Source organism: Tenrec ecaudatus, chromosome X, assembly GCF_050624435.1.
Source record: "Tenrec ecaudatus isolate mTenEca1 chromosome X, mTenEca1.hap1, whole genome shotgun sequence".
Lineage (NCBI taxonomy): Eukaryota > Metazoa > Chordata > Mammalia > Afrosoricida > Tenrecidae > Tenrec > Tenrec ecaudatus.
Genome location: NC_134548.1, coordinates 57125039 through 57197127, shown reverse-complemented (window position 1 = coordinate 57197127; position 72089 = coordinate 57125039). Strand labels below are relative to the sequence as shown.

General features: G+C 40.5%; 1 protein-coding gene and 2 pseudogenes across 1 annotated transcript; 1 reads left to right on the top strand and 2 right to left on the bottom strand.

The window, feature by feature from the left end:
* Nucleotides 1-12476: 12476 nt before the first annotated feature.
* LOC142434339 (diphosphoinositol polyphosphate phosphohydrolase 3-alpha) lies at nt 12477-13068 on the top strand. Its single transcript, XM_075539054.1, has one exon. The coding sequence runs from the start codon at nt 12477-12479 to the stop codon at nt 12969-12971; it is 495 nt and encodes a 164-aa protein (XP_075395169.1). The 3' UTR covers nt 12972-13068.
* Nucleotides 13069-27778: 14710 nt separating this feature from the next.
* Nucleotides 27779-30363, bottom strand: LOC142433404 (transmembrane emp24 domain-containing protein 10 pseudogene; annotated as a pseudogene).
* A 1074-nt stretch (nt 30364-31437) lies between these two features.
* LOC142433402 (centriolar and ciliogenesis-associated protein HYLS1-like) lies at nt 31438-56994 on the bottom strand (annotated as a pseudogene).
* Between the last annotated feature and the right edge of the window lie 15095 nt (nt 56995-72089).

The following is a 72089-nucleotide window of genomic DNA, read 5'->3' as shown; positions in this document are numbered from 1 at the left end:
CATATATTAATAAGGTTAGTATTAATGCAGCAGAGGGACACTGACCTCCACTCAAGTACTCCCTCAATGCAAGAATACTTTCTTCTATTAAATTGGCATTCTATGATGCTCACCTTCCCCACACAACCGCTGAAGACAAAGTGGGTGAACAACTAAATGTGGTGAAGAAAGTTGATGGTGCCCGGCTATCAAAAGAGATAGCGTCTGGGGTCTTAAAGACTTGAAGGTAAACAAGCAGCCATCTAGCTCAGAAGCAACAAAGCCCACATGGAAGAAGCACACCAGCCTGTGAGATCACAAGGTATCAAGAGATCAGGTATCAGGCATCATCAGAACAAAAATCTTACCATAGTGAATGAGCGGGGGAGTGCAGAGTGGAGACCCAAAACCCATTTGTAGGTCCCTGGACATCCCCTTACAGAAGGGTCTTGGGGAGGAGACAAGACAGGGTGCAAAGTAGCAAAGATCAAAAATACAACTTTCCTCTGGTTCCTAAATGCTTCCTTCCCCCACCCTCCCACTGTCATGATCTGAATCCTACCTTGCAAGCCTGACTAGACCAGAGAAGGTACACTGGTACAGATGAGAACTGGAAACACAGGGAAGCCAGGGCGGATGATTCCCTCAGGACCAGTGGAGTGAGTGGCGATACTGGGAGGGCATAGGAAGGGTGGGTTGGAAAGGGGGAACCTATTTGAAGGATCTGCATTTGACCTCTCCCCTTGGGGACATACAACAGAAAAGTGGGGGAAGGGAGACGTGGGACAGAGCCAGATATGACAAAATAATAATTTATAAATTATCAGGGGTTCATGAGGGAAGGGGGAGGGGGGCGGGAGGGGGGGAGAAATGAGGACCTGATGCCAGGGGGTTGGGTGGAGAGCAAAAATTTTGAAATTATGAGGGCAACAAATGTACAAATGTGCTTTACACAATTGATGTATGTATGGATCGAGATGGGTGGTGTATGAGTACCTAATAAAATGATTTAAATAAAGAAGTGGGAAGATGCCATTATATTTTAATTCATTTTTTCTACACTTTAAAAAAATCCCCTCATATTATACTTAACCTTAAATAATACATTGTTCAATGGTATATTTTAAATATTATATGCCATCTATTTAAAAAAAGAAAATGTTTTGAAACCGACTGTGGTAGCAATTGTACAATACTTTTTTTGTGATTTAGGGAATGTTATGATATATGTAAGAGCACCCAATAAAATATTTTTTAAAAAAGAAAAAAATAGCACCTGGGTCTTAAAGGTTTGAATTTAAAAAGCTGTCATCTAAGTGAGGCATCAACTAAGTCCACATGGAAGAAGAACACCAGCATGTGTGATACAAGGATTGTAAACAATAAAATCCAAATCTGAAGAATGGATTGCTATCAGAATTTAAAATGTGAATACCCAGCTTGCAGAAGATAATGGGTGACAATGGAAGTGCAAAATCCATTAGTAGAGTCAACACATTGATTGAGCTTCTGGGAAATCCCCCTGACCATAGTTGAGGGCTGTGAATACCCTTGTTATAAGACTGAGAACACGCAAAGTTAATTATGGAAAATGGAATTAATTTAAAATTTAACATTTTAAATTAAAAGATCATTTTATTGGGGGGGGGCTCTTACAGCTCTTATAATAATCCATACATCAAGTGTTTCAAGCATATTTGTACATATGTTGCCATCATTATTTTCTGAACGTTCACTTCCTGTGGAGCCCTTGGTATTAGCTCCCCTTTTTTCCCTTGACTGCCCCCTGTAACACTTTGATAAATTATAATTTATTATTATTTTCATATGTTACACCTACTGATGTCTCCCTTCCCTCACGGTTTCTGTTGTTTGTTCCCCTGGGTGGTGGTGGTGGTTATGTGTCGATCACTGCAATCAATTCCTCCCCTCATTCTCCTGGTATTGCTACTCTCATTCCTATTCCTGGATTCCATGTGTCATGAATTCCTATCTCTTATCTGTACCTGTGCACACACTCTGATCTAGCCTGCAGTGAAAGGCAGAACTGGGGTCATGATAGTGCTTCTACCATGTGGGCTTGTTGCTTCTCTTCTAGATGGTCGGTTATTTAACTTCAAGCCTTTAAGACCCCATAGGCTATAGCTCTTCATAGCCAGGCACCATCTGCTTTTTCACCACATTTGCTTATGCACCCATTTGTCTTCAGCGATCATATTGGGAAGGGGAATACACAATGATATGATTTTTTGTTCTTTGATGTCCGATAACTAATCCCTTCAACACTGCAGCCATTATGAAAATTGATTTGGCGATATCTGAAACAGTTGGAAATTGAGCTACCATATGATCCAGCAATCCCCCTACTGGGCATCTACCCAGAAGAGACAAGAAACAAACTACAGTCAGACATCTGTGCCCCAGTGTTCATCGCGGCATAGTTCACAATTGCAAGGAGTTGTAAACAGCCCAAATTTCCCTCAACAGATGAATGGATTAAAAACTGTGGTACATACATATAATGAAGTGTTACGCATCCCTAAAAATCAGTGATGAACACATGAAGCACATTGCCACATGGGAAGAACTGGAGGAAATTATGCTAAGTGAAGTAAGCCAAGCACAAAAGGACAAGTACAACATGAGCCCACTGAAGTAAGCTCAAAGAAATCCAAAAGGGGCATAGGGAAGAAGATGCTGTATATATATGTCCCTGGGGTGAAGTCCAGGTAACATGATAGGGACTAGACTAAACTCAGGGATACATATGGTAGCCCACTAAAAAGGAGGGGGGAAAAAGACATGGGTAGCCAGAGGAAGAGGGCACTAATCTACACAGGAAGGGTGTTGTTTATATTTTCACAGGGAAAGAGGGACCAAACTTCAACCTGGTACTCCAAGACAAGAACGCAACACACTGACATGAAGCAGGGAACCGATAGAGAGGTCTGAGGGGCGGGTCCCATTACCAACTAAGTGGATAGCACCACCCTCCCCCCCCCCAAGAAGAATTCACTTCAGAGGACAGCACTGAAGCTACAGCTCAGAGAGAGGGACCTGTCTGATCAGAGCACACAGGAGCCAATGAGGGGGGAGGGAAAAAAAGAGTGAAGCACATCCTGGCCCACTAAACCCTGAAGACATTATTTCTGCTCAGAGTAGCCAATGCACAGAGACAACCACAGGGCCAGCCCCACCATGAGGCACAACGTTCCTCATTGACCTATAGCACCACAGGGGACAACATTAGAGACACAGGGCAAGAATTGTGCCTGCCCTGAGCCCACTCCGCCAAAGCTAGACACTGGGGGTATGCAGCAGAGAAGTAGGGGGAACAGAGCAATGAAGTCCCCAGGGAATGCCAGGGATAGATGTGGGGCCTGGGCATGGCACCCCATCAGACTCGACTGGAAAGCACTTGTAAAGGACAAAAAATAGACCTTGAACTATTTATAGGGTTTTTTTTTTCGTTGTTGTTGTATTTTTGTTGTTGTTGTTGTTGTTGCAGGTATTGTTTTACTTTCTATTGTTTCTTAGTTGTGCTCGTTCTAGGGTTGGTGCATATTGTGGTTGTTGCATGTCTATCTGGAAGGGATAGGTGGGAAATCAAGCCAGAAGAGAGAACAACTAGATGACAGTTCCTGGGGTCCTGGGAGAGGGGGAGGCGGGAGAAAAGAAGTGGTGTTAATAAACCCAGGGATAAGGCAACACCAAGTGATCCAAAATCAGTGGCAAGGAGGGTGTAGGGGTTTTGGTAGGGCTGGGTTAAGGAAAATGTAACCGAGAGGAATTCCAGAAACCAAATTGAAGGCTGAACATAATAGTAGGACAAGAGGAAAGTACAAAGAAATAGAGGAAAGAGCTAGGAGGCAAAGGGCATTTATAGAGATCTAAATACAGACATATACAGATGTAAATATATTTATATATGGCGAGGGGGAAATAAATCTATGTACATATATTTATAGGTTTAGTGTTGGGGAAACAGAAGGAGAGTGGGCCCCTACTCAAGTACTCCCTCAACACAAGAACACTTTGTTCTAACAATTCGGCAGTCTGAGCTGCTCACCTTCCTGAAACGATCGCTGAAGACAACGGGTGCATAAGAAAATGTGGTGAAGAAAGCCGATGGTGCCCAGCTATCAAAAGATAGAGCATCTGGGGACTTAAAGGCCTAAAGCGGCCATCTAGCTGAGAAACAACAAAGCCCGCATGGAAGAAACACACCAGCCTGTGAGATCACAAGATGTCAAAGGGATCAGGTATCAGGCATCAAAGACTCAAAAAATCATAGCATTGTGAATGAGGGGGAGTGCAGACCTATCTGTGGGCAATTGGACATCCCCTTGCAGAAGGGTCGTGGGGAGGAGACAAGCTAGTTAGGGTGCAGTGTGGCAATGATGAGACATATAATTTGCCTCTAGTTCTTGAATGCATCCTCCCCTCTCCCCCTCATTATCATGATCCCAATTCTTCCTTACAAATTCGGCTGGACTGGAGGATGTACACTGGTACAGATAGGAACTGGAAACACCTGGAATCCAGGACAGATGAACACCTCAGGGCAAGTAGTGAGAGTGTCAATACTGGGAGGATGGAAGGAAGGTGAGAGAGAAAGGGGGAACAGGTTACAAGGATCTACATATAACCTCCTCCCTGGGGACAGATAGTGGAGAAGTGGGTGAAGGGAGATGTCAGATGGTGTAAGATATGACAAAATAATAATAATTTATAAATTATCAAGGGTTCATAGGGGAGGGGTAGTGGGAAGGAAGGGAAAACATGAGGAGTGAGTACCAGGGGCTCAAGTGGTAGGTGGATGTTTTGAGGATGAGGGAAACAGATGTACAGAATTACTTGACACAGTGGATGTGTATTGTGATAATAGTTGTACAAGCCCCCAATAAAATGATTTAATTAAAAATAATAATACTTTTATTGTATCTATGTCAGGTATTATTCAATATTTTTTCATTAATATTTAAAAATGTTTTCTCATAACAATCTAGCTTTGGGTATGATGTTTATTGTTCTTATTATTAACAGTATGAAATAATGAACGACTTTTTGTTATATCTTTTTTTATGCTTAAAAGTTTCATTAATTTCAGTGAACCAGTTGTTAAACTATTTGAATTCCACCACTGGTGAAAGGTATATATATATATATATATATATATATATATATATATATATATATATATATATATATATATATATATATATATCAGGCTGAGTACTATAAACAGATCATTACAGAGCTACTGTGATTAGAGCTATAACAGAATTAAAGTTAAGGGAGCCTGGGAAAACTAATTTACTGTCATTATTGTTCATTGCCGTTAATTCAAGAGTCTGTGGATGGCACCAACAATTAAATGCTCGACTAATAGGCAAGAGGTTGGCTGCACACATGCATTTTCCATAAAGAAAAACAAACCCACCCCGAATCTCTGCCACTGAGTAGATTCTGACTCAAAGCCACCTTGTAAGTCAGAGAGGCACTGCTCCCTTGGATTTCCAAAGCTGGGAACCTTTAGGGAGGAATTGGCTTCCTATTTCTCCCATGGAGAGGCTGATGAGTTTGACCAGCTGATCCTGCAGCTGGCAGCCCAATGTGCAAGCCCATATAGCATCAGGTGTCCTTCGAAGAAAACAAAAGGAGGGTGATTTAGTACCAGTGCAATGGATTGGATGAGTAATCAAGACAGAAATATTAGGGTCAAAGTAGGTTATATAGGTACTGAGAGAGACACATTTCTATTTTAATTCAGTTGTTTTACAAAACACCATTTACTGTTTTCTCATTGACTACTACCAAAATGACAGAAGATCTGATGAGCTGTGGGAGGACATCAAGAACATCATTCATGAAGAAAGCAAACGGTCATTAAAAGTACAGGAAAGAAAGAAATCGCATGATTGTCTAAAGAGACTCTGAAACTTGCTCTTAATCATAGAGTAGCTAATACAAATGGAATAAATAATGATGTCAAAGAGCAGAACAGAAAATTTCAAAAGACAGCTGGAGAAGATGTGCAAAGACCTAGAGTTAGAAAACCAAAAAGAAGAACATGGTCAGCATGTCTTAAACGGAAAGAACTGAAGCACTAGCCAAAAACAAGGCTCCAGGAATTGACGGAACACTAATCAAAATGTTTCAGCAGGCTGCTGAAGCACTGGAAGCACTTACTCATCTATACCAGGAATTTTGGAAGACAGTTACTTGGCAAACTGACTGGAAAAGATCCATATTTGTACCCATTCTAGAGAGAGGTGACCCAGTAAAATGCTCAAATCATAAAACAGTATTATTGGTATTACATGGAAGTGACATTTTGCTGAAGTTCCGCCAACAACAGGTGCAGCAATACATTGTCAGGGAGCTGCCAGAGGTTCAGTCTGGATTTAGAAGAGAATGTGGAACAAGGGATATGATTGATGGTGTCACATGGATCTTGGCTGAAAGTGGAGAATACCAGAAAGATGTTTAGTTGTGTTTCATTGACTATGCCAAGGTATTTGACTCTGTGGATCATGAAAAACTATAGATAATCTTGAGAAGAAAACACTCATTGTGAGCTATCATGTACATGGAACGAGGTAATTTTGCAAACAGAACAAGAGAATACTGCATGGTTTAAAATCAGCAAAAGTGTGCATCTGGGTTGTATCCTCTCACATACTTTATCTATATGAGGGGCAAATAATCAGAGAAGTTGGATGTATTTTGGAGGTCCCACTGGGATGAGAAGTTGGATTACATGAAAAAGAATGTGACATTAGGATTGGAGGAAGGCTGATCAATAACTTGCAATATGCAGATGAAATGACTTTGCTTGCTGAAAGTCAGGAAGACTTGAAGGACTTGCTGATGAAGATCAAGGATGGCAGCCTTCAGTGTGGAATACAGCTCAATGTAAAGAAGATGAAAATCTTCAGAGCTGGAACTGTAGGTAACGTCATGATAAATGGAGAAGAGATCAAAGTTGTCAAGGGTTTCATCTTGCTTAGATCCACCATCAACGCTCATGGAAGCAGCAGTCAAGATATCAAATAACTTGGGCAAATCTGCTGACAAGACCTATTTAGAGTGTGGCAAGGTAGGAAGGTTACTTTGAAGACTAAGATGCACCTGACTCAAGTCATGGTATTTTTAAAATACTTTTATCGGGGGCTCTTATATCTCTTATCTCAATCCATACATTCCTCCAATGTGTCAAGCACAATTGCCATGGCATTTTTAATGGCATGTGAAAGTTGAACATTGAATAAGAAAGGCTGAGGAAAATCCATGCATTTCAACTGTGATTCTGATGAGGAATATCAAAAGTACCATGGACTGCCAAAAGGACAAACAAATCTGTCTTAGAGGCAAGGATGGTGAGACTGTCTCACAGATTTGGGACATGTTGTCAAGAGAAACTAATCCCTGGAGAAGGACATCCTGCTTGGTAAAGAAAGAGGAAGGCCCTCAAGGAGATGAATTGTCACAGTGGCTGCAACAAGTGGCTCAAGTACAGAAAGCATTGTGAGCATGGTGCAGGACCGGCCCATGTTTCCTTCTGTTGTGCATAGGGTCACTGTAGGTCTGAACCAACCCAACTGCGCCTAACAACTACCAAAATCACAACCCTTGTCCTGATTCTCATTCAAGTACTTTGAAAGTCACTGATACGGCACAGTCCCTCCCCTTAATGTGCCCAACTGTGAGTAGTGTGACTCATAGAGACCCTAATGTATAACACAGAGAGAGGAAACACTGTCTGGGCTTCAGCCATCCTCACAATTGTGCTCTGGAAAGGCCTGTAACACCCATCCCCCTTTTTTCTTTCATTTTTCTCCCTCAGAGAGGCTGGTGATTAACAAAAAATCATTTTATTGGGAGCTCTTACAGATATCATAACATTATACACTTGTTACCACAATCCATTTCAAAATACTCTTTTTCTTGACCTCCTTGATATCCGCTCCCCTATATCCCCTCCCTTTCCCCTGATTGTTGTCATTATATATTATATACCATATAATATTATATATCATATATAATTCTGTTGTTCCCTCCCCTCGAGTGGGGTTATACAGTCATCATTGTTATCAGCTCCCCCCTCACCCCTCTTTCTGTATCCTCAGGAAACCATTACATTACTTTTTCTGGGGGGTTACTTATGTGGGCTTTCATGAATCAAACTATCTTAATTTTATCAATGATCATATGCAACTCTAAGAAGGTTAATGAGGTAGAATTGAAACCATAATAGTAGGGGGAAGAAATATTAAAGAACTTGAGGATAATTCTGTGCTTCATTAGTATTATTCCGCACCCTGGATATATCATCCTTCCTTTGGGCACTTCTGTGAGGGACTGTCCAATTGTCTTACAGGTGGGTTTTGGGTCTCCACTACATCTACACTTCTTCACATTGCTTCGGTTGCTTAATTTTGACCTTCTGATACCTATCCCCATCAACATATCATGATCACACAGGCTGGTTTGCTTCTTCTATGTGGGCTTTGTTGCTTCCCTGGTAGATGGCAGTTTTTAAGGCCCCAGAAGCTCTATATTTTAATAGCCGGGGACCATCAGCTTTCTTCACCACAAGCTTTTTAATCCTAGTTTACAGCTATTTCTGTAGGGTTCCTTTCTCTTGTGATTGTCCCCACTTAAAAGTCAGTCACAGCTGAGGTAACCCCAACTTCTACACTTTCATCACTAAGTAAGACACCCAATTTTTCCACACCAACGCTCTAATGGTGGCTGCCATGGTCCAGTCTACCTGCTCCTTCCAAACTCAGAAAAAAAAAGCGGGAATAAACATCTTATCTTTGCTGGTTTTACAGGACATTCTCTTTGATATCCGGTGTCCTAGGACTGTACAAGGAAGATATGATCAATGGGTGCCTGTGTTTTCCAAAAAGAAATGACTTTGAAACAAAGAATACTATGAACAAGAATGCCATCTACCTGCATGTGAAATATGTCACAGTGAGTGGTTGAGGCTTACTCTTAGATTCGGAGAGACTAAAAGGTGAATCCCAGCTCCACCGCTTACTGAGTTAGTCACCTAACCATATAACAACTGTTTCTTAATTAGTTGAAGGTGGATTTGGATACACGTTTAAGGTTAACTGGTAAATAAATAAACATAAAATGCATAAAACAAAGCAGACTGTTCACAAAAGTCAGCAAAAATATCTATTCATGTACATGTCCTAGCAGATTGTGAACTACTCAAGGGCAGATACCCGATTTTGCTCATCCTTGTGTCTGCGAAATATCAAGCATTATGTTATAATATTCTGGAAAAAAAATCTGAAAATTTAATTGCTATTGTATTAATCCTGTAAAATGTGCATCTCTTTATCCAGAATTATGCTATGCCTTTGCAAATAGGAGGCCAACTTGTATTTTGTTCCATATTATGTTTCCATTCTTCTCCTGTTCAATAAATATGACCCCAGCAGAGATATATTGCAAAGGAATCTGACATGGAACTAGTGGGATCGGCTATAAAATCGCGTCTGTGATAAAACAAGGGGATCGATAGTGCCTAGTAATTGTGAAGTAGACCTGTGATGAGACTGGTAGTGCTATTTGATGGCTTTTTCCTTACACAATCTCTTCCCTTAATTATAGTGCCTCATAATTCATTCGCAACCTCTTTCAAAGCTCAGAGGAAAATTTGCAATTCCTATTAAATCCCAATAATTAATTTTTTCCTTGGTGTTCTATTTATGTTGTGGTAGTTAGTATTGCTATTGTGAATGTTATCATTCCAGCCTCCCATTATATTTTTTACATGACTACGTGCTAGTATGCTTGAAAAGTACTGATATTTTAAATATTAATATCTCATTCTGCCATGAAAGTATAATTTGTTTTGCATCGTTTCTTAGGTGTTTTCTAAGAATATACTCTTATTATCTATAAATAATGAGAGTTTTGCCTAGTTTACCCAAATGTCAGGCCTTTTTCTCTTTACACTGGAATGGATTTGTGGTGACTGAATATTGTGAAATGGCTCTTCTATTCATGTCTCCATAACTCCCTCCAAATGATAGGCTGGAACTATGCAAACATGGTGTGCGAAATACTAATAGAGTGGATTGGTCAGTGTTAGTTGCCATTCCTCTGGCTATAAGAGAGCTCTATCAGAAGCAGGAATTCCTAGGATCATCAAGGAAGAAGTGCCACCAGTGGAGCATGGTAGGAATCCCTGCCTGAAGTGGCAGAGGCTGCAAGATGCCATGCCACACTGAGACCAGCGGCTGAGACAATCAGAGTATGAGACAGAGCAGGGGAGCAGCATGGAGACTAAGAGACTGTGAGGCAGAACAGTGGCCCATGGAAGGAGAGACCAAGGGATCGTCTGGCTGAGGGGCTGAGTGCTTCTGTGGACCACTATCCCTATTGGGTTATGATCCTAACTTATAACCTGTTAACTTCCCTAACAAACCCTTGTATCTGTGAGTATAGTTGTAGAGTTTTCTGTGACCATTGCAAGGAATTATTGGACCTAGCAGAGTGGCATGGGAGGAACAAGTGGTGTCAGAATAAACAAGGTTGAAAGATGGAGGGATGTCTGACTTCTGCCTTGTGACTATTGATCTTGATTAGTGTGGAGTTTGATTTTCCTTCTCCCTTGTACAGTCAAATGTGGTTAGATGTGGCCTCCATGCCATTTTATCTGACTTCTTAAACATTATTAAACAATACTGATGATAATAGGAATATTTGTCTTTGGTTGCTTGTAAATGTGACCAGTGAGGAATAAGATCTGCCAGAATGGTTTGTCAGAACAAAATTGACTGTTTTAGTCAGGGGTTAAATGAAAAAAAAAAAGTTATTTGAGTATCCATATAGCTTTCAGAAGTGCTCATGTAATCCATTTGCTGTACAATATGTATGGCAGTATTTTACTCTCTCCATTTTTACCCTTTGCTTCATCTGTGACACATACATTTGTGTCATATTATGCCTCGATATTGCAGGTGTTTGTTGCCATTTTTATCAGTGACTTCTGGTATGAACAGAGTTTAACAGATCCTGGGGAACTGAACTATTATTTAAAATTGGATTTATGTTTAATAACTAATTTCCATTTCATGGTCAATTTCCTCTTAATGAAGGAATTAGTCCATTCAAGGAATTTTTCACAATCCTGCTTGGCTGTTGCCAAGAGAGTGTCAGCTAGAGAGAGGCAAGTATGTTCAACTTGCAACATGATAGAAGTTAGAGGCATGGGGGGTGCTTTGTAAAACGACTCTTAGAACAGTGGGGAAAGAAGGGATAAAAGGGCGAAGAAGCGCTTGCGGTAGTTAAATCTTGGTCAAGAGGACATGATGACCACACCTAGAGGCAAGAGCACACTAATTATCCTCCCTGGATTACTATGCCCCAACATTAAAAAAAAAAATCAAATGTCCAAAATTAGGGGATTTCCATCTGCAGGTTTTCCAGAACTCCAATCAGTGCTCATCAATGTGAACGATTAAAAAGGTGGGGGAGGGCGGGAGAGGGGGAGATTCCTGGGATTTCATAAAACACTGCCTCGGTGATTATCCAGTTGTTAGGTACACATCCATCAACATGAAAGGGGCAGAAAGAAATAAGAGTTTACTGGTGCCAGGGAACAGAGGAGAGATGACATGTAAACTGCAATTTTAAAACAACAAAACCTGCTTAGTTAGGGGCTTTGCTAAGATGTCCGACAAGGTTAAGAATCCGCTGAGAAATAAAACTGTGTAACGTGATTCAGCAAAGAATAGGTGACATTTTCATTCTGACAAAACCAGGGTCTTCAGCGATGAGTCAGTGCAATGCAGCGTTATGGGCTGCAGGGAGGATGTCCTTGTTTGGTGCACCATGATGGTGCCCCATTCTTTGGCCCAACCTGGCGGGGAGAGGGAGGAGGCAGGTTGGGTTCGGCGGCCCCGCAGGCAGGTTTAGCTGCGTGTGTGCACGCAGCCATGTTCAGGAGATTCCCAGAGCGCCTGCGTAGGCAGTGGACTTGAGGCGCGCTGCAGGAGCCGAGACCCCCGCCCGGGAACACGCCCGCGAAGGGGAACGCGGACGCGCACGTGAATGCGCCTCACCTCACACAACCCGAGCCCGGGGCGGCGCAAGGCGGGCGGGCGGGCGCGCGCGCAGCAGCCGCGGCCCCGAGACGCGAGGCGAGAGCGAGCGCTGAGCCCCTGGGACGCGGCGGCGGCGGCGGCGGCGGCGCGACGCTGCGCTCAGGTGCCTGGGCTCTGGGATGCGCGTGTCCTCCGCGGTGGCCGCGCGTGCTGGCTCGGCCCGGGACCGAGAAGCCGGCCTCCGCGGCCGCCCGGCCTGGTCTCTCTCTGCGCTCCCCGGCGCCGGCCAGCCGCCCGCCCGGGCGCCTCTGCCCCCCGCGCCCCCGGGCTCGCCTCCAGTGCCAGCGCCCGTCTCCGCGCGGCGCCTCGGCTGGCGGGCGGCGCAGCGCAGCGGCCGCGGCGGCAGGAGCCGGCCTCACGATGAAGTGTAAGCCCAACCAGACGCGCACCTACGACCCCGAGGGCTTCAAGAAGCGGGCGGCGTGCCTGTGCTTCCGGAGCGAGCGCGAGGACGAGGTGCTGCTGGTGAGCAGCAGTCGGTACCCAGACCGCTGGATCGTGCCGGGCGGCGGCTTGGAGCCGGAGGAGGAGCCCGGCGGGGCGGCCGTGCGCGAGGTGTACGAGGAGGCGGGGGTCAAGGGGAAGTTGGGGCGGCTGCTGGGCGTCTTCGAGCAGAACCAGGAGCCCAAGCACCGAACGTACGTGTTCGTGCTGACCGTCACCGAGCTGCTGGAAGAGTGGGAAGACTCCGTCAGCATCGGGAGGAAGCGGCAGTGGTTCCAAATCGAAGAGGCCATCCGCGTTCTCCAGTGCCACAAGCCCGTGCATGCCGAGTACCTGGAGAAACTCAAGCTGGCCGGTTCCCAGAGCAATGGCCTCTCCACGGCCTCCTCGCTGCCGGACAGCCATCCCTAGTATGTACGCTTCTGCCTAGACTCCCGATTGTCCGCCCACCTGAAACTCAGTCCTGCCCGGAGCACCTCGGATGCCATGTGCGCACTTAAAGGGAGGAGGGAGGCTTCTTTTGTTTCCTTGGCAAACATCTGAATCATGCTTGCAGTTGCCAGGCAAGGTTTTCAGATGCACTGAGAATCCCTTCGTAGTGAATGGAAGCCTAGTGATTTTCCTTGTTCTTTGGTTTTAAAGCCCCTTCCTTGTGGAGACTATTGGAGCTGTTTTAACCGCCACCACCACCCCATACATATCTGTGTGTGCATTTTCAAAAATGCCACTCTCGGGGTTTCTTGTGTAAGGAGTGGGTGGGGACTCTAAACTTATTTCAGCTTGGTTCTATGAGCTTGTTGCATCTTTTTTCCTTTACTAATTTGATGTTTTCATTTAAAGCATTAGCCCTTTTTAGACAGCCCTTTTATAGTGGACACTGGTTTGAAAGGTCAATTTTGAACAGTTAACAACCACAGTTACCATGTGGCTCTTACTGCCCTCAACAAGAATTATATATTGAGAAATGTTGCTATCTAATATGTCTTTTTCAGAAAATTCTTAAGATAGTTTTGTACACACCATTTGATTTTCCAAAACTTTTCATAATTAGTTAATTTTCCCTGCTGACTTGAAATGACCACTTCCCATAAAGTTCAAGTGTAGGTTAACAAACTTACTTTACAGAGTAGCTATTGCTCAGTAATTTTTCATTAGCTCAACACATCTAAATATATACAAACTTCAAAAAGTTGGAAAAATTCTGTTATCTTTTCATTCCATTTTACCATGAACTCTCTAGATCTTATCATGTAAACTATGTTCCTGTAATAGGATTTTTACTTCCAACAGCAATTTCCTTTCTCAGTTACTCCAAGAGAAGCATGTTTTTCTCAATATAAATGAGTTTTTGAAAGAAGGTTATTTCCCATATTTAATTTAGTGAAATTCCAACCAAACTTCCTTGACTACCAGTAGCCACAAAAATGTAATCTTATCTGATGATTACATCCCAATTGATTGAAGTAGCTTTCTTGATAGCTAATTACCAAAAAATGAAATCAAACTCACTGCCATTGAGTCCATACCAACTCCGCAGCTACTACAGACTTCTCAAATTGTTATGATACATATATAATCTCATGTAAAGGTTGTGGAGAAATGTTTTGTATCAAACAGCGAATTTTTTGTGTCCCAAATTATGAACTCTTACCTTGTCCTTGAAAATGTGCTTAAAATCAGGAATCCTGTCTAAAACACACAGGTTTCTCACCCTCCTATTCCAGCAGTCATGTCAGAAATCATATAGAAGTGGAAATATTATTCTTTATATGAAGAGGCTTGGAAAATATTCATGGAAAAATTCCATTATCTTTCAGTTTTTTTCATGAACTTTGGGAAGCCCCTAGTATAACACTTAAGCATTAGTAAATAATGTTTACAAAACAGGAAATGATTCTTTAAAGCATTTTAATGTTCCCCAAAGTAACTTGGTTTTAAACACTAACTGGTAGATAATCTTAATTAATTAATTAATTTAAAAAGCAAATTAATAAATTAATCTTAATAATATTTCATTGATGTGCAACATATATTCAAAAAGGCACATCTTTATAACTTAATGAATTTTTATATACCAAGCACGTATAACCTGTATCCAGGTGAGACTGAACATTGTCTGTAACCCAAAACTGCAACCAGTCACTACCTTCCTGTCTACTAATCCTATAGAATATTTTTTAACTTTCTTTATTAAAATTTAGAATATATAGTATTTTGTATGTGTGCATTGTCTGTGTATGTATAAGTTTCACATTTCAAAGTTGTCAAATATATTTGGTTTACATTGTAATTCCACAAGTTGTTTAATATTTTTATTGTAGCTAAGATGTGGGTACTGCTGTGCTTCTAAAGGAAATTTGAAAATGATTTTATTACACATTTAAATACAGTCAAACAAAATATAAATTTAATTAAATAAAATATATTCTGCATTAATGCTATCAACGGAAGAGTAAACTAGGAAATGAGTGATTTCTTACCACCAATGGCAATTTCATTATTTGAATGTTTAGTCCAATCAAGTATGATTATTGAGTATCTTTCTAATTTTCCTCTAACAAAAAGTGATATAGAATATATAGTTGAGAGTGGGTGGGTGGGTGAGGGGGGGAAGCAAAAAGCAAAAAAAAAAGAATATATAGTTGAAGACAGTTTTTAATTACAAAGTGACTTTTGCTATCTATCTACGCTTAAATAGACCCAAATATGTTTCCCTATAACGTTATTCAAGAAAATTCTTAAATTCTACATTAGCATTAATGTAGTAGATATACTAGATTTTGAGAACTTTATTTGCTTCTCTAATTACGTTTTAGATAAAGAAAGAGTTGTACAACATTCACGTTAGCCCATTGAGAATTGTTAGTCTATAAATGTTTTGTGAGTTTCTTCATTGTTTTTCTCTTTTCTTGCCAGAAGTAGTTAGTATTGCTGTTTGTCAGGATTGATGCCAGTCCATTTAAGTACTTCTTGTGAAATATTCTCTGGAACCTCGTCTGGTAAGAGGAATTAAAACTCCAAGGAGATTATATTTTTCCTGTTAAAGACCAATACTGGAAATTCAGGCTAAAACAGGTCACCAGCTATCATATGTGGGGGCTTCAAAAACCTTGTGGAAAAATCCCATTGTCTTTTATTTTCATTTCTCCATAACTTTTTTGAAGCCCCTGGTACATTGAAAATTTCTATCGACTCAGTGCTCCAAAGACTGATGTACAATTTTCCTTTTCTCCTTCTAGGAATGTTAGAAGAAATGTAAAGTTAATAATTGCATTAACAGTGTACAGCTAAATTTTTAACCTCCTTGATAAAAAAAGGGTAAAGAAAGTTTATAGACATAAATTAGAAAATTATTTTCTTCAGATTTTATAAACAGTGTTTTATTCCAGTTCATGTATAGAAAGGACATTTTAGAAAGGAGTTAGTATAGATAGCTTGGGAGCATAAATGGTGCTGTATCTATTGTATCATATGCAAGCCTTTTAAAGAAATCATAAAGATTCCAACTGAAGGGAAGGTTTGAAATATAATTCAGTTGCTTTATTGTTTGCATAGATTCATTTGTGGCAATTGATGTAAATGTAACTGCTTTACATCATTTCGTTGAACAAGATTACTAGAGGAATGCCAATTGGTATATATTTTAAAATATGGCTTATATCATCAGTGTAGATGTAAGAGCAGATATCTTGAGTCAGCAATATTTGAAACTTTTTCCTACAGAAGATCGAGCCCTACTCAATGTGAAATACTTAAAAACTGCTCTTTCTGTGGTTTCCTAGATTTAGAGACCACTCAAAATCCACTGTTATCTGTGACAGCCCTGCCTCACAGCTGAACAGTGTTTTCACATCTAGGTTTCCCTTGTGAAGCGTTTTCAGTTTAAAACCATCACTATCAGAAAGAGTGTTTTAAGTATTTTCCTGGTAGTTGTCACCTAATAAACTACCGTATTCAGTGGATGTTAAACATCTGTGGGCAAATAGCACCATGAGAAGTCATTATGGAGACTAAAGTTAAACAGATGACATTATTATGAAAGGGCATGGTGTGATAGAAAGTACACTGGGGCTTTGAAGTCACACAGACCTACAGTCTAAATTGCTCCTAGGTGTTGTTTACTGTCACGAAGTCATCATCTGATGCTCAGGGATTTTTGTTTTGTTTTAAAATTTGTTATTGGATATAATAAAGACAGATGCTTCATAAACATGTCCTATGAGAAGAAGCCCTGGTGATATAGTTGTTGCAAGTTGGATTTCTAGCCATAAGCTCAGCAGATCAAAACCACCACTGCTTGTTCTGAGAGAGAAGGATGAGGCTTCCTGCTCCTATGAAGAGTATAGTCTTGCGGAGCCATAAGGAGCCAGTTTTACCCTGTCCTGTAGGATCTCTAAAGTATGAGAAGTTACTCCTGACCACCCAGATTAAGAAACTTTCTGCAGTGTCATGATTCTCATGGGCATATGACCACAAAAATCTTTGACGAGTGAGAGCCACATTGAATTAAGATTTTTTTAAAATCATTTTATTCGGGCTCATACAACTCTTACCACAATCCATTCTGTCAAGCACATTTGTACATTTGTTGCCGTCATCATTCTCCAATCATTTGTTTTCTACTTGAGCCCTTGATACCAGCTCCTCATTTCCCCCCTCCCTCCCCACTCCCCTAATAAGCCCTTGAAAATTTATAAATTATTTTATCATATCTTACATTGTCTGACATCTCCCTTTACCCACTTTTCTGTTGTCAATCCCCCAGGGAGGAGGTTACATGTAGATCCTTGTAATCGGTTCCCCCTTTCTACCCCATCTTCCCTCCACCCTCCCGGTAAGCCCACGTGGAAGAAGCACACCAGCCTTTGTGACCACGAGATAGCAAATGGATCAGTATCAGGCATCAAAGAACAAAAAATCATATCATTGTAAATGAGGGTGAGTGCAGAGTGGAGACCCAAAGCCCATCTGTAGGCAACTGGACACCCTCTTGCAGAAGGGTCACAAGGAGGAGATGAGCCAGTCAGGGTGCAGGGTAGCAACGATGAATTAAGATTTTTATGTCACTTCCCTTTTGCAAGATTTGTAGTCATCACTCATTTCCTGACTTTTTGCTTCCTGATATATATCTGTATTGACCTGTTACCCCATCAGCTCCTGATCTACACATACACTGCACCTGCATTAGATAATCCTGTAATGGTCTTGAAGGTGAAAATGATTGATGCTTATAATAAGTCCCTGATAAATTTGTTAATTGGAGTTATGGGTAAATTAATATAATCCTGCTAATTATATATTGGTTTGTTTTTCCAGATGAACATCAAATATGTTCAGGATTGCCTGAAAGAATCTTTGATATGAGCCCAGTGATCAGTGGAATTGTCAAGTACAGGAGAGTGTTTCCATGGTCTCCAGGAGACAGCTCACCTGATTTTCTGCCTACATCCTGGGACACTCCTTTTCTGTCTATTCCACTGACTCCTCTTGTCCTAGTTGTTGTACTATACACGACCAGACTCGATGCAGATTTTTGTTGTATGTTTTTGATGTCTGCCTTCTCCAGTAGACAGTGATGTCCTTGAGGGCAAGGACCACGCTTCTGTATTCTGCATACCCTGCATTTGAGCTACTACCTGAGATATAGTTGGAGACACTAACGGTTCTCTTATTGAATTAATCTTTTGTATTCGATTTGTAGAACAACACTCTCCTTCCAATCTAGTGCTGGTAAAATATATGTTGTCTAGACACCATATGTGTAGCTTCTGTGTAACAGGTATTTCAGAAGCATTTCAAGGCAATTGTAACAATTTTAATACAAGAATTAATATTCACATTCTATGTCATGCATCATATTGGCTAGCATATTTTCAAGATTACCCCCATCTCTTAGGACAACATTTTGTAGAATCAATTCTTTGTATAGTAACATCAGTGTTTTTATACCATTGTTACTTTGTTTAATTTTTTTTCAAGAATCCCACTTGTTATAAAAGTAACTAAAATCAAAGGAATACAATATAATATTACTAGTTTATAAAAAGAAATTATATATAAATAATGTATGTTTTTCCAGTGCCCCAGCTACTTCTTACATGTTACCTTAACATATATTTGAAGGAAACATGGTTTTGATTTTTTTTTCATTTTAAACATTTGGGATACCTTATGTTATGCCAGAGCCAATGAAAAATGCAGTTTAGGAAATCTCCAAGTTAACTATGCCATTTATTTTGCCTAGGTTTCTATTACTAATTCAATTGGCCACAGTTTTTATCCCCTTTTCAAATACACTAAGCTCCTCAAATCACCAGTATTCTGCAAGTGAGAATGCAAAGCCAAGGCTGAGAGCTAAATTATTGGCACTTGAAAAACCCATGGGGGAAGGAGACAGTTGTAAGTAGCAAATAGGAAATGAAGGATTTTGAAAGAGTGAACTTGAGTCATCTGACTCCAGGAATACAAAATTAAGAAAAAGACGAAGATTTAGATGCATTTGACCCCAATCTCCCACAAAGGTACCAGAGTGCCTTTAATATGATAGTTATTTTTAGTTTACAAATTTTCTTCCTGGTACCATGAAATGTATTCATTGTGTCCTAAAATTTCCAGAATTATAAATAAACCACATCTTCTAAGTTTTTGAGGCCATTCAGAATTTTGGTTATGCTTTTATCTTTAAAATTCTTTTACAGAGATGTGCTGAAAAAATTACAGATGAAATGACATGGTACTGGTATTTGCATCAAGTAATTTTAAATGTGGGATAATTGAGAACAAATAAGATTGTTTATGAAATGATAAGTATTGAAGCTGTGTGATAGATATTTGGGAACTCTTTATGTTATTTGCTACCCCTTTGTATATGCTTAAATTTTTCCATAATAAAAATTGAAAGACAAATCAATCATCAGAGTTTACTTCCAGGCCATTTTCCCTAACATTTAAGAGGGATGGCGGATCAGAAAACAAATCCAAAGCCCAGACAGATTCATGTCTCCATGAACTTAATCAGCTGCTTAAGAAGGAACAGGCCAAAAGCTTAGTTTTGTCACCGACCTCAATTTGCTGGCTACTTGCTCTTTCCTTGGGGAGAATTCTTTCTTTAAAGGATATGCATGCAAAAAGATGTTTAGCCATAAAAAGATGCTTAGCCTCACCAGAATGCCGTGTAATCACAGAGAACTTTGAACTCCAGTGATGGACCTCAACTTCACTTGTAAATCAGACAACACTCCTACTTCGTAACAGAAAAGTGGGTAAAGGGAGATGTCGGACAGTGTAAGATATGACAAAATAATTTATAAATTATCAAGGGTTCATGAGGGAGGGGGGAACAAGGAGGGAAGGAAAAAATGAGCTGATACCAAGGGCTCAAGTAGAAAGCAAATGTTTTGAGAACGATGAGGGCAACAAATGTACAAATGTGCTTGATACAATGGATGTATATATGGATTGTGATAAGAGTTATAAGAACCCCCAATAAAATTATTTGTATATATAATTTTTATGCAACCAAATTTTTATTATGAAATACATTTGTTTTAATTTTAGAAAAGTTGGTCAGTTTTCAAAATATTAAATGAGTTATTAAAAAAACACACAGACTCCTTCTATCCAGCTAACCAAATATATATATATAGTCTAGCCTTTTTTCTTTGCACATGCAAATATAAGTAACCCAAGCAAAGAGGTACAGGTGAGTCACATCTACCAGAATATTCCAAAATTTATTTACTCTTTCACTGTCAAGCAAGTGCACACTACACAAGTTCCCTGCTATTGCTCAGAATTTTCTAAGCCAATGCTCATGGCCATTTGGGATTTATCTTCTGTTTACCAAGGCTCAAGTCTTGGTGCAAAGCAGTGCTCTTCACAAACTCATGGAAGAGTAAATCCTGTGCAACGCGGGAAAGAAGACTCAGGGAGTCTTAAAATGTAACTAGCTTAATTGTAGTGACAGTTCCCCGAGACAGACAATCACGGCATGCCAGGAGGAAGGGCCATTCATGAGCCTGTACTTTGGATCAAGGTAATGACAAGATGCCATTATAGGAGAGGAATAACGAATGTAAGACAAGCAGGCTACGATTAGCTAGGTTGTATGCGCTACCCCAAGATTTTGCATTTTGAATAATAGCGCAGGCCTGGGACCTAAGCGTTGTCTCTAGTTATTGGTTGCCTGGTTCTGGCAAGTAGAACAGGATCATTGTGGCCTAGCTATGTGAGAACATGATAGGGGCGTGATTGTAGTATGAATGTAATCATCTGCTCAAGAAGGAACAGACCAATCTCCAACCAGGTAAAAATTGTGTCAATAGCATTTTAAGAGAATGGTACTGCATGCTGAATAGGCCTGTTTTGTTGGTTTCTTGTTTTGTTTAATCTAAATTCCCACATAAACTATTCATAAAACACTGAGCCCGGACATACCTTTTTACACAATTGTAATCCATGGGCACAAAGGAATGCCACAACCTTACCTGTTTTCAAGAAAGTTTCATTTGTCTTCTCTAAATCCTCAGCACGGTGTTGTTATTGCTAACTTTCTGCAACCTCAAAACCTCATGAGATTATGGCTCCTCGGAATGAAGTTGGTTTTCAACTGGCGAACAAGGAAAACAACACTGGTCTCAGGAAAGAAAACACCGGTCTCTAACTTCTGTCTTTTTATACCCAGAATGTATTCTTGCCTCATCCTTCCTTAATTTCTTACAACAGGACAGAGACCAGGCTATAACTTTTAATGAGATTTTATAGAATATTGCTAGATTATGTGGGGACAATATAGCACACACACATAAAACCACAATTTACAACTATCGCACAGATCAGACATGTTCTAAATTCCGTTGATATACTAGTGTCTTATACATGCGGATTCTAAATGACCTGAGGATGGCTTCCTACTTCATAACCCCATTATTCTCAGAAACGGATTCTCCAGTTTCAAATCATGGACACACTTTTTTCTACCTCTGGAGAAAAGAGATATTTTCCCACAATATAACCTCCAAATTGCACTTGAAGTATGTGTTTCAAGCATATATTACCAAAATTAAAAATGTGAACCTTAAGAGTAAATGTATCAACGAACTACAATGTGCCAGGTTGAGACTGTAAATTTAATTTTGTCTTACTCCAAGACTCATGCTTTTTTACATTATGAAGAAGAAGAATAGCAAGATTGATAATATAGTGGATTCATGGTTCCCCTCTTTTATGAAATTTTAGACATGCAGAAGCAAAAAGCCAGACCATGGTCCTAGCAGAGCTATGAACACCACACGGGGTTCACATACACAATATTTCAAAGCAGGCCACACACTTCCTTGGAGTCACTGCTGAGGAAATAGAGGAGTTAGGTTGCGTTAGTGCCATTTCTCTATTTTCTTAGTCTATTTAGGTTCCCAAACTTATTTGCCCTACTATCCATCCTCTTTTCAGAAACATTACTCAATACTCCCCTGGGAATTAATTTTTTGTACTATAGCTTATAATACAGGGTAAAGTGTAAGTATCTGTTTTGCAGCCTTCCATATATCATTCCAGCTCTCCTTGTGGGACAGTATCGCCCATGTGGGGAAACATTGGCCTATCCACTCAAACGTAAACCTTACTTCTTAGGGATTACTGAGACAAAGTTGAGAAGTCATTCTTAGTACCAGCAGTAGCATCATGCTCTCTATTGGACATTTTAGGAATGAACTTGGTCTAGGAAATAAATAGAGCAAGGCAGCCTTTCCTTGGACCACCCTGCTGCCCAGGAAAACTGCCATTAAACATGAACTTTTCTAATCCTCAATTAAATCTTGTTATTGTTAGGGGACATCGAGTCCTTTTTGAGCCATAGCAGAACAAAACACTTCCTGGACCTGCTCCATCCTCACAATTGCTTGAGCCCATTAGGACCACTCCTAAACCATCTAATTGAGGGCTTTCCTCTTTTGGGGCTGCCCCTCTACCAAGCACAGTGTCCTTCTCCAGGGACTGGTCTCTCTTGACAACATGTCCAAAGTATGTGAGATAAAGTCTTGCCATCCTTGCCTCTAAGGAGCACTCTGTACTTCTTCCAAAACAGATTTGTTTGTTCTTTTGACAGTCCACGGTACTTTCAATATTCTTTGCTAGCACCATAATCCAAGCACATTAAATTTCATTATATTTGATATGTGATGAAGAACATCCACTTTGATCAGTTAACTTTTGAGGGCCTGATTTACTATTGATTCATGTGACGCTTTCATTTCTTTTCCTCAAACCAATTTTTGTAGCCTTGCTCACTCCTTAATAAAGGAAATACCCTTTATGCCTGCCTCTTGACCCACTTGCAGATCTTATAATCAGAGCTCTCACCCTGTTGTAATAGTCTCCACTTCTTATTTCAATACCCTCTTCCCTCCTTTGTAATGATTCTTTTGAGTAGGTATTCTCCTTCATATTTCTGAGGATTTTGGGGGGCAGAAGAGGGGATTTGCCTAGTGGCTGTCCCAAGCACGTCTGGACTCCCGATGTAGAATGAGAGCTCTGCCTGCCTCAGGTTTAGCAGACTGAGAATTCTAGCCATGGAACCTCAGTCTCCTCTAGTCTATGTATAGGATGAACTTGACAAGAGGAAAGGGACAAGCTGAAAAGACTAGCAGTTACCATATCGCCAGTGTTCACTATCAGAGCAGCAAGGTCACAGCAGGGAAAATAGGCTACTATACTCAGTCCGACCTTAGGTTCAGTAGTCCACAGTTTCTGCTTATAGGGAGAGGCATGCGTAAAAAGAGCTTAGCAGCTCTGCCAGAGGAACTGACTGTACTTGGAACAGATCTTGGAGGGCTTCATGCCTAAAACCTTCATTGAAAACAATAGAGATTGTTATTGTTAGCTACCTTTGATCTAGTCAACTGCAAATATGGCAAAGTTATGTATAACAGACTGAAATAGTGCCCACGCCTGCACCATCTTCCTAATTGTTTGTATGCTTGAGACGATTTTGTGGCCACGGTGTCAATCTATTGCATTAAGAATTTCCTTATTTTTTGCTAACCCTCCACCAACCATGACATCCTTTTTTAGTGATTGGTTTTATTAATCACATGCTCAAAGTAAGTAACCCAAAGTCTCACCATCCTCCCTTCTAAAGAGCATTCTGGCTGTGTTTCTGCCAAGACTGATGTATTTGTTCTGGCAGTTTGTAGTATATATTCAGTAACTCTTCACCAAAACCAGAGCTCAAATGCCTTAGGTCTCCTATCTTCGTTTCCTATTGTCCAGCTTTCACATGATATATGTTGAAAAGATCATAGCTTGAGTCAGTTATACTTCAGTCATCAATGTCTTATTTGCTTATACATACTTTAAAGACATTTTAAAAACTTCATTGTGAACACGGTAAGGGTCTATAAAGTAAATCAGTGTTACATTCAATAATTCATAAACAATTTGCTTCAAGTCCTTGATTGCCATCCCCACATTGCAATCACTTATATTAATTCCTCTGTGTTTCTTGTTTTCTTTCTTGATTCACTGAGTTCTGAGCAGATTTTCAAAAGCAATACATAATTTAATTTCTTGACTGATGCTTCCATGTAACTGGCGATCTTTAGTGGAGAATAATTAAGAGGAGCTCTGTGATATTAGAACCCACCAGGAAAATAGTAGCGTGGCCAGAATGTAAGAGATTTACTCAGACACAGAGGCGATAAAAAACAATCCTCCTTTGAGCACATTTATCCTTGAAGTCTATTTCCATATCCAGAAGGCTGTTTCCATTCAGGAACAATCAAAATGGAATATAGGCCTCATTTGAAAGCATTCAATAAGTCATACACATATTCTTAAGTAAAATATGGAAGCCTTACTGGCTAAACCCCCTTATGGATAAACTCTGACTAAACTGGCTAAACAATTGGCTCCTTGCATACTAGTGACTTCTATGAATCCAGGCTTAAAAATGAAATCATATTTATCGCTGGTCATCTGGACTATATGCCATGGCTGTGCTCACTCATGAGTAACCAGAGAGACAACTACCAATCTACTTATTCTTGGCTCAATATGAGACAAAATTGTAAACTCTCTGAACTATGGAAAAAGTGCCCCATGCATGCAATTTTAAAGGGCAAAAATCTTACTGGTTAAAATGGATTATAATTAAGGTTCTTCTTAAATACAGGATGATACAAAGGAAATGAGTTTAAAAGACAAAAACAAGAAAAATATGAGGAGTGATCAGAGGATTGTAATCTTCAAGGGAAGTAGATTTCACAGAATTTTTACAACCCAATCACTAAGCAAGTAATAAATTACCAAAGCCAGTAAGTCCAAAACTTTCATGGATAGGAGTTATATGTGAAAAAGACTCTGTACTACATTATTTATAAATCCCATTTTCCAAGAAAAAATGAAGAGAAGTAAAAATAAGAAAATATGGCCTAATCAAAGAAGAAAAATAACCAGGCACTAGAAACTGCCTTTGAGAGGAAGGAAAATGCTGGACTTAGCAGACAAATAATTCAAGATAGATATAATACAAGGGGGAGGGTACCAAAAAACCCCCCAAATGGATAAAAGCTCTGCTGATGTGCATTTGGAGTTCATTCCACCAGGTCAGACTGTTAATCAAGCTTTCTATTTAGAGGCTCTGAAAAGATTGCATAACAGTGTTCGACAACAAAGACCTGATTTGTGGCAGATGGAGGACTGGTTTTGCTATGACAATGCATCTGCTCATGCAGCCATCTCAGTGCACCAGTTTTTGGCAGACAAACAAACCCAGCATGCCTCTGCATGCCTCTCTTGTTCCATGCACCTAACTCACCTGACCACACTCCGTGGGACTTCTTTTTATTTCTGTGAATGCAGAGTGTGAGAGTTACATAATCTTCTGTCAACTTGCGAAGGTGTGGAGTCTAGCCTGTCAATCAGGCCATACCCATTGAGGTCTTGGTGTGGGCAGAGCCTTATCCTGAGGATTCTGGGAACTGTATTCCTCCCTAGAGGCAGGAGACTCTTTGCTATTTCATCTTCCTGCTGATAATCCAGATGTGCTATGTTGATGGAGCCATAGCCCTGGGGCTGGAGGAGCCACATGGAGACCCCTGCCAATGTTGAGATGCTTCCACTACCACTGGATCCACAAGACTTTCCACCCACTGGCCTGTGGCCTTTCTTCCTCCATTTGGCATCCATTTCATGTGCTGCGTGGGTCTGAAGAAGAATTTATAGACCGGTAATGGTCATATGGGCTAATATCGGATTTATGGACTTGACTTGGACTGGGCTTGGATGTTTTCTTAATGTACAATTGCTCTTTGATATAAAACTCTTTCTTATACACATGAGTATCTATGAATTTGTTTCTCTAGTCAACCCAGACTAACACACAGAGGGACATGAAAGGATAGTGACTTGACGACATAGAAGAGGCGAAGAAAAAAAGAGAGGGGTGCTGTCAGCCATCCAAACAGATGAGTTTGAAAAATGCTTCCAAGAATGGAACTGCAGATTTGACAAATGTCAAATTAAGTGTAAAGGAGAGTACTTTGAAGGTGATAAGGTTGTTTTCTAAAAAAATGTAAGTACAAATCTTTGAAAAAAATTCCATTTGGAGGTTTACCTCCTCATATATTGTGGAATAGTTTATATAAAATTGGCACTAAGTCTTCTGTAAATGTTTTATTGATTTCCCCAGTGAAACTATCTGGACCCAGACTTCTTGATGCTCAAGTTTTGTTGTTATGGTTGTTGTTTTAAATGACTAGATCTATTTCTTCTCTTCTTAAAGACTTGTTGAGATTTTTCTACATCATTATGTAGTAATTTAGGTAAAAATGCATTTCTAGAAATTATCCATTTTTGACATATATCGGAGTATAATTTTTCATATTATGTAATTTTTTAATCTCATCTGATTCTTTTGTAATATTATACATTTCTTATTCAGAGAATTTCTTTTTATTCTTTTCCTTTTTTTAGGTTTGCTATTGGTTTGCCAAATTTGTCAATCTTTTCAGAAAACTTTTTGTCCTATTGACTTTTTTCTATAATTCTTACATTTTTCTGATTCATTTATTTCTGCTTTAATCTTTATTATTTCTTTTCTTCTATTATCTGATGTTTTTTCTGTACTTTTTCCGTTAGTTGTAGTTGATATGTTAAGGTGTTTATTTTAATTCTTTCTGTTTTATTAATGTGTGCAGTTATTGCTATAAACTTCCCTCTGAGTACTGCTTTTGCCGTGTCCCAAAGATTTAGATATGTTGTATTTTCATTCTCATTTGTTTCAATGAATCTTTTGATTGTGTTCTTTATTTCTTCAATTACTCAGTGGTTCTTTGGTGGTCTTCAATTTCCATGTATTTGATTTTCTTTGGAGTTACTTGTATGGTTGATTTCTAATTTTACAGCATTATTATCTGAAAAGATGGTTTGTATTATGTCAATGCTGTTGAATGAACTGATTCTTGCTTTATGACCTCAAATATGATCTATTGTAGAATAGCTACCATGGGAGCTCAAGAAGAAAACGAAATGAATTTTTGTTAGGTGAAGTGTTCTATTAATCATTTAAAAAATTTTGTACTTTTGTTGATTTCCCTCTGGTTGCTCGATCATTAGTTGAAAGTAATATATTAAAATCTAGAATTACTATATTATGATCTATTTGTCTCTTCATTTCAATAAGAATTTGATTAATGTATTTTGATGGTTTTTCATTTGGTGTGTTATACTAATCATAGTTACGGTTTCTTGTTCAAGTAAAGCTTTCATAATTATATAGTGATCTTCTTTGTCTCTAGTTATGTCATCAACTTTGATCATCTATTTTGTCTGATATTAATACTGATATTCCAGCTTTCTTTTGACTGCTGTTAGCTTGATATATTTTTGTACCCTTTGATTATTATTCTATATTAATCTTTATATCTATGTCTCTTGTAAGCAGCATATAAAAGATTCATGTTTTTAATCCATTCTGCTGGTCTTTGTCATTTTTATGGTGAATTCAATCCATTTACATTCAGTGTTGCTATTGATAAGTAAGATTTTTTTTGTTGTCATTTTGTGATATTTTTTACAGTGTTACTGGTTGCAGTTTTCATGATAATTTTTCAAGTTGTGTTTCTGTTGTTTTGGGGTTGTCTTTTAGGTTGCTGTTTAAGATTCAGGTTGTTTTTAAGGTCCTGTTGTTTTCGGTTGTCTTCTTTTAGTTTGTAAAAATATTTTTGTTTGTTTTTCTTGAGCACAAATATTTTAATTTTCTAAACAAAGGAAATGTTCTTTAAGAGTTGCTACAGTTCACACTTCACCACATCCTTCACACTTTTGAGAAACGAAGAGTTATGAAAAGGTTTATCACCAGGTGCTAGCTACACATTTCAGCTGAGGGTCAGCGAAAGCTGAGGGAGTTTTCACAAGGAAACCCAAAGGGGGCACATACGGGTCTTGGTAAAGGAATTAAGAGCAGGAGCCCAAGCAGCTGGGCACGTGGGAGAAGGAAGGAAAACCTGGTTCAAACTGATCCCAGGAGGAAACCCAGTACGAATGCTGGCTTTGGCATTATCTAGGTAACCCCGAGTCTGTTCTGTTTTTCCCCCCAAAGGTGACCCTAATAATAGACCTATTGTTGAAAAACCAGTCCATCTCCTACCAAGTTAAAAAGAAGTCCCTCGTTGGCTTGTTAGGTCTAGGTGGTACCCCGTGTCCCCCCACCCCAAGAGGGATCAGTTCTGGCAAGAAAAGCTCCAACGTGCCTTGATGGTGCTGTTGGTGGGCCATTTGTCAGGCCTGTTCCAGCGATGTTCTCCTGAGTGAGATACGAGGTGGGAGGGGCTGTGCCTCATTTACTCAATCAGCTTCTTGGCCTTGAAGAAGCGGTGAAGGTAGAAGACCTGCCAGGTGGCGAGTCCAATGAGGCAGAACATGGAGAAGATGCTGAAGTACAGGACTCGAGTGTTTGTTGACTCATTGGTATCTCGCATCTCCTCCTCGTGTCTCTTCCTGTAGGCAAAATCATTCCACGATGGACTCGGAAAGGTCCTCCAGGCGGCGCAGCTCCACCTCTAAAGGTTTGAGCTTCTCAACCTTCTCAATCTCCTTGTAATTTTTGGCTTCCACTCCGTGCTTCATGTCTAGGATCACGAGTTGGTCGGGTATCCACCCTGTTCCCTTGCTCTCAAAACACACTTCAAACATGTCATAATCCTCCGTGGTAAAGGCAAATTTCCCCTTGGTTGCATCCTCCTTGGAGTACAGGATATGGCCAGCAGAATCTGTGATCTAGAGGTGGGTGTGCAGGCCGCCGGCGCCCCCAGACTGCTCAGTGATGTCGTAGGCGCCCGTCACCAGCAGGTCCTTGAGGATCTCCTCGCGCAGGCACTTGGGGGAGTTCAGGGGAAGATGGAAGGAGATGGCGAGGACCGAGCCAGGGCCGAGCAGGAGCAGAAGCAGCCACGCCAACGGACGGCGGCCACGCTGGGCTCGTAGGCCAGACAGACCAGACTTGGTGCCGGAGACGCGCTTGCCAGCTGGGGCCGCCTTGTTTGTTTTTCTTATATGGCCTTTGTCTTGTTTGGTTTGTTGAAGTTTTATTTTTTTCTTGGCAAGTTGTTTGTTTTCTGTGTTTTTCTTTCCAACTTTAAAACAGTATTTTTGTATTAAATACTTTTATTGGGGGATCTTACATCTCTTATCAAAATCCATACATTCATCCAATGTGTCAAGAACATTTGCATATATGCTGCCATCATCAGTTTGAAAGCATTCTTTTCCCACTTGGGCCCCTGATATCTGCTCCCCATTTCTTCCCCCTCCCTCCCCCGCCCTCTCTCCCTCACAAACCCTTTATATGTTATAGATTATTATTTTCATATCTTACATTGTCCCCCATCGCTCTTCACCCACTTTTCCGTTGTTCATTCCCCTTGATCCTTGTGATTGAGTTTTTTCATATTTTATGAATGTGTTAATACTTTCAAATATTTATTATCTGCTCTGTTCCCTCTGTTCTTGTTTATTTATCTTTATCTTCATAGTGGAAATGTGGCCTATGATTCCTTCTTCTAAATTATTTAGTTCCATTTCACTGTGAATATTGCTTAAGTAATTTTTTTCTCCATAATAATGTCTCTTTTTTCACCAATTTCCAAAATTCATAATTGGCCAAGTTAAACACCCAGAACTTTAAAAACACACACTAATTGAAATTTAACAACTCACAATGGCCAAAGACAAAACACTTTTAGAACAGAAATGGTGTTTCCTGACCCAAGTTTACTACTCTGACAAAATAAGAAAGATCAAGTCTGTTTTTCTTTATTTGGCATGATTTCTCTTGTAATTTCTGGAATTTTAAGTTTAGCTACAAGTTAAATCTGCATTATAAGTAGCTCCTTATTGTATATATTCCATGGGTTTTTGAAGTGAGTTGTATCTCTTTAAGAGATATAAAGAACTGGGTCGATAAACTTACAGAACTGGAAATAATGTGTAACTGTCGGGAGCCATGAGGCCCGGCCATTGTCTTGATCTTTATTGCCTGAGCTCTGTAACTTTCCACAGGAACTGTTTTTTCTGCGGTCATTGTTCTCAGGGAAACACCTGCGGCTTGCTTCCCCCATTTAAGGTTCTCAGGGAAACACCTAAGGCTTGTTTCCCTTTCCCTGGCCTATAGAAGCTGTAGCCTTTTACTCAATAAACGAGACTTGATCAGGATACTTGTCTTGTCTCCATCTCTTATGTCTCTTGTCCCCCCAATTCCCACTCCCTCCTCCAGGGTCCGTGTTGAAGTTCCCGCGGGTGGGGACATGTTTAACTTTTTCCCTTTTGGAGCCCAGCCATCACTGAAGGAGCAGTGGCCACAATGAACTTCAATGGTTTTATGACTTCAGACAGCAGCAAAAACCGGGAAAGGCATTCAATTCACCTTCCCACATTTGCAGGAAGAGTACTCATGTCTTCCCCTCTTCCTAAGGAACTTAGACAGAAGTACAATGCTCAGTCGATGCCAATTTACCAGGATGATGAAGTTCTGGTTTTGCAAGGACACTTCAAAGGTCAACAAATTGTCAAAATGGTCTAGGTATACAGGAATAAATATGTCATCTAAATTGAATGGATGCAGCAAGATAAAGCTAATGGCACAACTATCCATATGGGCATTCACTTCACCACGGTGGTTGTGTTAGGTAGGGTTCTCTAGAGAAATGAGACCAGGACACTTATGATTATATATATATATATATATATATAAAACACACAATAGGATAGGTTTATACAGCAAGAAGGAATATAACAGCTAATTAGTCCACACAGCAGTACAGAGGGCTCAGTTCAACTCACTTCTGTGCAACAGTTAATATACTAGAAGTCCTCCAACTCGAGTGGGCTGTCCAAGGTCCAAGGTCAAGGAAGCAGACAGCAGAGTCCTCCCTGAGGCAAGGCAAGTAGAGTATACACACAGGCAACAAGCAGCAGGGTGGGTCACCAACAGTCAGTAGCTTAGCAAAGAAGGCCCAGATGTGATGTCAAACACGAACAATGCAAGGTGATAGAATTCACCAGCCTCCAGCTCAAGCGAGTGTGGTGAAGCAGGTCTCCAAGGAGCCTCAAGCTCTAGTGACATGATCCATGGGCTGGCCTGGCCCACTAGTTGAGGCAGAAAACTTAGCTTCAGCAGCAGCATGAATGCTCCAGCATGCTCTGATCACCAGAGAGCAAGAGAGAGGAGAGGGGGCCGTGCAGAGCAATTTTTTTCTTTGCCCTCCAATCAAACTGCGACCTATTAATCCCACATGTTCCTACTGGCCAGGTTGGCACAATAAACCTAACAATCACAGTGTTTACCACAGGCTAAAACTGGACAAAGACCTCAAAAACATCCTCAAACAGAAAGCCAAGTTTCACCAAGTAGGAAAGGAAAATGGCAAATATAAGAAAGAATAACTTGAAAAGATGCAAGAGTAAAATAGTTTGTACACAACTTCCATTTAAACCAGCAAATTTTGGGGAAAAGAATCAGGTTAACCCCAATGTGATTGGAGAAGGACAAGGTAAAAACAATCTTGAGGGAAAAAAGAGGGAAAGTGGGCTTTCTGAGTATGGCACCATTTTCAAGTTCATAATGAACACCCCATTGAAGGGCAGACCCTTCCTTCTCAGTTGGTACTAGGTAACTGAAGCATATATATGTACTGAGCCTTTGACAAAGCATCTGCTCTCGTACACTTCACCGGAATCCCTTCTTATGATCTTTATTAGGTAACCTTATTGAGTCCCAGTCTCGTTTGTACTCAAAGTATTGGGCTATCCGGTCTATCTTGGCCCAGTTTTGGCTTAAATGGTCTACCCTTAGTAGAATAAAGGACTTGGTTCAGCTGGCAATAATCAGGTATTGTTCATAATGTGGGGGCCCCATTCCTTCTCTTTGAAGATAGTAAAGGAGCTGATCTTGAGTAAGTCTTTGATATTCATGTAGTAGCCTAAATTTTTGTGACCTTTTATTTGGAAATTTCCTGTCTTCCCGGAACTGCAAATTCATCAGCCTTTGTCTTAAACCCCAGAGATCCACGTCATTTCTATACCAGACTGTGACTCACTGATTCATCTGTCACTAATACTTCCTGAATCCCTAACTTCCTCTACAGCACCTTTTTCTTCATCACTGGCTTTCAGAGTAAGGCTTCTGTGCCTGTTCCTGAAGTGGCATTACTTTCTACAAGTTGCAGGTGGTGTTTAAAATAGAGTTCAGTGCACCTAGTAGAGTTTCAGCATCAGATCTCCTGGTGAGGCATTTGGAGCGGGTTGTGTGCCCCACAGATCCAGGATTCAATGTCCCAGTGTTCTATGGCACTTGGCCTGAGTCCCTGTGGTATGCCTGGAATCTCAGGCCAATGTGGCTTTTTCGGTGAATATTACCAGTGATATCTCCCACCCCCAATAAGGTCCTTAAAAGTATTTTTCGTCTTTCCCCCCACCCTCCACTTGGAGGTCAGTCCTCCCCTTTTTTCTACCAGAAGACATGCACTTGTGTTCTAGTCTTGTCTGCTCCTTTTCCTCTCTCCTGACTTGACTTTCACATAAGCAACCCTCATCCCTCTGATAGGATATCTACCTGTCTGGGTGTGTGTGTGTAGATTTTAATGAGAAATTTATGGGAACTTTTACTAAACAAAAATATCAAAATGAGGCTATGGAGAACAGTGGGAGCCCAAAATCTAACTTCAGAGTATCAGATGAAGCCTCTGACAGATACCCTCTAGCCATAGGCGAGGGACCTGACAGCTTTACTACCAAAGATTGTACACTTGATTATGGTGGATCAAACCATGGTCTAATATGATACTTGGTCAGTTGACATCCCTCTTGACCCTACCTGAATTTGCTCTAGTCTCAAATATTTCTTGCTTGTTCCACGACAGAAATTTCTTCTCTGGCTTTCCTAATATTGTGATGGTCTTTTGTTTCTTACTCTTTATTTTACTTTTATATTATTAGTATTTTCCTCTTTTTGTTTCATTTTGTTTTTATTGTATCTGGTGAGTTTCCCAGTTTGTGAAGCACAGGAGTGGGTACATAGAGACAGAAACTGATGCAATGATTTATCAGCAATGGGGCTGAGGGTGGGGAGGCTGAGGGGAATTGGGAGCAAACAATGAATGTGGGAGCGAGGAGGGAGCATTAGAACTAATTGTGATGATGTATATACAATTCTTTTTTAAATGATTTAACTATGGAAGTGTATAATACGTGAATATTATATCAATAAAACTACTAAGAGAAAGAAAGAAATGAAATATGACCTATGGTTACAATAGGAGAAAGAGGAAGAGTTTTTTCCTTAAGAGGCATGGAATGTATGTTAATGGTGGAATAATTTGTAAAAGGATATCAATAATGGTTGTATATCATAAAGAGCATAATCAATGGCAATTATTTAAACATATAGAAGTTGTTGAATTGGAGAATGTTTTGTTGCCTATATTTTTGCTACAATTAAAAATAATCATTACATAAATAAAAAGATGAGACAGTTAAGTTTTATAAATAAAAGGTGATATCAAAAATATATCAATCCTTCAGTGATTGATGATGGTGTGCTTCTTCCACATGGACTTAGTTGACATCTCACTTAGATGGCTGCTGGTTTGGAGACAAGCCTTCAAGACCCCAGTTGCTATTTTATCCAATAGCCAGGTACTATCTAATTTCTTCACCACATTTTGCTTTAGCATCCCTCTCCTCCGTGTTCCCTTCCTGGAAGTGAGTAGCAAGCATGGACACAACGTAAGAACTAAGTCTTCTTAAGTTGGAACTGAGATTTAGTGTGAGCCCCAAACCATTCATAGATCTTTGTTTGTTTGTCCTATCAATTGATTCTTACTTGGGAATGAACCCAAATATCATGTCATTAAATTGTTCAATCTCGTCAAGCAGAACTGTACCATTGCTTTTGCATAATCAGTTCCCAAACACCCTATTTCCTCCTGGGGACCTTGGCATCATCTCCCTTTTATCAGGTCCCCTCCCCTGGACTCTCTCCCAACCCCCCTGTTCTGCTTTCTGTCCTTATAGGTTCATCAATCCTGCAATTACTGAAAAATAGAAAAACTTATTTCACAACTTCAAAAATAACTTCAAAACTTATTTCACAACTCCATAGCACCTCTGAGATATACCCTGATATAAGCAAATAAAAACTAAATACATCACAATAATCAGATTGTGGAGCATATAATCCAAAATTGAAGGGAGGAATTAGTATCAGAGCTTAAAATCTGAGAATCTGGTTTGCAGAAGGCTGTGAATGTCAGCAGGAGCCCAAGATTCATTGGTGGAATGATACAGGAAATAAAACTGTGGTGAACTCCCTCGATCCACAATTGAGGGATAGGAGGAAAGTGGTCACAAAATGGGGTTCAGTCAGAAGCCTGACTTGAACAGATAAAACATGTTAGCAGATTCCCCCTAGGATGCATGCCAGACCTGATCTGTTTCTAAAATCTTATATATTTGGGGGTTATATTGTTCTGTCTGGTTTTTGATTATATATATTAGGGGGTATCTCAGGAGTGTTATGTGATTGGGGGACACCCTCTTGAAGTTGTGGTATATGATTTTTCATTTTCCAGGGTATGTAAACCAGGCCTGATGAACCTATAGAGTCAGCAAGTGGAAGAAAGGTTTGGGGAGGAGGACATAAAAAAGGGTGGTTGGGTGAAGGGGTGATGGCATCAAAGGGCCCATATAGAAAAAGATTGTGGTAACAAATGAACAATTCTTCTGGGTGTGATCAAACTATGGAATGATTTGATACATGTATTAATCCCAATTAATAAAATTAAATATATATTAAAACATGAAGCAATTGTTTCTCAACCTATCATCCACCAATGGCTATATACTTCTTTCCATCTACCTAAACCTCCCCCCAAAGAATTCTGGGCTATTTCATATACATCATGTCAAAATGGCAACTTTGACATTCTCAGGGAGTCAAATTATTTTTATTTTAAATGTTGTTTGAGTTTGGGAACAAAAAGAAGTCGGAAGGGGAAAGATAAGGGTTGTAGGGTGTATAGAGTAAAGGGTTTCAATGAAATCATAGAACAGTTCTTGCTATCCCTCAGGAATGAACCAGTACATTTTTGTGATGAAAAATAAAAATTTTGATACAGCTTTCCTGACCTTTTATTCACTGTTCTTAAAACTTCTATCTAATAACCCCTGTGATTGTCCTGTGTCCCTCAAAGAAATCTATCTAGATTACCCTTTGGAATACCAAAAGGTAAATTGATTGGCTGAAACAGTCTTTGGATTAAATTTGTAAATTCAGGACTCAGCCCTGTTTATGATTCATTCCTTATCCTCATCATCCTATCTTGCTTAAAATACTGGTGAAAAGATCAGCTCTTTGAGTTAGCTGCTCTTTATTCTATGATTCTTAAAAAATTAACAATTTAAAATTGTGAATTATCTGGGAGTTTACATGTCAATAATGTCAATTTTGTGTACAGCAATTAAACCTACTTACCAAATACCTCAGTAGCTTGTCCTACTCCCTTTGGATTTCTCTTCTCCCTCTTGTAGAATACTATCTATATTCCCCTTCGTCCATGTTAACACCTATATTTCCTTTAGAACATTGCTTCATCTTACCGTCCTTGTCCTACTGGCCCTGGCAATCAGCAGAATTTATTTTCTTTGGTATAAAATCTTTTATCTTGTCCTTTTATGATTGACTAATTTCTCAAAGCATACAGTTCCCTATATCTACTTATACCATGACATGTTTCCATAGTCCCATCATTATTTTTCAGCAATATATTCCATTGTATGTGTTTATTGGAGTTTCTTTATCCATTCTTCTACAGATGAGTGTTTAGGTTGTTTCCAGCTTCCTGCTACTGTAAGAAGTGCTGCAATGAGCATGGACAAGCATATGCTTCGTGATGTAATGATGCTTATTTCTTTAGGGGATATACCTGGCAGAGGGATTGCTGGATCACCATTTATTTGTCTGTCAGTATTGTGGTGACTTATATGTTACTGTGATGCTCAACGCTATGTCACTGATATTTCAAATGCCAGCTGGGTCAATCAAACTGAACAGGTTTCAGCAGTTTCCAGACCAAAACAGACCACAAAGAAGGAAGAGACTGTGCATCTTTTAGGAAGTTGCCACTGAAGACCTTATGGACAGAATCTAAACACTGTCAAATACTGGAAACTGCATCGGATGAAAAGAAGTTCTCAATATAATCACATGGCTGGAGTCAAGCCTGTGCGAGTAAAGCCTTAGGAACCTTCATTTGCGGATGGTGCATAACTCAAAATGAGAAGAAACGGTTGCAAACAACAATTAAAATTGGAGTTTGGGCTGTACAAAGTATGAAACTAGGAAAACTAGAACTTGTCAAAAATGAAACGGAATACATAAAAATGGACATTCTAGGTGTTTGCTGTTGTTTTCTGTTAGGAGTCATTGAGTCAGTTCTGACCCATAGAGGTCCAATCCACAACAAAACAAAACACCGCCTGGTCCTGCACTATCCTCACAATTGTTCCTGTATCCAAGTCCTGTGTTGCAACCACTGTGTCAATCCGCCTCCTTAGGGTCTTCTTCCTTTTTGCTGGTCTCTATTGTACCAAACACAATGTCCTTGTTTAAGGACATGCTCAGAGTATGGAAGATGAAGTCTCATCATTCTTAGGCATTAGTGAGCTGAAATGGACTGATATTGGCCATTTTGAATCTGAAAATATTATGTTTTACTATACTGGGAATGGAACAAGAGAAATGGCTTTGTATTCATCATCATAAAGGACATTTCAATTGCTAACATAAAGTACAATGTTGTCTGTGATAGGATTATCATCTATCCATATTCAAGGAATACAACTATTATTAAAATTTACATAGCACCCATCAAAGCTAGTAATAAAAAGTTGAAGATTTCTACCAAAGCCTTTAGTCTGAATTGTTCCATTATCATATTTTTTTAATATTTGAACCTATTGTTGCAACCAATGATAATTACCATGGATTTAAGTACATTAAATGCACCAATCAAGATGTAAAGAGTGATATATTGGATTAAAAGTCAAAAACACGATTCATCTATATGCTGTCTAGAAGATACATTCCTAAGGCACAAAGAAGTTAAAATAGAAATTCTGGTGAAAAAAATCCATTCAAACAATCATCAAAAGAGAGGAGGTGTGGCAATTTTATTATCGGACAAAATAGATTTTAACTCAAAGCCCATTGTAAGAAACAAGGAGACTACTATATAATGATCAAAGGAATTTAAAATATATAAAATTATAAATATCTATGCACTTAAGAAGCCCTAAAATTTATAAATACTGACAGAGTTGAAGGGAAAACAGGTTTAAAATAATTGTTGGAGACTTTAATATACCACTTTGGATAAAAGAATAAGCAATTATAAAGAAGATACATACAGATATAGATAATTAGAAGAATATTATTAACCAACAGAACCCACCTGACATGTATAGAGCACACCAAATATAGAGCACACACAAGATTGAAGGCAGAAGAAAAGGGCAATTTTTTGTTTCATTTAGAGAGCTTTGAGTTTATGCTAATAGTAGTGAAATAATTTGGAAAATTTTACCAATAATGCTTATATAACATGAAGAATGCAATCAGTGTCACTAAATTATGCATAGAAACAAAAACGTACTCTCAACAAGTCAATTCCAACATATGGTGACCCTATAGGACAGAGTAGAACTGGCCCTTTAGATTTTCAAGGCTGTAAAATTTTTTTCTTTTTAAAATCATTTTATTGGGGGCTTGTACAACTCATCACAACCCATACATATATCCATTGTGTCGAGCACATTTGTTGCCATCATCATTCTCAAAACATTTTTTTCTGCTTCAGCACTTGGTATCAGCTCCTCATTGCCCCCACTCCCCGAACCTCCTCCCTCTTGAACCCCTGATCATTTATAAATTATTATTTTGTTATGTCTTATACTGTCCGATGTCTCCCTTCACCCACTTTTCTGTTGTCCGTCCCCCAGAGAGGGGGTTATATGTAGATCATTGTGGTCGGTTCCCACTTTCTCCCCCACCTTCCCCTTCCCCTCCTGGCATTGCTACTCTCATTATTGGTTCTGAGGGGTTTATCTGTCCTGGATTCCCTGTGTTTCCAGTTCCTATCTGTACTAGTGTACAACCTCTGGTCTAGCCAGATTTGTAAGGTAGAACTGGGATCATGATAGTTGGGGGTGGCAGGGTGGAGGAAGCATTAAAGAACTAGAGGAAAGTTGTATATTTCATTGGTGCGACACTGCACCCTGACTGGCTCGTCTCCTCCCCAGAGCCCTTCTGCAAGGGGATGTCCAATTTCCCACAGATGTGCCCTGGGTCCCCACTCCGCACTTCCCCTCATTCACAATGCTATGAGGGTTTTTTTTTTTTTTTTTTGGTCTTTGATGCCTGATACCTGATCCCATTGTCACCCGTGATCACACAGGCTGGTGTGCTTCTTCCATGTGGGCTTTGTTGATTCTTAGGGAGATGGCCGCTTGTCTATCTTCAAAACTTTAAGACCCCAGATGCTATATCTTTTGATAGCCGGGAACCATCAGCTTTCTTCACCACATTTGTTTATTCAGGTAGTTAGTTCATTGTGCCAACCTGGCCGATAAACACATGTGGAGGTAATTGAAGGGTGGATGGATAAATGGCTCGGTGAGCCTCGTCTTTCTAGTTCTCGGGTCTCTTGCTTTGTGATAGTCGGACCAGGGTGCAGCTGCCTTAGCCAGTTCCCTGATTCAGCTCGCAAGACTCACTTCCTACAAGACATTCCCAAGGAGAAGCCGCATGGACCGACCCCGATGAAGCTCTGAGTGCTGGAGTAGCCATGTGGAAACCCCTGATAACACTGAGGTGCTTACACGTTCACAGATTTGGCTTTCATCCTGCAGTCAGCCTCATTGCATGTGTTTTGTGAGATGAAGGAGGACTTTGTGGATTGGTGTTGGACATATGGGCTAATGTTGGACTTGTGAGCTTGGGCAGCACTGGGTTGGGATGTTTTCTTGATGTGCACTCAACCTTTATATAAAACTCTCTCTTAAATACAAGAGTTTCTGTGAATTTGTTTCTCTAATGCACCCGCTTTGTCTTCAATGATCGTGTTGGGAAGGTGAGCATCATGGAATGCCAGTTTAGTAGAACAAAGTGTACTTGCATTGAGGGAGTACTTGAGTGGAGGCCCAATGTCCATCTGCTACCTTAATACTAAACCTATAAATATATGTCTATAGATATATTTCCCCATCATCATATAAAATATATTTACATATGTACATGCCTGTATTTAGACCTCTATATATGTATGCGCTTTGCCTCCTAGTTCTTTACTCTATTTCCATTTACTTTCCTCTTGCCCCACTATCATGTTCAGCCTTTATTTGGGTTTCAGTAATTCCTCTTGGTTACATTACCCTTGATTAAGCCCTACCGGGCCTCCTACACCCTCCTCGCCATTGATTTGGGATCACTTGTTTCTCCCTTGTCCCTAAGGTTGTTAACACTGCTTCCTTTCCCCTGCCTCCTCCTCTCCCATGTCCCCCGGGATCCATCAACAAAGCAAAACAAAATTTGGACCAGAACTGCCAATCTTGTGGTTAACATATGAAAAACCCATTATTCCATGAGAGCTCCATAATTATACATTTAAAAACTATTTAATTGACTTAGGTTTTGTTTGGGATATTTTCATCACAACAAAGAAATGCCATCTGAGATTCCTTATAGAAATTTCCAGCAAAAACAGACTTTACAAGTTTTGTATAACCAAATTACCCATCGCTTCATTTTGCTTTGAGAGTTTTCTTTGATTAAAAGAGGAATAATTGTAAAGAGAAAATTTATGTTTCAATAGAAAATTTTACCACACTTGTGGGTTATCAGATACTGAAATCCACATGAAAAGAAGCGGAATACAATCAGAGAAAGTACCAGAAAATGAAGCGGTCCCCCTAGAGAGTTGAGAAGGGCCACCTTAAGCATAGATAAGATACACTTAGCTCTGGGAACAAAGCGGGTCCCCCTCTCAAGACAAGAAGGGACACTGTAGAAGGGAGTGCTTCTAGTCTTTATATGGCACTTTCAAATGGGAGACAGTTGCCACGCTGCAAATGGTCAAGCAACTTTTTAATAGTTTTTAAATAGTTACTCAGTCAGTCCTTGGGTCTCCCGAATCTTTTTTCCCCCCCAGTTTATCTGAGCTGCTGCTCTGGGTCGGCATGTCTCATAATGTTTCCAGATTACCGCCAAGTATAATCCGGAGTCAGCACTTACATTAGGGCCTGACTTCAAAGTTAAGGTATTTTCCAAGCCAGTTCTCACAGACTCCTTTGTTTATAACTTGCTTCACAGGTTCCTTTGTTCATTCTCTTAGCAAGGAGGACAGAAGCCCCTGTTCCATCCCTGTCATTCCTTCCTGAAGAGAGCAGGGAAATGGGTAAATAAGTGAAGGGTGATATGGCTAGCTCATGCTGATAGGAGGCATAGTTGTCCTATGGGTCCTATCTTTTCCTGACCTTATGCTTTATCCCTTTAGGGAAAACGAACCATGAAACACTGGGCAGATCTTCTCTGAGGAAGATGGTTGCAGCCTGACAGATGCGTCATAAAGGCTGATACCTACTCACAATCATCATCTCTATATGGACCCATTTAAGCATAGAAGACACAAATTTTACGAGAGTGCTAAATAAGAACAGGTCAAAAACTAGTAGTAGGATTATCAAAGCAAGGGCTCTTAAAGTGTAAGAGACAACTCAGGAAATTAAACTAGAATGTATGGATTTATGTATGCAGCGTCATCCCACCAAGCTAAAGAGTAGAGACAGATGTATTACAAGTGCTTTTTGCTCAGATGCCGATGATCTGAGAAAGTGGTAGGGAAGACATTAATAAGCCACTATAACAGCTCATCTCAAGTTTCCAAGTATAGAAAAGAGAAGGGGATGCAAATGGCATGGGGTTGAGGTCATGTTTGGTTGAATTGCCCCCTGAACTTCTTGAAGTTCTTGGCATTTATTCTTTCTGCTAATTGCACTCACTGGAATTCAGATGTCATATGTAAGGTCCAGATACATTGGCTTCACTCTGGTTTTGAGAGAACAACTTCAGCACTTTTTAATGAGTCAACTGAAACGATATGATTGATTTACATATCTCCATTTCCCTTGGTCAATTTCAAGAAAAGACGGGTTATGACAGTTAGTGTTGCTTGACTCTTACACTTTCATATGTCCTACACTGTAATTAATCCTTCTCTTATAATGAATGCATTCACTTCTCTTATCTCATCAACTTCTCTCCAAACAACTTACTGAATATCTTCAAGTTTCTTTTATCATCATTCACATTTTGCATGACCAGACACTTTAAGACAGAACTATTATTCAACTCCTTCTCTGTATATCGACAACTTACTCTGACCTGCCATTTATTATGTCCATCTGAATTCTTTTTTATTGCTAATTTTTACATTACAAACTAAGCAATCGCTGAATGTGAAAATTTGATCACTTTTAATTAAATGTCACGTAAGTGTTGTGTCTAAACAGAACTCCTTCTTTTCTGTTTCACTTATGAACACCAACTTCCATGGCTAATGCAGCTGTTTGTGAGGGTGGGCAGTGAGGAGGCAGATGTCTCCTCCAACTCTCAAAAAGACCCAAACTCACTGTCAGCAAGTCACTGCAGACCCACTGTGGGTTTCTGAAAATGTAACTGGGTATTTTTGGTTTGTTTCTTTATTTCAGTCATTTTCTTAGAAAGCCCAGTCTTTCTCCCATAGAGCTGCTGGTAGTTTTCAATCACCGACCATGTGGATCACAATCCAACTCATAACCATGCACCAGCAGGACTCCTCAAGCTATAGAAGTTAAATCTATTCAGCCTTTCTGCTCAGGTTTCTGCTTCTTAAAGCGAAGTTTCAAACCTTCCAAGGGTTCAGTTGTACAGGTCTTTGCCTTGATTGGATGAGTTCATGTCAGGGCTTTGGGATGCTTTAATTCAAGAGAAATATATCCATGTCTTCACTCCTTGAACTTTGACTGCTGTTGGGGCAGATAACAACACCTATTTAGGTGCTTCCTAGATTGGTTCCAATGGCTGCTGAGGACACTACTCTTTTAAACTTTTTACAAGAACCCAATCTCTGGGCTTCATAGGAGATTGGATGTCTAATGGAGTTGGTCCTGGGGCTACTTTCTTGCCATAGTCTAGCAAGGCTTGCTGTACTTTTCTCAGGTCTTCAGCATGTTTTAGAAACTAACTTACCTCATTAACTCTTAATACCTGTATGGAAAATGGATCTGATGTACTTGCCCAAAAGTGAAGCAAAGAATTATTTAGGAACAATTAAAATCTGATGTGAAAATAAAGAGCCCTGCCAGGTGTAGGCCAGAAGAAATATGAGATACTCGCCTCTTAATGTCAAAAACAAAGAGGTAGGAAGAAGTCAAAAGTCCACCAAAAGATTTTAGTATTGTATATGCAGTTTCTGTGTCCAGCAAAAGTAGAAGGATTTACCGGCAACATCCACAAACCTAGAGCTCCTTGAATCTGATGCTAATGGTGTTGCTAGAGTGAGCTATGGATCTGATCCGGGGCCATCACTGGACAGGATGTGTTGTCATCAAGACTTGCTTGGGGCTGTCAGGAGCTAGATGTCTTGGAGTCCCACAGTGGAAACGGGTGGAGAGTGGCATCCCTCCCACCCCTGTGTTTGGAGAAGACCTCCTCTATGAACATTCACACTTTATATGGCCAGTCTTCCTGCAGACATAACAAAACACCCAGGGTTGGTGCCATGTAGGACAGCCAGAGTCCTCACACTGTGGAGACTTAGCCACAATAGCAGCTACAATAATTTTAACCCTTTGGTGTTTTTTCTTTTTGCCCTCCAAATCCTGGTTGTTGTACACTAAGGTTGCTGCTGTTAGGAGATCATTTGGGTCAGTGTGGGGTCCCATAACTTTACATTGCAGTTTCCTGTGAATGTCTGCAGTTGACTGATTAATAAAATGGATATTTAGATAAACTTTAGAAGCCCTGGGGGTGTAGTGGTTATTTACTGGCTGTGATTCACATGGTTGGCAGTTCAAAACCATTAGCAGCTCCGCGGGAGAAAGACTGGGCTTTTTACTCCTATAAACAGTTAACAGTCTCAAAAACCCAACTACACGGGGTTGCTAGGAATCAGCATTGACTCGATGGCAGTCGCTTTGGTTTGTGTAGACAAACTTGTCTATCAGGTGTTTCTGGATCTACATTGGTAAGTCTCTGAATTGCCTCCACTAGACAGTTTCTGAAAACTGTAAGGCTCTCACCTTGCCCTGGACTACTTCAGCTAATTTTGAATAATTCACAGCTTTATTTGAATGTTTTCATTTCTTCTATTAGGCAGGTTTGCATGTAATCTCAAGGTGCCCTCCCTTCTACCCCTGCCTGACCCTTCTGTTGTGGGACAGCTGTGGCTCCATCAACTAAGTTTTTATTTGGAGCATGCATTCAATCAACTCTGTGCCCAGCAGCCCCAATAATGTGTTGTTTCTCATCAGTGCTTCAGCAATAAGAGGACCATGAGATTCTTAAAGGTCAAATAAAGAGTGATCCTTTATGTTACTAAAGGGAACATGATATTTCCAGTACTTTGTGCTGCTTCTTGTAGGGTGCACAGTGTGGGATAGAGGGTTCCCCCAATTCCTTGAATTAAAGTTAGGCTAGCTGCAGCCTTATTATCAGTGGGAGCTGTTGGTTTCTGTGGATTTGCTAAAGGAGAACGTTTCTCGGGGACTCCACTCGGGATGGTTTAGCTGGTACTCAGGGAAGCCTTTTTTGCACAGGTTTCTGTGCTCTCAGAGGAGCATGAAGGCCTGCCTGCACAAGGTACTTCACTCCATTTGCCCTCATGTCGACAAACAAATGTAATTAAAAGATGGTATTTTAACTCAGAAATCCATGGACTGTCCAGGCTTCAGAACCTCCAAGATGGTATAAGGGTCAAAGGATGTTATAAAACAAAATAATTGTTTTTCTGCTTCAAGTTATCTAAAGACAACTATGGTTGTTTCCAGTGTTTCAGCAGGCATCCTAAAGTGCTCACTCTGGAGTCAATCATATACTTGATGATGAAGATGTATCACACCTACTGCTGTTATCGCTGTAGGGTCTATCTCAATCCATTTCAGGGCCCCAGATGTGGGTTGGTTCTTGGACTGTTGCCTACAGGGGAGTTAGCAAGCTCCAAGCCCGTGCGACCGGTGTGCGGTTTGTTAGTGTCCAAAGATAAGTTTAACTCACACACACATATGCACACAGCATTGAAGAGTTTATGTTAGTCTGGGAAGACTACAGAAGCAAATTCATAGATGCTCTTATGTGTATAAGAAAGAGGTTTATATACAAGAGCAATTGAATATTGGGAACACATCCCAGCCCAGTCCAGATCAAGTCCTTCAGTCCAATATTAGTCCTTAAGTCCAATACCAATCTATAAATTCCTCTTCAGACTCACTGAAAACATGCAATGACACCAAATGCAGGACGATCACAGGCCCATGGGTGGAAACTCCTGTGAATTCAGTGACAGTGTAAACACCTGAGCCCTGGCAGGGGTCTTCATGTGGCTAGTCCAGCTCCGAGGCTCTGGCTGCCATCAACCTGTCTCTATGTGGCTTGCCAACAAGAATGTTTCCCAGAGACTGAGCATGTGTTCCGCCTCCAGCGAGCTATGTATCTCCTTAGTGCCTCCAAATGAGGTCATCAAGCTATGACCTGATCGACAGACTAGACTCCACCCCTTCACTCTCAATCCCCAAACTGACACCAGATTATGTAATGACCACAGAGCTAAACCACAGTTTTATTAAAATGGAGTCACTTAAAATGAAATAAATCAGATCATCCTCTCAAGTTGAGAAGAACCATCATAGGCATAGATAAGATTCAATTCGCTTTGGGAGCAAAGCAGGTACCCCTCTCAAGTCGAGTAGGGATGTTGTAAAGGGAATGCTTGTAGTCTTTCAAATGGAAGGGGGGTGCCGATCTGCAGATGGTCAAACAACTTTCTAATTAGTTTTAGTCTGTCCTTGGGTCTCATGAATCATTTCTTTCAGTTTTATTTGGGTTGGCTGCTGCTCTGGGTTAGAATATGAGGGGGTCCCCAATATAAACCATATTTTTTTCTTCAAAGCTATGTATTTCATTTTTTAAATTTGAGGCTCCTACAGCTTTTATAAAACTCCATGTATCAATTGTGTCAAGCATATTTGCACATATGTTGCTATCATCATTTTCTTAACATTTACTTTCTATTTGAGGCCTTGGTATCAGCAATTTTTCCCCTCCCCCCCCTCTAACCCCCTTGAATCCTTGATAAATTATAAATTATTGTTTTCATATCTCACACCAACCACTGTCTCACTTCACCCACGTTTCTGTTGTTTGTCCCCCTTGGGAGGGGGTGTGTTATGCATCAATCATTTTGATTGGTTCCCCCTTCCTCCCCTCTTCTGCCACCTTCTCCCTACCCTCCTGGTATCAATACTCCCATTTTGGTTCCTGAGGGGTTTATATGACCTGGATTCCATGTGTCCTGAACTCTTATCTCTACCAGTGTATATGCTGGTCTAGTCAGAACTGAAAGGTAGGAGTGGGGTCATGATAGGGGGTGATGAGGAAACCTCAAAGAACCAGAGGAATATTGTGTGTTTCATCAGTGCTATATTGCACCCTGGTTGACTCATCCCTTTCTTGTGACCTTTCTGTGAGGGCGTCTCTGCTCTGACCCCCCTCCTTCTCAACAATATGTTTTTTTGTTTGTTTGTTTTGGGTCTTCTGATGCCTGTTATTTGATCCAGTCAACACCTCATGATCGCACAGGCTGGTGTGCTTCTACCATGTGGGTTCATTGCTTCTCTTTTAGAGGGCCTCTTGTTTAACTTCAATCCTTTAAGACCCCAGATGCTTTATCTCTTGATAGCCGGGCACCATCAGCTTTGTTCACCACATTTGCCTATGCAACCATTTTTCTTCAGTGACCATGTCGGGAGAATGAGCATCACAGAATACCGGGTTGGTGAACAAAGTGTTCTTGCATTGAGGGAGGGCTTGAGCAGAAGCCCAAAGTCTTCCTCACTGTATTGCAATATAAATATATGTCCATAGGCCAATGCCTCTATTTCTATGAATTAATATATTTACTTATGTACATATGTACATTTATATCACTATCCATAACTTTGTGTCCTAGATTTTTCCGTTTCCTTTTACCTTCCTCCTGCCCCACCATCATGCTAGACTCCTCTCAGCTAGATTGCTATTGCTCCACCACCACTAGGATCTCTATGTCCTCTTCATTGTTGATTTTAATTCCTTAGTTGTTCCCCTGTCTATGGTTTTGTTTGCTTACCACTACCTTCCCCCGCCTCCTTCTCCCCCCCCCACCTCCCACCTCCCACCATCCCTCTGGAACCATTGCTTCTCGAGCGTGTTTCCTTTGCCTATCTTATATAGGCAGGCAAAACAACAATAATGGAGACAAAATGAGCAGTAAGCAAAAGATTAAGAAAAAGAGAAAAATTAAAAACAAGCATAAAAATGAAAAAAAACTTATGTCCGTTGACTTTTATGACTATCTCCCGACCAGTCCCTAGGGGGCTCTGGGAACTGCCCCCTCCTAGCCTGAAGACTATTTTGGGGGCTCCTCAGGGGCTTTGAAGCTTTGTTTTCCTCCAGTTGCTGATCTCTTATGTTCCCTTCTTGTTCCTCCTCACTGTTGGGAGGTTTAACCAGACTCACTCACCGCTGTGTGTCTCCAGTATTGTCCTCTGTCGTGGTATGCTTTAGCAAAGCGACATCCTATCTCAAGGTGTCTTGGGCCCTGCAGTGCTCTCTGTGCCTTAGCAGCTCCATGCAGGAAGTCACCCTCAGGGCGTGGTGTGCCAGTGTGGGGTCTAGTCCCTCACTCTCTCCTTTTCCTTTTTGGTTTGCATCTGTGTGGTGTAGCAGGCCCTCTCGCCAAACTGAAGGTTTAGTGTTGTCAAGTTAGTTTGGTTCTGATTGGTGCTGACCCTGTATACCTCTCTGTTTATGAGTTGTTCCATGTGGTTACATTGTCCAAAATGTTTGGCGTGCTGTGATGTGGTCTGCACTGACACTCCAATTTCTATGGAGACAATACATAAACAATACCCTCCTCCTGGGTGGATTCGTGTCCTGTTCCCCAACGCCATTGTCTCCTTTTTCCCCCTCCCTTCACCCCATCCTCTTTCCCTTTCTTTGTGTTGGGATGACATGTACATCCTTGTGTTTATCTGTCCCCACACCTGATTGTCTGTATGTCAACCATATACTGTGAGATAGGTTACTTTCCTTCTCTACCTACTGTACTTATTTTACTTACTTCAGTGGACCTATGTTCTACTTGTCTTTTTGTGATTGGCTAACTTAGCATAATTTCCTCCAACTCATCCCATGAACTGATATGCTTCATGTGGTCATCAGTGCTTTTTAGTGATGCATAGTACTCCATTGTGTGTATGTGCCGGAGTTTTTAAATCCAATAGTTTCTCAATGGAAATTTTGGTTGTTTCCAATTCTTTGCTATTGTGAATTGTGTCACAATAAACATTGGAGTGCAGACGACTGGTCATGATCTATTTCTTACCTCTTCTAGGTATATGCTCAGTAGACGGATTTCTGGGTCATAAGGTAATTACATTTCCATTTGCTTTAAATATCACCAGATCACTTTCCACAGAGGCTGTACGTGTCTACATGACCAGCAGCGGTGGAGGAGAGTTTCTATCTGGCCACATCCCCTCCAACATCTGTTGCTCTCTGATTTTCTGATTTGGGCTGTCCTCGGGGTATTATGTCGTATCTCAGTTGTTCTAATTTGCATTTCACTGATGGCTAATGATCTGGAGAAAATATTTTCTCATATGTTTATTGGGCATTAGGGCCTTCTCCATAATGAAACTTCTGTTCAGGTTTTTTGCCCACTTCTGCGGGGGGTTAACTATTTTCTGAAATTTTTCAGTATAGGATTTTTCAGTATTGTAGATTTAGTAATAAGCCCTTTGTCTGTGTGTCATTGCTAAAAATCCTCTTGCAGTCTGTGGGTTCTCTTGTTACTTATTATCTTGGTGTTTTATCCTTAGTGTATCCTATTTGTAGATTTCTGCTTCATCTGTGTCTGTATCCTTCCCTATTTCAGTTATTCTAGGTATTCTCTGTGCCAAGGTTCTTAAGTTTGTCCCGATTGTTTCTTTGATGGTCCTGATAGTTTGGAGTTTTACTTCTATGTCTGTGATCCACCTGAGTTTGTTCTTGTGCATGGGGTTACACACTCTTATGCTATCTTTTCAGAACTTCTAAATATAAAGCTTGATTAACAGTCTGATCTGGTGGAACGAACTCCAAATGCACTATGAACCAACATTTTCATCTGTTTAGGAAATCAAAAGATGTTCAGAACAAGGTTTGTTATCAATCAACATGTTACCTTTTATGAAATGAAAAACCATGCATACACTTGTTTTTCCCATAGCATTGTCTTTGTAAACTGTGTTCACATCACAACAGTTTCTCCACCATTTTTCCTAAGCAGGAAACAAAATTTCACAGTGGCACATTGTTCTCTTAAATTGGCCATCACAGAAAACAAAGTTTGAGTGAAACTGCTTTTACGAAAAAATTCACTGTGACCGAAGAGAACCTTCCCAGGCGATGCCACTGGGTACATTAACTCAGAGCGATTTGCTTGATGCTTGCCTAGTGCCAAAAATATGTATTATGAAAGCTCTGTTCCACCCAGCACAATTCTGGGATTTTTTTGGTTATCCTCTTGTATTTCAGAATGTTTCAGGATTATCTCCGAATACAGTCCTGAGTCAAATTTTCACCAGGGCTTGGTTTCAAGGTCAAGGTATTTGACAAGCCAGTTCTCACAGAATCCTTTGTTTATAACACATTTCACAGAGTCAGTTTTCCTTCCCTTAGCAAGCAAGGCAGAAGCCCCTATTCTGTCCCTATCAGTGGCCACTACACCATTCGGGGACCTTTTAACGTTTTATTTTAAATTAGTAGCCTTCTCCTCATGACATATATGACTCATGGATGTTCTCTTGCTTATGTTTGACAAGGGCATAGTAAGACTCTCCAAATTCACCTACTTTGCTTCATAAATAAATGAAACTGCTTAGTGCCACTGATCCATCAGAAACAAAATGTTAATCAATAAATTTTGGTTAAGTTTCTCTCCTTCCCACAAATCACTGAGCTTTAACCCACTAGTTGCCTAAGGCAACAAGTAAACTTATCCTTAAAGCCCATCAAAGGAAAAAAAAGTAAAGCTAAACATTCTCTTGTTTACTATCCCTTAATGCTACTCTTTCACCCTACTTTTCCACATCTATGTTTCTCTGGTCTTCTGTACTTTCAGTCTATATAAAAGAAAAATATATTTTTCCTAAGACTTGAGACATTTGCTGGTCTTATTGTCACAATCTTCTCCCTGGTAATGCAAGTCTCTTTGAAGTTACAATGGACTTTCCTTATTATAATAGCCCCATTTCATCTTTCTTCCTGAATAGATCCTCTAACTATCAAATTCTAGATTTTGATTTGTTTGACATGTGTGTGGCTCTATTATAACAATAATTCTAATCTTTATTGTTAAAGGAAAAATATAATTGGTATCCTCATGGCAAAAGTAAGGGATCAATATAAGTACATCACTAGAAGGGCCCCTAAGCATGATGATATAGACTTTTGAATCTCTTGTCAGGAAGAATTTTTATAAATATGAATGTGTAGTGAGCCACCTTCCTTCAAATGTATATTTTGTAATCAGATATAAAGGAAGAGCAAAGGGCATAAGGGAAAGTGGAAAGAAAGGATGACCACTGAAGATAGTGGAGTAGAGAATGTAGAATGGTGGAAGATAGAATAAAAGAAGTGGAGGAAGACAAATGAGAATGAAGAGGAAGTGAGTCCTATTTATTTCCATGTCTTGAATCTTTTAATTTTTATTATTGAAAAGGGGATATATGAATAATATAATTTTCTATTTATTTTTTAATTACTTTTATTGGGAGCTCCTACATCTCTTATCACATTCCATTCATTCATCCATCATATCAAGCACACTTGCACATATGCTGTCATCATTTTCTAAGCATTTTCTCCCCACTTGAGCCCTTGACATCAATTCCCCATTTCTTCCCCTCCCTTCCCCTCCCACCCTCCCTCAAGAACCCTTGATAAGTTATAGATTATTATTTTCATATCTTACATCATCCTACATCTCCCCTCACTCACTTTTCCGTTGTTCATCCCCCTGGGAGAGGGTTATACATTGATCCTTGTGATCAAATCCTACTGTCTCCCCCAACTTCCTCTAATGCTCCTGGTATCTCTAGTCTCATTGTTGCCCCTGAGGGGTTTATCTATTCTGGATTTCCTGTTTTGCGGGCTCTTAACTGTAAAGTGTGCATGTTTTGGTCTAATCTGATTTGTAAGCTAGAATTGAGGTCATGCTAGTTGGGGGAAGGAAGCATTAAAGAACTAGAGGAAAGTTGTGTGTTTCATCAGTGCTATACTGTACCCTGACTGGTTCATCTCTTCCTTGTGAACCTTCTGTGAGGGGATTTCCACTAGTCTGCAGATGGGCATTGGGTCTCCACTCCAAGCAACCCCCATTCACATTAGATATGATTTTGTTCTGGGTCTTAGATACCTGATATCTGATTCCATCGACACCACAGGATCACACAGGCTGGTGTGCTTCTTCCATGTGGGATTTGTTGCTTCTGAGCTAGGAGGCCACGTGTTTATCTTCAAGCCTTTAAGTCCCCAGATACTATATCTTTTGGTATCCAGGCACTATCAGCTTTCTTCACCACATTTGATTATACACCCATTTTGTCTTCAGTCATCCTGTCAGGAAGATGAGTACCACAGAATGCCAGATTATTAGAATAAAGTGTTCTTGTGTTGAGGGAGTACTTGAGTTGAAGCCCAATATCCATTTGCAACCTTAATTCTTTACATATGAGTACATAGTTAACATATGTGATTGCATAGCTCTATTCCCTTCTCGTTATACATATATATACACAAATATATAAATATATTTACATATGTACATGCTGTATCTAGACCTCTATAAATGTCCTTTGCCTCCTGCTTCTTTTCTCTATTACCTTTTACTTTCCTTTTGTTCCACCATCATGTTCAGCCTTCATTCAGGTTTAGTAATTTCTTGCTGCTACACTGCCCTTGATTAAGCCCCACTAGATATCATATGCCCTTTTCTCCATTGATTTTAGTTCACTTGTTGTTCCCTTGTCCCTGGGTTAGCTCCACCCACCCTTCCTTTCTCCTATCTCCCCTTCTCCTGTATCCCCCCAGAATCATTGGTCCTGTTCTTTTCAACTCTAAATTGTTTATCCTGCCTATCTTACCTAGATAGACCTACAGACATTAATAAGCACAAAACCCAGGCAAAGCCAAACAAAACAACCAAGGAAGTCAAGCCCAACACAACAATAACAACAACAAACAAAATAAAAACAACGAAAAGATAACCACTGACAAAAATGGAAAAGCTTACACATATACCAAGGTCTGTTTGTTGGCCTTTACAAGTGTTTTCCAGTCGAGTCTGATGGGGTGCCACACTCTGTCTCCAAAGTCTATTTTTGGCATTCCCCACAGATTTCATCAATTTGCTCCCCTTGCTACTCTGTTGTATGCTCTTAGTGTTTTGCCCCAGTGTAATGGGGTTAGATTGTAAACAATTTTGCACTATGTCTCCAGTATTATCCCCCATTGTGCTTTGCTTTAGTGAGGGATGTCGTGTCTCGTGGTGGGGCCAGCCCTATGGTCCTCTCTGTGCATTGTCTGCTCTGAGCAGGAATATCATTCTTGGGGCTTGGTAGGCCAGATGTTTTCCCATCCCTCTCCATTCCTTTTCATTTCTCCTGTATGCTCTTATCAGAAGTACCCCTCTCCCCAAGCTGTAGCTTCAGTGCTGTACTCTGAAGTGCATTCTTCTGGGGGATGCAGGGTGTCCACATAGCTGGGATTGGGGCCAGCCCCGCAGACCTCTGTATTGGTTCCCTGGTATATGCTGGTAAGTTTTATTCAATTCTTGGTGCTTCGGGTTGAAGCCTCATCTCTCTCTCCCGCTCCTGTGTAGATATAAACAGTACACTCCCCTTTGGTGGATTACTGCCCTGCTCCCTGCCCTACCCAAGTCATTTTTTAAACTTATCTCTTTCTTTCCCCTCCTTTTTAGTTGGCTGCCATATATATATCCCTGGATTGGGTTTGGCCCCTGCTATAGTAGCTGGACGTCACGGCAGGAATATATGTATATAGTAGCTTCGCCCCTATGCCCCATTTTTTTAAGATTACCTCAGTGGGCTCATGTTGTACTTGTCCTTTTCTTACTTCACTTAGCATGATTTGTGCTTTTCTTACTTCACATAGCATGATTTCCTCCAGTACTTCCCATGTGGCAATGTGCTTCATGTGCTCATCATTGCTTTTTAGGGATACGTAGTACTCCATTGTATGTATGTACCACAGTTTTTTAATCCATTCGTCTGTGGATGGAAATTTGGGTTGTTTCCAAGTCCTTGCAATTGTGAACTGTGCCACAATGAACACTGGTGCACAGAGGTCTGACCATGGTTTGTTTCTTGCCTCTTCTGGGTAAATGCCCAGTAGGGGGATTGCTGGGATGTATGGTGGCTTAATTTCCATTTGTTTTAGATATCGCCAAATTGATTTCCATAATGGCTATACATACCTACAGGTCCACCAGTAGTGGATGAGAGTTCTTATCTCGCCACAGCCCCTCCAACACTTGTTACTTTTTAAAAATTGGGCTATTGTTGAGGGTATTAGCTGGTATCTCCTAGTTGTTTTAATTTGCATTTTCTCATATGGCTAATTATAGGGAACATTTTCTGATGTTTATTGGCCATTTGGATTTCTGCCCTTGTGAAATTTATGTTCATGTCCTTTGCCCACCTCTTTAGTGGGCAGTTAGTTTTTTCTTATTACAAGCTTGCAAAGTATTGTAGATTTTAGTAATAAGGCCTTTGTCTGGTGTGTCATTGCTAAAGATGTGTCCCCAGTCTGTGGACTCTCTTATTACTCTCTTGGTGAATTCATTCGATTTACACAGGTGATTTACCTTCAGTATAGCCCACTTCTCAATTTGCAACTTCTCTGTATTTGTATCCTTCCTTTTTCCAATAGCCTATGTATTCCTTGTGCCAAAGTTCTCAGGTTTGTCTCAATTCCCTCATTAATGGCTCAAATAATTAAAAGTTTTACCTCAAGATCTGTGATCCACCTTGAGTTTATTCTTGTGAATGGAGTGAGGTAAGGGTCTTGTTTCATTTTTCTGCAGGTAGATATCCATTTTTTTCTTGCATGATTTATTGACAAAGGCATCCGCTATCCGTTCGATATTTTGGGGGGCCCTTATCAAAAATCAGTTGCCTGTATGCTGATGTTTTTATTTCCAGGTGTTCAGCTCTTTTCCATTGGTCTGAATATCTGTCGTTACACCAGTACCACACTGTTTTGACTACTGTGGCCGTAGAATATGTGCTAAAGTCAGGTAGAGCAAGCCCTCCCACTTTGTCCTTCTTCTTGAGGAGTTCTCTGCTAAATCTGGGCTTCTTCTCCCTCCATATGAAGTTGGTAATCAGTGTTTCCAGTTCTTTGAATAAAGATGGTGGTATTTGTATCGGGATAACATTAAACTTATATAGTGCCTTGGGCAGAACTGACATCTATAATATACTGAGCCTTCCAATTCACGAGTGTGGGATATTCTTCCATTTGTAGAGGTCACTCTTGGTTTCTTGTAATAGTACTCTGTAATTTTCCTCGTACAAATCTTTTGTTTTTTTAGTCAGGTATATCCCTGCCACTCTGCCATATTCCTCTCTTGCTTCTAACAGTCCACTTGTGGAGTTTAGGGAATTTTTTATGTATAGAATCATATCACCTGAAAATAATAATTTCGCCCCTTCCTTCCCCAGGTGAATGATTTTGTTGACTTTTCTTTGTGTCATGTTGTTAGCTAGGACCTCCAGTACGATGTTAAATAGGAGTGAAGACAAGGGGCATCTCTGTCGGGTCCCCTTTTTCAGTGGGATTGTTTTCATCTTGTCTCCATTGACTATCCAGTTGGATGTTGGTTTTTCATATATAGCTTATATAATATTGAGGAATTTTCCATATATTCCTATATTCTTGAGTGTCTTAAACAGGAATGGATGTTGGATGTCGTCAAATGCTTTTTCCGCATCTATCTATATTATAATGTGGTTCTTATCATTTTTCCTGCCAATGTGGTGAATAATACTAATGGTCTTTCAAATGTGGAACCATCCCTGCATCCCTGGTATGAATCCCACTTGGTCCTGGTGAATTACTTTTTATATGTTTTTGTACTCTATTGGCCAGTATTTTGTTAAGGATTTTTACATCGATGTTCATTAGGGATATTGGTCTGTAGTTCTCAATTCTTGTGGCATCCTTGCCTGCTTTAGGTATCAGAGTTATACTGGCTTCATAGAAAGAGTTTGGGAGGTTTCCATCTTTTTCTGTGTTCTGGAAGAATTTTTGTAGGAGTGGTGTCAGTTCTTCCATGAGTGCTTGGTAGAATTCTTCTGTGAAGCGATCTGGCCCAGAGGATTTTTTTGTTGGTAATCCCTTGATGACCTTGTCTATTTTTTCCATTGCTATGGGTCTGTTGAGGTCCTTGAAATCCATCTGGCATAGTCTAGGAAGTGATTGTTTTTCCAAGTATTTGTACATGTCTTCCAAGTTGTTGAATTTGTTAAGAATACAGGCTTTCATAGTATTGTGTAATTCTCCTTTTGATTTCATTAGGGTCCATTGTCATGCTCCCTGTTTCATTCCTCATTCTTGCAATTGATGTTTGTTCCTTCATTTCTTTGGTTAGGTTTGCCAGTGGTCACTCAATTCTGTTAATCCTTTCAAATAATCAACTTTTAGCTGCATTCGTTTTTTCCATAGTTTTCTTGTTTGCCCTCTCCTGTATCTCAGCTCTGATTTTTATTATTTCTATCCTCTTGCTGTTAGTAGGATTGTTCTGTTGACTCTGCTCTAATTGGTGTAAGTTTTGTGCCAGCATATCAACCTCAAGTCTCTCTTCTTTTTACATGTGTGCATTTATTGCTATCAGCCTTCCTCCGGTAAATGCCTTTGCTGTATCCCAAAGGCTTTGGTACATCATATTTTCATTCTCATTGGTTTCTAGAAACTTCCTGATTTCATCTCTGACCGGGGTCAATATCCACTCTTTTTGCAATACACAATTATTCATCCTCCAATTGTTTGCCATTGTTTTCTTCATCTTCCTCCTGTTGATTTTCAGCCTGATGGCACAGTAATCAGAGAGAGGTGTCTGTATAATCTCTATGTGCTTCAATTGACTCAAGTTCAACTTGTGTCCCAGGATATGGTCTATCTTCAAATATTTGCCATGCGGGCTTGAAAAGAATGTGAAATTTTTTGCATTTCAGTGGAAAGTTCTAAAAATATCTTTCAAGCCAAGTTGTCCAATAGTGATGTTTAAATCTGTAGCCTCCTTGTGGTGTTTCTTTCCCAGTTATCTTTTTCAGAGAGTGGTGTATTTAAGCAACCAACTATAATTGTTTAGCCTGTGATTTCTTTTTTCATCTTTGGAGTGTTTCATTCTTGGATTTCGAGGGTCTCTTATTGGGTGTGTATATATTTACTATTCTCAATGGTTCTTGTTCTACTCTTCCCTTTAGCATTATACAGTGCCTCTCCTTGTCTTGTTATGGCTTGTACCTTGAGATCAATTGTGTCAGATATGAAGATCACTATCCCTGCTTTTTTTGCTTGCCGTTTTCTTGGTATATCTTCCTCTACCCTTTAATTCTCAACCTATTTTTCTCTGCAAGCTTGAGATGTGTGTCCTGTAGGCAGAAAATCAAGGGGTTATGTTTTCTAAGTCAGTCTTTTGGCCTCTGCCTTTTAGTGCCTGAGTTCAGGGCATTGATATTCAGCATTATTATATCCATTGGTGGACTCTGTGATGTCATCTTGTGCCTATTATGTAGGGTATTTACCTTCCTACCTATCTTCTCCGCTTGTGTTGAGTGTGTGTATGGTTTATTTTTGCCTTCTTTCAACTATTGAGACAATGCTAGCTTGGGGGTGGTTTTCTCTTTGTTGCCCTATGGGTGGAGTTGTTCTTTGTGATAGTCTCTTATCTGCATTTGGTGAGTGTTGATATTCTGCCCATACTGGATCAGCAAGGATCTTTTGTAGGGCTGAGTTTCATTGTATGTAATCATTGAGTTTTTCCTTGTCTGTGATTACTCTTTCTTCTCAGTCTATCTTAATAAATAATTTGGCTGGGTATAGTATTCTTGCGTTTGTGTTATTTTCCTTCAATTTTTGGAATATGTTACTCCATTCCCTCTTCTTCTTGATCGTGTCCACCGATAGGTCTGATCACACTCTTGTTGGGATACCTTTATATGTGACTATTTGCTTTTCCCTAGCTGCTCTTATGATCTTCTCCTTTTCCTCATAGTTATATGATTTAACTATTATGTGTATTGGGTACTTCTTGGGATTCAATCTGGGTGGTGTTCTTTCAGTCTCCGGAATGGTTGCCTGATTTTAATTTATTAAGCTGGGGAAGTTTTCTTCTAAGAATTCCCTCGCTATTTTCACTGTAGACTTCTTTGTTGTGTCTTATTCTGGTTGTCCAATTACTCCAATACCGTTCTTTTTAATAGCATCTGACATGGCTCGCAGGTATTCTTCAGCTTCTCTCATTGTCTTATTTGACTGCTTTTCCTATTTGTTGAAGTCTGCTTGGTCATCCTCTAGGTCAATGGTGCGATTATCTGACTCCTGAACTCTGTTGGCAAAGTCTGTCAATTTGATGCTGGATTTTGTTATTTCATCCCTTAAGTTTTGCATTTCCCTTTGGTGCATTTCCTTTATCTCCTCTATCATTTCCATCTTTTTCTGTATTGCTTCCCTCATATCCTGTTTCCATGTTGTTTTAGAGGAGCCTGGAGCCATCTTCCAGAGTTGAAGAACACTGGACTCTCAGGGGACTCGTACAAGAGCTTCTACCAACTAGCTCCAGGTAGTTCTGGGGTTAGGGTGACTGCTGTATCTACTTGTGGTTTCACTCTTGACCTAGCCGATTAGTATTCTGTTATTTAGAATGTGAGTTGGATAGTCCTCTCATGGGATGCTGGTCAGGTTGTTGTGGGCTCAGAAGTGTGTCATTTCACTGGCTGATCTCTAACTAAACCGTAGTGGTTTGTCTCACAGTATTTGAGGCACTTTGGGTGGCATGTGGCATTTTCCTCTGCAACTGGAATGCCAAGAAGGATGTGTGGGTGTACCTTCCTTGATGTAGAGCACTGTAGATCGCAGGCAGAACCACCCTAGTCAGAGAGGTCGCTGTGGACATTGGGCAGATGTTCCCGTGGCAACCTGGAGCACCACCGGTGGTCGGCAGGGGTTCCCCCAGTCATATGTAGGGCCTCTGGGTTTATGCTGGAGTTCTGCCAGCCGTTTGAAAGGGAGAACTCCCACCCACTTAGTATATGGAGGAGGACTGGCATGATTTCCCCAGCTGTGTGGAAAGGCAACAAATTCAGTGGGGAGCTCCCCCAATTGGGCCTTCAGAGGTGTCCTAGGTGCAGGGGAGTGCCCTGGAGGCCGATAGTGGCTTGTGAAAGGAAAGAGAGGGAGAGGAGAAGAGGAGAGAAAGAATAAAACACACAGGAGCAAAAATGCCAAGCAAACTAACACCCCCTCACACAAAACAATGCAGACTAAATAAAATAAAACAGTGAAAATTTAAAAGTAAACAAAGAAGGAAAACTAAATGTGCTGAGACTGTGGCAGGAAAGAGAGATGCGATCGAAAAAGAGGAGAAAAGAAGAAAAAGTGAAAGAAGAACATGAAGAAAGAGAAAAAAGTGAAGGAGAGAGAAAAAAGAAGCTAGCTGAGCCATGTGCTGTGTGGTGTGTAACACTGCCTCATGCTTTGTGTAGCATTGTCACAGTGGGCAGGGTGTAACTCTCCTCACTGGGTGGGCATTGTTGCTCGAGGCAGAGGGTAGAGATCTGGAACCCAGCATGTGGAAGCAGAGAGGAAGATGAGAGAAACAGAAAATCAGAGAGAGAGAGGATAAGAGATTAAATAGAGAGAAAAGAAAGAAAAAGAGAAGAGGAAAAAAAGGGGAAAACACAACTGTGCTCACTAAGATTGGCTGTGATGGTAAAGATAGAAGGAAAAATAAAGAATAAAGAGTTAGCTGATCCCTGATTGCCTGAATGTGGGGCCAGAATGGTTTAAACCCTGCCCCAAGATGGTAAGTTGGTGTGCTGGGCTGAATTGCACTAGTTGGTAAGATCACCTTAGCGATCTGATGGAGGTTTCTTCAGTAGTGTGGAGTGCTGAAGAGGGCTGTCACAGCTGCCTTGTGTAATGTGCAGCACTCCCGGAGAAGGCTGGCTGGAGTTCAGCCTACTCTCTGGATTGAATTGCCCTAGGTTGAGGATAGTGGATTGGAAGCCAGCAGTGGTGTATGATAGGAAAGAAAGGGATAAAAGAGGAAAAAGAGAGCAAAAGAAGATAAAAGAAAGAGATACAAAAAAAACTGAGCCCATTGAGAGTGCAGAGGGAAAGATAGAAGAGTGAGAGAATAAAGGAAGAAGAAATAAAGTGGTAAATAAGGAGATAGCTGAGATTTAATCACCTGACTGTGGGGTTGGAGGAGTTTCAACTCTGCCTCAAGGTAGTGGGGTGGTGTGCCCATTTGATGTAGGGTCCTACAGATGCTCGGTGGGATTACTCTCAAAGGAAAGATCGCAACAGAGGCCAGGCGTCAGTTCCCACCACAGTATTGAGTACTGGAGTTCACTGGAATGTCTGCCTTGTGATGTATGTAGCACTAGAGCAGCGGGGAAGGGGCGTGGTGTTCCCTCAGCTCTGTGTAGTGTCTCAGGACAGCAGGACCTCCCAGCTGTGTGTAGAATCACTGAGAGGAAAGCTGGGCTTATTATTCTATCTAGACTACTGGTGCCCTATGAGATCAGAGGATTTTTAAATTTTTATTTATCTATTTTTTTCCCTGGCCAGCTAAAATGGAATTAAATTAAATTGGCTCCCTGGCTCTGGGCTCTGGGTCTGTGCTCAGTTAGGAATTTAGGCTTGCTCCAGAGGTTGCTGAAAACCTCAAGGCACTGTAGCTACGTTCTGGCATTCCTTAACATGGGCTCCTTTCTTATGCTGATGTATGTTAAGGGACTCCTATGTCTTGCCTGGAATTGAGCAATGAGCCTGGGATTTGCAGTTTTTACCAAGAACATATATTCCCTCTCTTTTTTATATTTGGCTTATGAGGTGCCCTCAGTTTCTATTCAATATTCAATTAAAAATCAAATAATACCTTAATTAAGCAGACTAAAGAACAGAAGAAAAGCAATGAAATAGAAATAAGAATAATAGTGTTGCAAATCAATGACATAGAAAGCTAGTTCCCTGTAAAGATTCATAAAATTGGTAAAATACTAATCAGAATAATCAGAAAAAAGAACAAATCATTAATATCAGGAATGACGAGGACATGCCATTACAGATTCTTCAGATATTAAAGAGATGGCAAAAACATATAAAAAAACTCAAGATCAGTAATTAGACAATTTAATTCACCAAATTAACAAATTAAAAAGAAAATTAAAACATAACTCTCTATAGCAAAATTAAAATGTATGCAAAATCAATATCACTTCCCAATAAAAGCTTTCTCAAAAACTAGGAATAGAAAGCAACTTCCTCATATTTGAAAAATGTTTCTTTAAAAATCAAAAGCTAATATAGGAGTGAAAATAATAATGAAAGTATGAATGTTTTCCCTCGAAAACCAGGAACACTACAAGGATGTCCACTCATGCACTTCAATTTAACGCTGTACTAGAGAAGGATAGGTACAGTGGCTACAATGGTCTCAAACAAAAGAACCATTGTAAGGATGGTGCTGGACCAGGTGGTACTATGTACTGTTGTACAGAGGATCCCTATGAGTTGGAACTGACTTGAAGACACCTAATAACAAGAAATTCCACCCAGTGCACAAAAACACATTCATAAATTGCATTAGCATCTAAGTAGAAATTCCTAATGAATAGACAAAATAAAATTATTAGAACAAATCAGTTAGTGTAGCAACCTTGTGATAAAAATCAGTATATGTAATTCAATTACATTTTATATACAAGTAACAGAAGAATAAAATGGAATAAAAATTCAATTTACAGAATTTTGAACATATAAATCTAGAGACGATGAAAACGAAGGATATTTTGAACATACTTGTACACTTAAAATTTTTAAATATTGTGGAAATAATTTAAGACTCAAGTACAGGTATTTGTCACTTAACATCCACAACATATTCCATGAAATAAAACATTATATGATTTAGATAGTGTGTGAACACCATATTAATACTTTATAGGAGCCTGCCATGGATCCACCTCATCCCTGCTGCTGTTCCTGTTGCTGCCACTGGCGCTGTTGGTGGAAGGCAGAAGAACAGACTCGGATAAAGGTAGTGATAGCAGCAGTGGGAGCGGTGTAAGAAAGTAATGGAGTGGGGAAGGGAGTCAAGAGAGCCCTTCCTGACAGGCCTGAGCAGCCAGAACAACTGGGCACCATTGCCACCAGCCTGGTGAACATACTCCAAGAGCTCATTCCTAGAGCCATATCCTTTGTCTTATTTCCCTGTAACATACATGGGTCTAATGCTACAGGAGTCTGGGTTTGGGGTCTTTAGAACCACTGGAAGGAAATAATAATGAAAACAAGAGCTAGTTTCCCTTAAATAATAAAATCCCTTAGAGGACCATAGACCTGTGTGTGGTTGAACTTTTTCTGACAGGAAGTTAAGCAATACATACCTGTAAATGGAGAAATATTCATGGGATGGAACACTTAATATGATTAACATACTGATTATCCCAAACTAGATTGATAAATTAACGATAATTAAGCACAATTTTAATAGAAATTCAAATGAAAATGTAAAGACTTAGAATAGCTAAAACAATGTTATGTAATTGAACAGACTTAGGAAAATTAAACCACCTGATTTCAAGATTCATTAAACAGGTATAGTGATCTAGATAGTGTTTTGGGTATTGGCTTCAAGACAGAAAGGATTATGGAAGTTTGGGGGTGGAAAGCCCTGAAAAAATACAAAGTTAATTAAAAATGTATTTCAACAAAATCATAGAAATATTTATTTTAAAAAATCAAAATGCAAATAAACCATCTCTTGAGATATCCTTCAACTAAATCTATACACATCTGAAGATGATGTTTCCACCTCTCTAACCCTTCTCTATAGCTAAGGCAAATGGAGAAATGATAAAATCAAAGAGCTGACTAGACAGTTTCAAAAGGTAGCTCAAGAAGGCAAATTAATATACTATAACAAAATGAGCAAATATCTAGAGTTAGAACCATAAATGAAGAACACACTCAAGTAATCTTAAACTGAAAGAAATGGTAAAAAAGGTAAAGCCTCAAATTTTAATATTGGAAGATTCTGTGGGCAAAATATTAAATGATGGAAAGAATACACCGAGTCACTGTAACAAAAAGAAATAGTCAACATTCCATCACTTGAGGATGTAGCATATGAGCAAAAAGCAATGTTGCCAAAGGATAAAGTTGTGCTGAAAGCATTAGCCAAAAACAAGGCTCCTAGAGTTGATGGACTATCCTTTGAAATGTTTCAACAAGCTGATAAAGCACTGGAAGCACTCACTCATCTATGCCAGGAAATCTTAAAGACACCTACTCAGTCAACTGTTGGGAAGAGGTCCATATTTGTACATATTCCAAAAAGAGGTACCCAACAGAATGCTCAAATTGTTGAACAATATAATTTATATCACATGCAAGTAAAATTTTTCTTAAAAATCATCCAATGACAGTTGCAGCAGTACAGTCACAGGAAGCTGTCAAAAGTTCAGGTCAGAGTCAGAAGAGGACAGGAAATAAGCGATATCATTGTTCATGTCAGATATACCTTGGTTGAAAACAGAAAATACCAGAAAGCTGTTTACTTGTGTTTTATTGACTATGCCAAGGCATTCAACTATGTGGGTCATAATAAACTATGGATAACCTTGAGAATATGGGAATTCCAGAACACTTCATTGTGTTCCTGCAGAACTTATCAATGGATCAAGAGGCAGTTGTCTGAACAGAATAAGTAAATACTACATAGTTTAAAATCAGGAAAAGGTATGTGTCCAGGTTGTAGACTCTCACCATATTTATTCAATCTGTATGCTAAGAAAATCATCAGAGAAGCTGGATTATATGAAACACAAAGTGACATCAAGATTAGAGGTTCATTAGCAGCCTACAATATGTAGATGACACAACCTTGCTTGCTGAAAGTGAGGAAGACTTGAGCCACTTGCTGATGAAGACCATGGATTGCAGCCTTCAGTATGGATTATGAGTCAATGTAAGAAGATCAAAATCCCCTGAAAGCATTCCCATTGCAAACGGAACCAGACAAGGATGTCCCTTATCGCCACTCTTATTCAACTATGTGCTGAAAGTCTTAAGGAGAGCTATTAGGTAACCAAAAGAACCCAAAGGAGTCCAAATAGGAAGAAAAGTAAAACTCTCATAATTTGCAGATGATATCATTTTATCATAGAAAACCTCAAAGATTCAACAACAAATTGTTGTAGACAATCAAAAGATGCAGCAGTGTAGCAGAACACAAGCTTAACATGCAGAAATGAATAGAATTCCTGTAAACTAGTGGAGTTCTGAAAAAGAAAACAAGACCACATTATAATTTACAATAACCACACAAAAGATAAAATACTTAGAAATAAACCTAATCAGAGAAACAAGACCTCTACAACGAAAATTAGAGAGCATTACTATAAGAAACCAAATTAAACCTATATAAATTGAATTATATCCCATGTTCATGCATAGGAAAACTTAATGTAAGTATATAAAAGTGACAATACTACCCAATACAATCTATAAGTACAACATAACTCTGATTTAGATCCCAACTGTATTCTTTTAAAAAATGGAAAAACTTATTACTAACTTTATGTGAACAGGGAAGAGACTTAGGATACGCAATGACCTTCTTAAGAAGAACAAACTACAAGGGCTCTCATTTGCAGAACTCAAAACCTATCTCACAGTCCACAGAAGTCAAAATAGCCTGGTACTGATGAATGCTAAGTACAGAGAACAAGAAACCGAATAGATGACCCAGATTTAATTTCACCCACTTACACACAACTTATCTTTGGAAAAGGGTCAAAAATCATTAAATGGTAAAGACAGTCTCTTTAGAAGATGGTGCTAGCCAATTTAAACTTCCATCTGTAGAAGAATGAATCATACCTCAACCCAGGCACAAAAATGAATATAGCTCTTGAAAAATTCCCAGAGTTAAAAAGATCATCAATGAGAATATAGGTACAAACTTAAGGACCCTAAGCAAGGCATAGCTACTCTACCAAACATTAGGAAGGAAATACACAGTAGAATGAAAAATAAATGAGTTATATCTACTGAAAATAAGGCACTTATGTTCATTAAAATGTGTCATCAAAAGTGTAAAAAGAAAATCGAAGGAGTGTGGGAAAAAATTGGCAATGACACAATGAACAAGGGACTACTTTCTAAAATCTATAGTAAACCACAATACCTCGATTAGAAAAATCTCAACAACTCAGTTAAAGACTTCAATTAAAATATCAAAGGACATGAAGAGCTGAATCACCAAAGTTGATATTTGAAATGCTAATAAACATATGGAAAAATGCTCCCCATCATTGGCCATCTAGGGAATACAAATGAAAGCAATGGCAAAGCATTACTGAACACTGACAATGAGAGCTAAGCTTTGAAAATCAGAAAACAACACACGATGGAGAGGGTGTGGAGAAAGTGGAACTTTCCCAAACGACTGGTTGGTCTGGAAATATGAAGAACCATTTTGGAAAGTGATATTGCAATGCCTCAAACAACTGAAGAGAGAAATTCCACACCACCCAGCGATCCCCCTGCTGGGAGTCTATCCTAAAGAAGTGAAACCATAACACAAACGCACAGGTGCATACCCACGTTCACGGAAGCACTCTTCACTATAATAAGAAGATGGACACAACCCAAACGCCCATCAGTAGAAAAATGGATGAAGAAATCTTGGCCTAAGAAATGGAATGCATGTGTGTAAAACAATGATAAAATCATGAAACACCTCATAGCATGAATGGACCTGGAGAACATTATGCTGAGTTAAATTAGTCAACCCCAAAAGGGCAAATGTATGAGACTACTGATATAAGGGGGAAATGAACAAGATGAAGATTTTCATATAATAGGGAACAGGCTTTGGAGGTTAACAAGTGGAGAAGGTCAATGGAGTGAAGATAAAGCAATAGGCTAGATGGTTGACAGATATTAAATTTTGTGAATGGAAAGATAGTAATGCAGAAGACGGAGAAATAAAACGAGGTGGATTTAGTAAGTTATGGGGGCGAGTGATAAGTTTAAACTGTTGAATAAAATATTTATTAACTAAAATGTAAAAGACGCACCTAATTCACAATAACATCATGACAAAAAAATAACCAACGCTGAAGGAAGGAACCTAAGGAGCACTGAAGGCATTTGTGAAAAACAAGGACCCAGGAATGGATTGAATACAAATGTGGACATTTCAACAAATGGATGCAACACTGGAAGGATTTCTTGTCTTTCCCGAGCTATTCGAAAGGCTAACTGACTAGACGGTATCATACATATGTATATTTCAGAGAAAGCAACGATTCTGGGAAGGTGGCGGACCAGGGGACCCGCATACTCTGAGAGCTCTTTCGAACAAAGCGGGTTTGGGGTCCAGGTAGTCGAGTGGTAGGAGTCTGGTGAGTGAAATATCCTCCCGGGATAGCACCCCACCCCCACCCCACGCATTTGTGCTGAGCAGGGGCCTTGGCGATATAGGACCTGAATCGTGGGACATCTCGGGTCACTAGGCTGCCGCCATTGCTGCCGCAACTACCTACAGCCCCAATCCATCCCCAGACCGGGAACCCGAGCCCAGAGTCATTTGCGTTCTCTGCCGAGACACACGCAGCTGCCCACTCACTGAGACCCCACTAGGAGACGTTTCCTTTTCCTATGGCTCCCCTCTCCCCACATGGCAGCGATCTGCCCTTGGGCCGTGTCCCTCCCTCCATTCAGCCAAGGTCCTGGCCCAGGGGGGGCATCCACCCCCATTGCTGCACCCCGCTTTCCGGGCCACCCGCCCCTTCAGCCTAGCTCCTGCTCCACTCCCGGCCCGGGAACCTGCACTGAGTACTTCCCGCCATTGTGGCCTGCAGCCAGAGCCCATCCCACTTCTACCCCTGACACTGCATTTCCTCCTCGGGAACCACTTCAGGCTGGCCAGCATCGCCGCAGGCCCGGAGTGCTAAGCCTGCCTGCCATAGGGTGCCCTTCTAACGCCGACAGCACCGGGTGCAACAGTGGCCACCCCTGCCTACAGGGAACGTAAACAACAGGGTTTAGCTCTCCGGCGGGAGTGGCACTGCTCTCCCAAGGGCGCTGCGGACATTGGACATTCCAGCGGCCGACATTCCAGCTCTGAGCCTGCAGTGACACATTCCTTCCAGGGCGGAGGACAAGCGCCATTTCCCACTGTTTCCCGCCAGAGCCGCGGCTGTCTGATTTGACTCGGACAACATTGCTGCAGAGCCTGCAGCTCACAGTGCCGGCAGCTAAACATCCTGGCCAGGCTAGGGAGCCTAGGACATGGCTATTTCATCCCTCCAGAGCTGTCTGTGTACCCCAGCCAGTTCTCCCCACCGCGGTGCCCTGCAGGGTCCCCAGCACCAGCGTCTAAGCCTGCCACAGCCCTTCACAGCCATCATAAGAGGTGGGCCTATGTCTCTCTCACAACGCCTTGCTGCCCCAGCATTGTCAGGTTGGTGCAGGAGGCCCACCCTTGGGGGGCTGCTCCTGCTTGTGTAGGCTCTGCCCACAGGCTCAATTCTACAAGCCTGCAGGGACCTGGGAGTGCTTGCTGATCTGAAGAGCATTTCCCCCCCCCCCCACCCCATATAGCCCAGCTCCAGAGCACAGATCAGCACCATGTTCCATGGGAGCAAGGCCTGGCCCAACTCTCACTTCTATTAGGCATCACTAGAACTTGGAGGGAAAAGATGGGGAAAACATTTATATATATACGCACACATATACGTATACATACCTCTTTTATCTCGTGCTGATTTTTTTTTGTTCTTTTACTTTCTGTGTTGTCTTTTCCCTCTTCTTTCTTATTCCTTTTTCATTATTTCTAATACTTCTCTTCTGCCCCTTTTCTATAGATTTTCCTTCTATCCCGTTTTTTCTTCTCCTTCCATTTCCACTATTATCACTTATTTTCTTGCCTCTTTCATAGCTTCTCCTTCTTCCTCTCTCTGCACTTTTCTTTTTTATTAGCAAGCAAAAAAAGGGCTATTAAGTGTACCCTGACCAACCAGGTCAAAGCAGCCTGAGTGCACTCACTGAGCCTTCAGCCCCCACTCCAGTTGCTGAAACACCTCACAATTGCGGGTCAGGGAACTCTACCTACACAACAGTCTGACCCATCCTTATAATAGGTCATAAGCAGTTGCCTGAAAGAATCCTAAACATTAACACAGATAAGGTTCCCCTGGCCTCAGAGAAGCATGGGGCCTATGAAAGGATCTAGGATAAATCAACAGACATCATTCCCACCAGAAAAACAGACGAATGAAATATAGCAGAGCTAAGTCTCTCATAGAAGAAACAGCTACAGATCAGCCACAGAAGGAAATCTTCAGAAGTCTGCTCGCAGTAATACAGGAGCTGAGGGAAGCAAGCCAGAATATGGGTGCAAGGATAGAAGAGATGAAGTGCACAATAGAGCAGATGAAATACACCCATCAAAAGGGAACTGCAGGAGCTAACAGAGGAGGTAGAAGAAGCCATACACAAGGTACAGAATTTACGAATAGGCGTGAGGAGGCAGAGAACCATATCAGTGATCTCGAGGACACTCAAACACACCTAAGCAAGCGAAAAAAACAGTCAGATAGGAAAATTAAAGAAACAGAAGATAGCCTGCGAGCAATGACAGATGCTATGATGAGGAATAATATTCAAATAATCAGTCTACCTGAGCACAACACAACATACAAGTCAACAGCCAAGATAGCAAAGGAATTTCTGGAAGAAAACTTTCCCACCCTAAAAAGGGAGAACCAGGCACTCATATAGGAAGCAGAAAGGACGCCATCTAGACTAGACCCCAAGAAGAACACGCCAAGACATATAATAGTAAAAATATCCAACTTAAGAGGAAAAATATCCAACTTAGAGGAAAAAGAGAAAGTTTTACGAGGAGGAAGGGAAAGGAAGACAGTCACATACAAAGGAGCACAGACCTATCAGCAGATACCATGAAGAGGAGGAGTAAATGGAGCAACATTTTCCAAAAGCTGATAGGAGTTAAACCAGTGGGAAGACAAAAGAACAATGCAAAAGATAAATGCAGCTAAAAGGTGGTTCTACGAAAGAATTAAAATTGACAGTCCTCTGGCAAAGCTTACCAAAGATATAAAGGAGCAAACATCAATAGCCAGATGAGGGATGAATCAGGGGCAATAACAACAGACCCCAATGAGATAAAAAGGATAATCACAAAGTACTATGAAGGTCTGTATTCTAATGAATTAAGAAACATAGAAAACATGGATAAATATTTAGAAAAACAGGCTCTCCCTAGATTATCTCAGACAGAGATCAACAAACCCATAGTGAAAGAAGAAACAGAGAGGGTCATCAAAAACCTACCAAGGAAAAAGGCCCCAGGGCCAACATTCAGGGAAGAATTGACACTGATCCTCCATAACATATTCCATAGCATAGAAGAGGATGGCAAATTCCAAAAATCATTTTATGAAGCCAGCATGACTTTGATATCCAAACAGGGTTAAGACCCTACAGGTACAGAGAATTGCAGACCAAAATCTCTAACGAACAGACGAAAAAATCCTTAACAAAATATTGGCCAAAAATCACTGGGGGAGTGCAGCGGAACAGCAAGGGAATGGAGTGGCAAGGTCCCCAGGGAATGCTGAAAGTGGACTTTGGGGCCAGGGCGTGGTGCCCCAACAGACTGGACTGGAAAACGCTACTAAGGGGCAGCAAACGATCCCTGAACTAACTACAAGCTTTTCTCTTGTGAACTGTTTTGTTCTGTTCTTTGTCAGTGGTTTGTTTTTGTTGTTTTGTTGTCTGGTTGTATACTGTTGCTTTGTTTTCCTCTGTCTAGTTTTCGTGCATGTTAGTGTCTCCACAGGTCTGTCTGAATAGGACAGGCTGGATGAACTATCTGGAGGAAAAACAACGGGACCGACAGTTCCGGGGGGACTTGGGGTGGGGAGATAGGGGGGCTAAGGAAGTGGTGTTAACAAACACAGGGACAAGGGAAAAACATGGGACCCCAAATGTTAGAGAGGGGGGAGTGGCAGGCCTGGTGGGAAATGATCAAGGGTAAGGTTGCTTAGAGAAGAGGTATACTCTAGCCCAGGTGGCGACGAAGCATGGTAGTAGGGCAGGAGGAAAGTCAAGGGAGATGGAGGAAAGAGCTAGGAGTCAAAGGGCATTTATGGAGGTCTAGACAAAGACATGTACATGCAAATATATATAGGAGGATGGGGAAATAGATCTATGTGTCTATATTTATAGGTTAAGTATTAAGGTGGCGGAAGGACCTTGGGCCTCTACTCAAACACTCCCTCAATGCATGAATACCTTCTTTTATTAAATTGGAACTCTATGATGCTCACTCTCCCGACACAACGGCTGGAGCCAAAGTGGGTGAATAAGTAAATGTGGTGAAGAAAGCTGATGGTGCCCGGCTATCAAAAGAGATAGTGACTGGGGTCTTAAAGGCTTGAAGATAAACAAGCGGCCATCTAGCTCAGAAGCAACAAAGTCCACATGGAAGAACACACCAGCCTGTGTGATCGAGTGGTCCCAAAGGGATCAGTTACCAGGCATCAAAGAACAAAAAATCATATCATTGACTGCACACCTCCATGATAGGATCGCTGAAGACAAATGGGTGCATAAGCAAATGTGGTGAAGAAAGCTGATGGTGCCCGGCTATCAAAAGAGATAGTGTCTGGGGTCTTAAAGGCTTGAAGGTGAACAAGCGCCCATCTAGCTCAGAAGCAAAAAAGCCCACATGGAAGGAGCACACTGGCCAGTGCGATCACGAGGTGCCAAGGGACCAGGTATAAGGCATCATGCAAAAAAAACAACAACGATATAAGTGTGTGTATATATGTGTATATATGTGTATATGTATATGTATATATACCATATTAAATGAAGGGGGAAGTGCAGAGTGGAGACCCAAGGCCCAAGTGTCGGCCAATGGAGATCCCCTCATAGAGGCGTTTAGGAGAGGAGATGGGTTAATTAGGGTGCGAGGTAGTACCGATGAAGAACACAGCTTTCCCCCAGATCCTAGATGCTTCCTCCCCCCAACTACCATGATCCGAATTCTACCTTGCAGGCCTGGATAGGACAGAGGCTGTACACTGGTACATATGAGGGCTGGAGGTACAGGGAATCCAGGGTGGATGATACCTTCAGGACCAAGGGTGTGAGGGACGATGCTGGGAGAGTGGAGGGTGAGTGGGTTGGAAAGGGGGAACTGATTACAAGGATCCACATGTGACCTCTTCCCTGGGAGAGGGACAGCAGAGAAGGGGGGAAGGGAGACTCCGGATAGGGCAAGATATGACAAAATAACGAGGTATAAATTACCAAGGGCACATGAGGGAGGGGGGAAAGGGGAGGGAGGGAAAAAAAAGAGGATCTGATGCAAGGGGCTTAAGTGGAGAGCAAATGCTTTGAGAATGATTGGGGCAGGGAATGTATGGATGTTCTTTATACATTTGATGTATGTATATGTATGGATGGTGATAAGAGTTGTATGGGTCCCTAATAAAATGTAAAAAAAGAAAAGAGGAGAAAAAAATGATTAGGGCAAAGACTGTACAGATGTGCTTTATACAACTGATGTATGTATATGTATGAACTGTGATAAGAATTGTATGAGCCCCAATAAATTGTTTTAAAAAATTGGCCAAAAGAATACAAAAGTATATTAAACATGTCATCCACCACGACCAGGTAGGATTCATCCCAGGGACGAGGGAATAGTTTAACATCTGAAAATCAATCAATATCATACACCACATCTAGAAGAAGAAGGATAAAAACCATATGATAATATCCATAGATGCAGAAAAAGCATTTGACAACATCCAGCACCCATTCCTAATCAAGATACTCATGAAGATAGGATTGTAAGGTCAGTTCCTCAAGCTGATACTAGCTATCTATGAAAGACCAATGTACAACATCATGGGCAATGGAGAAAAGACAAGAACAATCCCACTGAAAAAGGGTACACAACAAGGATGCCCTCTGTCCCTACTTTTATTCAATATCATTTTAGAGGTTCTGGCTAACAACATAAGGCAGTGGAACGACCTCAAAGGGATCCAAATGGGAGAGGAGGAGGTGAAACTATCGCTATTTGCAGACAACATGATCCTGGACATTGAAGACCCCAAAAGCTCCAAGCTGCAGTGCTTACAGTGATACAGGAATATGGAAGAGTAACAGGATATAAGATCAATAAGCAGAAGTCGGTAGGTTTTCTATACACATCGGCCAGGACCATGGAAGAGGGGATTAAGAAGGAAATACCCTTCACAGTAGCTAAGAACAAACTGAAATACCTAGGAATATATGTAACAAAAAATACTAAAGACCTATACAAGGAAAACTATAAGCCCCTCCTACAGGAAACCAAAAGCAACCTCCACAAATGGTAGAACAACCCCTGCTCATGTACTGCAAGGCTCAACATAGTAAAGATGACAGTCCTACCTAAAGCATTTTACAAGTTCAATGCTACACCAATTCAAATACCATCAACCTTCTTAAAAGAATTGAAAAAACTGACCACCAAGTTCATATGGAGAGGGAAGAAACCCAGAATTATCAGAGAACTCCTCAAGAAGGACACAGTTGGAGGACTCACCTTACATGATTTTAATGTCCATTAAACAGCTACAGTGATCAAAACAGCATGGTACTGGCACAACAGCAGGTGCTCAGACCAGTGGAAAAGAATAGAAAGCCCAAGAATAAAACCATCAATATATAGACAACTGATCTTCAACAAGGGTCCCCAAACCATCAAGTGGGAAGCAGATGCCCTTTGTAATAAGTGGTGCTGCAAACAATGGATATCCACATGTGGAAAGATGAAACTAGACATTTACCTCACCCGATGCACAAGAATAAACTCAAGGTGGATCACAGACTTAGAAGTTAAACCCCAAAACACCAGGACCATAAAGGAGGGAATTGGGACTAACCTCAGAGCACTGGCCCAGGGAACTCATAGGCTCACTGCAACAGGGAAGGGTACACACACAGGTGAACTGGAAATTGACAAATGGGATTTAATAAGAATAAAGCATCTGTGTACCTCGAAGGATTTCACCAAGAGGGTGACAAGATGACCCACAAACTGGGAGAGGATTTTTAGTAATGACACATCAGACAACGGGCTCATTACTAAAATCTATAACATCATCATGACCTGCAAAAAGAGGAAAACGTTTAACCTCCTAAGGAAGTGGGCAACAGAACTAAAGAGAATTTTCACTAGGGAGGAGGCCCATATAGATAATCAGCATATGAGAAATTGTTCCTGGTCATTA

Coding starts and splice junctions, on each gene's coding strand:
- LOC142434339 (XM_075539054.1), top strand. CDS start 12,477: ATGAAGTGTAAGCCCAACCAGACGCGCACCTACGACCCCGAGGGCTTC.